General features: G+C 32.8%; 1 pseudogene; it reads left to right on the forward strand.

Annotated features, from left to right (window-relative positions):
* The first annotated feature begins 14242 nt into the window (after positions 1 to 14242).
* On the forward strand, positions 14243 to 42853 carry LOC141562159 (cleavage and polyadenylation specificity factor subunit 6-like; annotated as a pseudogene).
* The last annotated feature ends 29236 nt before the right edge of the window (positions 42854 to 72089 follow it).

The following is a 72089-nucleotide window of genomic DNA, read 5'->3' on the forward strand; positions in this document are numbered from 1 at the left end:
AAACCCTCTCAAACTATACATTGCTCATGTTCAAGAAATCTGTACATCTTTTTCTGAATTTCTAATCTACCACCTCTTTGTCAGTAGATGGAAACATGGCTCATCTGGAGACATCACTGGTCATCATGTTGATCAGACTTCTTAAGCTGTGAGAAGATGTTTTCTTCACAATAATCTAATAACTATATGATTTATTCTCCCAGTTTGCTCATTTCCCTTGGCAATAGTTCATAAAAGTTTTCCAATGTTTTCTGAATTTTTTTAGACAATTATTGCTTTGTCATGAAATTACATGACATTCATTTACCTTAATTTGTCCTTCTGCAAATGATGAATAGTCAATTTATTTCTAGTTCACAGATGAAGAAACTAAGGATCACAGAGGTTTAGGTTATGTGCTAATGTCACACAGCTATTAAATATTGGAGGAAGAAATCACACAGATCTTTCTGACTCTACTTACTAGTGTAATGGAAACTATTCATTTTACTTAATACTAGTAATTTAGAATATTTTTATTATGGCAATTTGCTTTTATTCTTTAAAGAACTGTATATTCATATACATCAATCATTTATTTATTAAGAAATGGTTTATTTTTCTACATTTAAGCCACAGATCTTGGGTGACAGATTTTTATTAGAGAAATGATTCAAAGTTTTTCTCCCACAGTTAATCATTTTCCTTCTAATTTTAACTGTACAGATTTTGTTTGTGCAAAGGCTTTTCAATTTTATGTCATTAAAAATTCTCATTTTATCTCCTGTGGTTCTTTGTACCTTGCTTTGGCTAAGAACTCTTCTTCTATCTATTACTTTAAAAGTTATCCCTTTCTGGTGTTCTAAATTCCTTTATTTATTTTTCCTTTGTTGTGAATTTTATTTTTTTTTTTTGTATTGGATATTTAATCTCTTAAAAATAAGAATAGCTAATATTTATTATTATTTTTTAAATCCTAGCTTTTATTTATAAATTCTATAGGAGTATTGCTTTTAATTCTTTAATATCTTTGGTTTTCAGAATTCCCATTTTTGTGTTTAGTTAAAATTTTTTGATTTATACTTTTTATTTTTATTGCATACCTAATTCACTGGATTTGATCTTTCTGTTGTTGATAAAAGCATTTAGTAATTAATGAAACTCTTCTTGAAAATATCTTCTATATTCCAGAAGTTTTGTTATCTTTATTATCTTTATTTTCATTTGCCATTTCATTTGATGCAACTATCTATTGTTTCTATGATTTTTTTTTCTTTAACCTATCAATTTCTTAGGATTAAGACAAGTAAAATCAAGGATTAACTTGTTTAGTTTTCATTTAAGAAGCAGCATAGTTCAAGAAAAGAGTATTGTTCCTGGTGTCAGGGAACTTGGGTTCAAATTCTGCCTCTGATACTACCTATGTCATCTCTGATAAGTTACTAAATGTCTCTAGCCTCAGTTTACTCATCTGTAAAATGAGCAGAATAAAAAAATAATTAGCATTTATATAACTTCTACTATGTGCCAAGCATGGTCCTAACCAATTTACAAATATCTCATTTGATCTTCAAAATGGCCTTGGGAGTTTGTTACTATTATTATTCTCATTTTATAGTTCTGGAAACAGAGGCAAATGGCAGCTAAGTGATTTGCCCAAAAACATATATCTAGTAAGTATTTGCAAAAGAAAGTCTTCAATAACTGCAAATTTTCTTAGGGATATTAATGCTGGTGCAGTAGTGAACTGATCCAATCAATCTGGAAAACAATTTGGAACTATGTCTGAAGGGCTATAATACTATGCATATCCTTTGACTCAATAATACCACTACTAAATCTGTTTATTGAATACGTTAAAGAAAGAGGAGAAGGACCTATATGTGCAAAAATATAGCTCTTTTTATGGTGGCAAAGAATTGGAAATTGAAGGGATGTTCATCAATTGGTTGTGACATCTGAATGTGCTAGAATATTACTGTGCTATAAGAAATGACAAAAGAGGGGGTAGTTTCAGGAAAACATGGCAAGAACTATGTGAACTTATGGAAAGAGAAACAAGATCTGGAAGATCATTGTGAACAGTAATAATGTTGTAATGATGAACAACTGTAGAAGACTTGGCTACTTTGCTCAATACAATAATCAAAGACAATTATCAAGGAATTTTGATGGAAAGATGTTACTCACCCCTAGAAAGAGAAATGATGAACTCTGAGTGCAAATTGAAATATATTTTTTCCACTGTACTTTTCCTGTATTTGAGGGAAATATAGTTAATATATTTCATTATTGCACATATATAATTAATATATTGATTGCTTCCTCAGTGAATGTGAGAGGGAATGGGAGGAAAAGCAAAAATTGAGAATGAAAAATTTAAAAAGAATGCTAAAAATAAAAAATAATACATTTTAAAATATGTTTAAAATAATAATTGCAATTTTTTATTCTATTCATTTCCCTCAATCATATTGCTTTGTAATGCATTCTGCTATTCTCTTCTATTTCATGGGGGAATTCATCTGTTCTTATTCATGATTATGATTGTTTAATTGTACATTTCTCTCCATCATATCCTCTAATATTTTCCCCCTTTTTATCCCCTATTGCCATCTTTGCAAAGAGAATATGAACAACAGTAGTGATTTGTAAAGAGGTCTACTTCCACTTAAATGCTGTTCCTCTGTTCTCCTTGCCTAACCCTCATTTACTATTTCTCCTCCTTTTTAAAATAATACTTAGATGCTCTGTTCTCCAAATTTTGTTTGCATTGCCTGTGACTATTCCTTCCTCATTCCTCTTAATTTCTTATTTCCTTATCTTTATCCCTGCTGGTTCCTGTAACTCTCTCTCTCTCCCTCTCCTTCTCCCTCTCCCTCTCCCTCTCCCTCTCCCTCTCCTTCTCCCTCTCCCTTTCCCTTTCCCTTTCCCTCTTCCTCTCCTTCTCCCTCTTCCTCTCCCTCTCCCTCTCCCTCTCCTCTTTCTCCCCTTTTTCCTCTCCTTCTCCCTTACCCCTCCCTCTCTTCAACTCTCCTTTTTTCAGATAAACCTGAGATTTATGTGATGCTGGTTCACTCTTTCACTCTGGCCCTTCCAAATTTATACTCTCTTCTTTCTCATTTCTTCTCTAGTGTATTCCATTTCCCTCTTTATTCTTTCCTCTATTAAGGTCATAAAATCAGAAAAGTGTTACCACAAAACCTCTCTTTATTTTACTCAACTCTCTGTTGTAACCCTTGAAGATACTGAGGTTCTGAAGAGATATTTGCCTTTTCTATGATATAAGTTCTACATCATTGTTTAGTCCATTCTAACTGATTAAATGAATTTGCCTCTCCAGGTTTTTTTTTTTTACTTTTGTGTTTTTATTTTAAAGTTTTTGTTCAGTTGTAGTTCTACCATTAGGCATGTGTAAAAATCATCCATTAAAAATCATTTTTTTTTCTTTTATAGGATTATATTTAGTTTGGAGAACAAATTTTTCTTGATTCTATCTTGATTCTAAGTCTCTTTTTCTTTCTTCCTTTTGGAATATTTTATTGCAGCATTTTTTCTCTTTTACAGTAGTTGCTGTCAAATGTTGTATCAAAATGTGTTACCCGAACTTTTTCTAGAACTTGTGCCATTTTCTTTTCTTTGACCTGGAACCTATGGGATTTGGTTATGATTGTCCTTGAAGCTTTCATTTAGGGTTTGATGTCAAGAAGAGACCAGTGGCTTCTTTTTAAAATATTTCCTTTGCTCTCTGCTTCAGACAAGTCTGGAGATTTCATTTGTGATTTCTTGAAATCTAATATTCAGGACTTTTTTGGGGGTGGGGTGGGGAGCATAATCATAATTCCCTGGAACTCAGATAATTCTTAAATTTTTTTGACCTATTTTGTAATTTTTTTAACAGTAGGCATCTTACATTTCCTTCTATATTGTTAATCTTATAATTTTGATCTAATATTTCTTGTTTTGTGGAGTCATGGAATTCTATTTGCAAAGGTCTAACTTTTAAAGATTTCTTTAGTTAAATAAGATTTTTCAATCTACTGTTCTATGCTATTTCTTCTTCCAATTTTTCCCCAGTGCCTATAGGCTTCTGGGGAGGCAGTTAGCAGATGCTTTGGAGAGAGTTCTGGGACTGGTGTCAATAAGACTCATCTTCTAGAATCCAAATCTGGCCTCAGATACTTATTCAGCTGTGTGATCCTGGGCAAGTCACTTTACCTGTTTGCCTCAGTTTCCTCACCTGTAAAATGAGCTAGAGAAGGAAAAAGCAAACTACTTCCACATTTTTGCCAAGAAAACATCCAATAAAGTCACCAAGAGTCAGACATTATTGAAAATGACTATTTTTTTTGCACAGTCCTGGTCTGGATGATAAAAGTTTATTGTTTTTTCTCTTTGGATCTTTTGATCATTATTCAATATTCGGTCATTTTTAGATCTTTGCTACAGAGCATGTGGGAGAACTATAACTTCTTTGACCTTTCATACCACCATCTTAAACAGAAAAGTTATCAGAGATTTTAAAAAGCTCTGCCAGTGGAAGAAAATCACCGATTCTGGGTCTGATAACAGATATTGCATTTTACCTGATGAGTGAGCCAACTAAGTCAGAGAAGCTAGTATACTAGGTGGTTATTCACCAGGGGATGAATTTTGAGAGATAGAGGATCTCTTGAGACTAATTTCTAAGCAAGGAGGTAATGACCACTTTGATAAAAACATGAATCTATGATGGTACAAATAAGTATATGTTACCTTTTAGCACTACATTTTCACAAGTACTTATAGTGTAATTATTTTTTTCTTTTGCAAGGGGATGTTTCTGAGAAGATATGACAAGAACAGAAATACAAAACATTCTCCCTCCTTTACTGCCTCCAAACATCAGGGGCACATGGTTTCTCACAAACACATTCCTGGGCTCAAAATTAAAATATTTGCTATAAATCATTCACCACACCAAATTTACTTTCTATTGTGGAATAGTTGTTGGACTTTTCATTCCCTTCCAATAGAACATAAAATCATGATGTGGCTAATTCACTTCTGATTTGGATCCTACTCCTTAGAGCTGTGATGGGGCCTCATTTGATTCAGTTTCTAGGAAAATTTAGGATGGACTCCAGTTTCTGAACCTCTGATAACTTGCTCTTCTGATGTTTCAAAGTTTATAGGGCTGTAATCATCTCTAAAACTGTTCAACTAAGAAGAGATTAAAAAAAAAGGGCAGAGAAAGAGGAGCCATGATCTGATGGGCATGTCACAGAAGTTGGGAGAATATGAGATATTTTCTCCCCATCTGGAGATTTCCAGCAGTTATTGCTCAATCACTACCAGAAGAAAAGAATTATATAGTATGTCTTTTTAAGCCAGCTATTTAGCTTCCTTTTTTTTTCTTATTTAATAACACCAGTTTTTATTATTGATTTTTTCCCCTTTTATTCAGAACTAGAACTAAAAAGTTGCTCCAGTCAGAATAGCTAGATTATTATGCAAAAGATATTTTCTCAATGGTTTAAATTTGCATCTGTTCCTATCTAGGAAAATGGGATCATATTTATACCTCTGGCCCCCAAATGGCTTGGAAAGAAATTGCTTCTGTTTGTTGTGTGTCCAATTTGATTCTCAGCTCGTGTAAACTACCCACTCCTATCCCTGTTTTAATTTGGGGAGCTGGCTCTGAATTAATCTTCTGAGTGTTGATCAACTTCCTTCACAACAGGATCATGACTGGTTCCTGTTTCAGAGCAAGACTGGTGGATCCAGGCAGCCTGTTGACTTTCTGTGGAGAGGAAGCTGAGAGTCCTCTGGGAACTAGAGATAATAGAATCTTCAACCTTCAAACTTCTCCATCCTCTGAGAGGCATTCCACAGAGAGGTATAATAGCATTGAAATCAGTTGGCAAATTTTAGCATGTAAAGACTATCTTAAGCCAATGGCCCTCAAATAGTTTGTTTTGAAGTGAGGTAATTGGGGTTGTGATTTGTCTAGGGTCACACAGCTAATGTTAAGTGTATGAAATAAGATGGGTCCTCCTGATTTCAAGGTGGGTGCTCTACCTACTGCACCATCTAGCCACCCTTAAATATTTTGTTTTCAGATTATCTTCACATTCCTAAAAATTATTGTAGACTCCTCATAGAACTTTTGTGTGAGCTATATCTATTGATATTTACCATGTTGTAAATTAAAACTGATCTTTTAAAAATATGTATCTATTAATTCATTAAAATAATAAATGTATTATATAATAAAATAATATTCTTATGAAAATAAATATATACATATTTATAGCATTATAAATTATATATGTATATATATAAATTATAAAAATAAATAAATATAATTATATACCTAAATAAAAGTGAGAACGCACTACTTAACATATTTTAGCAAATCTATTTAATGTCTAGTTTATAATTGAAAAGAACCAAGTCCTTCATAGTTGATCATCATATAATCTTGTTATTACTATGTACAATATTCTCTGGCTCTGCTCACTTCACTTAGCATCAATTATGAAAGATTTTACAATTACTATGAAAATAATTTTGACCTTCAGGACTTCTTGAAAGAGTTTCAGGGATCCCCAGGAATCCATATACCACTCTTTGAGAATCATTGCCTTAAGCTATAGCAATTAGAGCATATTTTATTTAGATATTACTACAAGATAGAATTTATATTAGTTGGAAATAAACTTATGAAACTTCCACTAAATAGACTCTTTTAAACTCTAATTCTGACCATAGATTCTTAACATACTAAGTAGAATGCCTAGAAGCCCCTACCAAGACTTTGACTCCAGTGATAGGATGTAAACTTGTTGTCTGAGAACTGAGTTAACTAAGTTTGTAGAGATTTTTTAGCACTGGCTGCAAAGTGAGAATTTTGTGGCCATAAAAACTTTGCAGACCTACCAAGTTACCAAAAGTGCACAGTAGAGGAAGTTCTCAAAGTAGTTTCCATAGTATAGTAGCCATTTCCTCTCCCTCCAATTACAACCAAGTATAATTACTAATAGTTAGATGGCTTGGTAGATAGAATGCTAGCTCTGGTGCCAGAAAGACTTGATTTCAAATTTAGCCTCAGATATTTACTAGCTTTGTGACCCTGAGGAAGGCTCCTAAACTCTGCTTGCCTCAGTTTTCTCATCAATAAAATAAGGTAACAATATCACCTATATTTCTGGGTTGTTGTGAGTATCAAATGACTATATATATATATATATATATAATATGTATATATATACAAACTTTTTAGTCTTTACATTTTATTTTTAATTACAAGTAAAAATATTTTTAACATTCATTAAAAATTTTTTTTTGAGTTCCAAATTCTCTTCTTTCTTTCCTCCCCCTTCCTTGAGAAAGAAATCAGTTTGATATAAATCATACATGTGTGGTCATGCAAAACATTTCCATATTATCCATGTTGTGAAAGAAAACATAGGCCGAAAAGAAAAATAAAGCAGAAAAAAGGTATGTTTTCAATATGCATTCAGACTTCAATTCTTTCTCTGAAAGTGGATAGCATATTTCATTATAAGACTTTGGGAATTTTCTTGGATCGTTGTGTTGCTAAGAATAGATAAGTCATTTATAGTTGATCATCATATAATATTGCTCTTGCTATGGTTTCCTGGTCCTGCTTACTTCACTTTGTATCAGTTCCTATAAGTAAATGGCAATATAATTATAAAGCATTTAGTACAGTGCCTGGCCTATAGTAAGCATCTATTAAGTGCTTTTTATCTTCCCTTTCCCCTCTCAACCAATTTTTTTTTTTTAAATATTAAAGCATTGAAAAATTTAAAGTACAGAATATTGGAAAAGTTCTAAACCTGTAGTTGTAGAGTTGAGGTCTGACACATCTTTGCTATTTCTTTTTTACTTGTATCATCTTGTGTAAGCTATCTTTTTCAGCTCTCTAGGCTTTAGTTAACCTGATATGTGAAATGTGAGTTCATAGGCCTCTAGATTTAAGTGATTTGGAGCTGGTGAGGATCTTAGAGATCATTTAATTTAGCATTACTATTCTACAAATGAAGAAAGGAAGGTACAAAGATATAAAACAATTTGTCTGCAGTTGTACAAGGAATTCCATCTTTAAATCATGTTTTTATTATCTATCATTCCCCTTTATGTACTTTTCTTCCCAGCAAAACCAAGTTACTTTTCTTTCCTTCCTATAGGAATTACAAATATCCTTCTTCTGGATTTCCCCCTGTGTCTGATTTTGAATTCCTTCTTACCTTTCCCTCTTTTAATTCTAAACTTCCCTTTAAGGTTACCTCCTACATGAAGTTTTCCTGATTTTTCTTTTACTGTACCTTTTTGTTATTGTCCTTCCCCTGAAATTGCTTATTATTTCTATAACATATATTTTGCATTGAGTTATCCATGTGTCAGTTATGTCCTTTCAATTAAATGTAAAATCTTTGATGTCTGGGATTAGTTAATTTTTTTTTCACCTTTATAATAACAGGGTTACCACAATACCTTGTAAATAGCAAACACTTAAATGCTAATTGGGTAAATTAATGACCCCCTATGTTAGAGAATCTAGGTGGTACAGTGGATAGAGTCCACTATCCAAAGTAAGAAAGACTTGAATTTAATTATGGCCTCATATACTTGCTAGCTGTGTGACCTTGGGCAAGTCACTTAACCTTCTTTGCCTTATTTTCCTCATCTGTCAAATTAGCTGGGGAAGAAAATGGCAAACCACTTCATTATCTTTGCCAACAAACTCCCAAAACAGAGTCACAAAGAGCTGGTCACAATTGTAATGCTTAACCACAACAAATATGTACCTAATGTATCTGTGCACTGCACAGAAAACCCTGATGAACAAGGGATTTCATGGCCCTGGGTCATGCCATCATCCTCCAGATTGTTTTTTCTTTCTGCAAATTTATTTGCTGAATCTGGCTTCCTGGTTGGAATATGTAGTTTGTGAAATATGCATCCACTCCTCAAATAGAAATACATAATTTCATTTGCTATAGCTTTATAGTTAACAGGTGGTATCTTTTTTGGGACCTTAATAAGTAAAACACCATATTTTATTATTACACTTTCATCTCATACTTCTGGGCATCAAGTTGAAGCAAAATTTTCACACAGATGATTCTTGATGTAGATATAAAGTACAAAAAGCAGCTATAGCTAACTTTTATAACTAAAATACAAATAGGACAGAAAATTAAAAATAGAATAGGAAATCTTCATCTATGGAAATTAACTGGAGCTTGTGTTAAGATAAAGAAAAAATAAAATTGTGTTTGTGTTTAAGTTTTATTGGTGAAGTCAATTATTCGTTAAAATAAGGCCTTCTGTCTTGATTATAAACTACTTGTGAGTGAAGGTATACATTCATATTTGAAAAATGTGTATTAACTTTACAAATTTTGTATTTCACAACAGAAAGCAGGTTCAGCAAATACATTTATGGAATTTGGAGTTCTGGATAGATTGAGAACCCTTCTTGGAAGATAGGACAGATGTGTTTTAAGGCAACACAGGATTTGGTTCAAGGTTAACAGGTTATCATAGGAATTATAGCTGGAAAATATCTTAGAGCAGTCAGCACATGATTATCTTGGTTAAAGGGGAGAGATGCCAACAATTCGGGAGTCCCACACAATGAAGGCTGAATGACAGAGACATTCTTGATTATGACAATTGAGTGCACATTCAGCTTTCTCAACCCCTCCTCTATAAATTGCTTTTTTATGTTATAAAAAGTAGGATTCTCACCTTAAGTTTGAACCTATATCATACAATGTAATATTTATCTGAAATTAAAATGGATATTAGTGACCTAATGGTTTTCTTCTGTTGGGAGCATTTAAAAACAAGGACCTCCTTTTAGACCTACCTATCTATCAGGCTAAAATTTCTTAGCTAGTAAGCTGATCTTTAAATTTTCAGTGACATGAATTTGAAGGTCATACATATAGAGTAGCCCTCCCCTACTCTCCTAAGGGGTGGTAAGTGGTCTGTTTCATCAGGTTTCATAGACTCCAAATGCCAAGATCTAGTGGTATGAATCCTCCTTTGATTATGGAAAACTTTCTACTGTAGTTAGCACTCAGGAACAATGTAATAAATAACTTCCAATTAAAGTTTTCCATAGGTGGCAAAAATTGTAATGAATAAAATCAGTAAAGGCTGCATAATAGAAGCTTATTAGCTGAGTGAATATACTCTCTTAAGTGAAATTTCTGTACCTCTTTAGTATTATTTGCCATCAGAAGAGAACGTGCAATTACCAATTTTATCTTATCTTAGGCTTATTATTAAAGTGTAGTAAAAGAAACTTCATTCCAGTACCCATAATGTGATTTTTGATTAATAGGGGGATTTTTATGTGACAAGAATATTTCTCCCAGGCTAAGTGTGCACATGGATTTCTGCCTGAAATGACTTGCTTCTCTTTTTCTGGTGAAAAAAAAAAAAAAAAAAAAAAAAAGCTCTTCTATAGCTATAGTGTATATGCTTACTTAGAAGGCAGATTTGAGACCTTCATTCTCTAAAAAATATTTGAAACCTAGAAAGGACTGATGGAATTCTGTAGATAAAAATTTCTTCTACTCTACCCCTCCTCCTCCACCCAGCCCTTATACATGCAATATCAAAGAAAAGATCAAGCAAGAAGCCTAGAGGCTAAACAGGTTCGGTGACTACTGGAAACATTAAGCAGGTCTTTCTGTCTCTGCTTGCATTTTTTACTATTATATTTTCTCCATATGCCCATAGCTTCTAGCACAATGTTTAGCATATTGTAGGGATTTGTGGAACACTTGTTGTTCAGCACTCATTTTTAATCCTCTTCTCCTCACCACACCTCTTTAACTCTAAGATCTCCTCATCCTAATTTAGACCCATAATTCAGGGATGAATTTAGATTCCCAGCCCACAAGCCAGTGCTGTCCCCTAAACACATCAGTCATCTTTCCTAATAGGGAGCAAATATATGACTAGGTGTATCAAAGGAATGGGTGATATAGTATAAATTGATTTAGTCAAAAAAGGTGAGAAAGAGGTTTTTTTCCCATCCTCTGCCAGCTGAGGCTAAAAAAGATCTGCGTATGCAACCTGTATCTTCTAGTCAAAATGATGGGCTTTACCTTTTGTTACTTCTACACACCCCTCAGGGTTCCCTGTTGTGATTTCCTTCTTGGCTTTGAAGCTGCCTTTGTTAGTTCATTTTTATCTGAAGCAGGAGTGTCCTGGTAAATGTTTAATAACCAGTCCTCCCTCCAAAATATATGCCCTGCATGCTTTTAAATTTAAACTGAATTATTAAATTGTTTCTTTATCATTTTCTTAAGTCTGGAGTTAATCAACAAAACAATAAATCAAATTCTGATTTATAGCATTTGCAGGTTTCTGAGGTGTAAATGTTCACACTAAAAATTTAATAATTAGTTCTTATGAGTTTGTTTGAGCTTACTCCAGCACACCCCAGACTAAAGTCACTTTGCAAGTAAATTACTCTAAAGGAAATATGGAATTACCATATTGCAAGTAAATTACTATAAGGGGACAAATATAATCCCATCTGCCACTTCCAGCCTCTCTAGTTATTTTTTTGGTTTCCTCCAGAAACTCCATAATGTTGTTTTTCTTATCTTATCTTATGATTCTTTATAAGTTATACATGTGATAATAGGCTGGGAGCATCAATTAACTAGGCCTGAATCAAAAAATTCTCCTTGAAAAGAGGATTTAGCCATAAACTGAAAAGCTAATGGTCAAGATTTCACTAGGTCGCCAAATCCAAATCCACCAAGAAGTGAAAAAAAAGAGTTTATAGCAATCTTTCTGAAACTCTTATAATTTCACTTATTTGGAAATTAATTAAAACTCTTTGGGCCTTAGTTTATTTATAATACAAAATCATTGAACTAGTCCTTGGACTATTTATAGAGGTCCCTTCTAATTATAAAATATGCCATCCTACAAGCATTGCCAATACATCTTAGACATATTTCATAAATCCACTAAAGTGGAGGTGAGGGCAAGTGAAATATTGTTGAGTAGTAGCTGGACCTATGGACCTTTAAAACTGATTTTCTTCCAATGACTTATCTTATCCTCTCTTTCCACCTCCGCAGAACCAGTGTCCCAGGATGGTAGGGCCATAATGGCATAAGTAAAATAGAAGACCATTTATTTCCAGGATATTAATGCTTCTTTCCCTTCCCTTCATTTGTTGGCTAGCTGATGATTAGACTTCGTCTTTTTACCTCTGGTACCTATCTTTTATCTTTTCTCACTCATTTATTCCTTAATATGAATACAGAATCTCAGAACACATTTCATTTGGGGTTTGAGAAGATAGCACTGAAATTGGAGTAGAATGAGAAAAGAGATATCACTAAGGAGGAAAAAGAAAGAACTGGGAGGGGACAGGCACTAAAGATAACTTTTCCTGACATTACAGTTTTGACAAGGTTTGCCTGCAAAGTTTACCTGTAATTCCATTTATACAAAAAATAATCGAGGTATAGAAAAGGAGGGTGTCATGACCAGGCAGTTTACTTACTTCTTGCTTTAGTTGAGCCGTTCTATTTGGTAATATCTAGATTTCCTGGCAAATGAGTATTTGAGAGGAAATACAAATACAGCTGTGTTCTCTGAAGGGGTTAAGGTATAATTGCTTTTTTCCTTAAGAATAATTTTTTTAAGTCAAGCAATCTATTACGAAAATATCAAAAGCCCTAGCACTAAATGTTCATTTCACCAAAGCAAAGGCATTTTCAGGTCCTGGGCTAAGAACAAGGGTGGGTCATAGCATGTTCAATTAATGTTTCCAAGCTTAGTTTCATTTGGGTTGAATTTTGTAAAATGTTGGCTTGCACATACTCTTATCATTCATAATCCTTCAAGGAGTCTCCATTGCCCTCAGAATAAATAACAATCTCCTTAGTTTAGCATTCAATGTTTTTTATAGATTCTGCAAACACCAACCTTAGCTCCTTGACATAGATGCTTAACTGTAACTAAACTCATTGTACCAGAAACATTTGTATTCTTGCCTTTGTTACTTTGTTGCTGCTCTTTTTTTTTTTTTTTTTTTTTTTTTTTTTTTTTGGTTTTTGGAGTAACTTCTCTTATCCTCTTCTTGCTCCTGCCTCATCTTTGTTGGCATAATGTTTAATCCTTCCTCAAGTCTCAGCCCAAGTTCCATCTTCTCCAAAATTTTCTTAACTGCTCCAATCTGTACTGACTTCTCCGTTCCTTTCTGAATTTTGGGGAGTTTAAAATGATCTCTATTGTTATCTATTTTAGGGATTCGGGATTCATACAATGTTGCCATGCATGTGAACCTTTTTTTTTGGAGGAGAAACAAAAGTAGAATTCTACTTAATCAAATGCTTTTTTAATAGTAAAACAATAAGCCTCATGAGATTTTGTATTCTTTATACCTTAGCAATTTTGTGACTATGTAAAATGGGATCTGATCTATATTGAAGTCACTGGTCATTGAGTACATATTGCTTTAATTTAGAAGGTCATATCCAGATTTTTTTTTTGCTACTTCATCCAAACACAACAGATATTGGTACATAAACTACAATTATTTTCATGGTGGTCTTTTTGCAAATGCTTATCTTGAATACTGATATATGAGATGAATTGTGATGAAAGAAATTATATTTATTGTTGTCTTGGGATATGTAATAAAATCAATATTACCACTCTTTTATTTTTCTTTCCAAAGAGAACACATGAGCCATTTTATTTTATAAATAAATTTTATAAATAAATTATATATAAATTATAAATTTTATAAATAAATTATATATATTTTATATTTTATTTCCTTAGATCCTCTGTTTTCACTTATAGTGAAAATATCAAGATTGTTGGGATTTTGTTTTTCTAAAAGCAGTTCTACTTGTTCATTGGATAAAGTTTTCACATTTACAATATTGATAGCTAAATTAATGTTTGTAGATAGTCTAAAATTGTGTCATTCTTAACACTTTCTCCGTCCTTTTTTGTTGCTATACTTTAGTCACTTCAGAAGCATAAGGAACTTTGGGATCATTATAATACACACATATATATACACATGCATACATATATACATACATATATAATATCTATACACACATGTGTATGTGGGTAATACACATACATGTGTATATATGAATGTGCATATATATATACACATATACACACACACACATATATACACATACACACACACACAAACATATAGTTTTTCTTTGTTTAATGGGTGATGATGACCAAAGAATTCATCACCAATGTGGTGGTGAGTTTTTTGTACTTAAACAAGCTTATCTTCATAAAGTTGCTTTGTCTGTTCCAAGGACATGCTTTAAGTTTTTTCTATATTATAGAGCCTTCCAAAGTTTGAATTACATTAACATCACTTTTAAGAACTTGAGGTCATTTTCATAACTTAATGAGACATCAGAGTAAAACTTTATAGGTTAGGGTTTCCATGTTTAACTCTTCCTCATTATGATTACCATTTTTGCCTCATTTTTTTCATCAACTATGTATTTTGTTTATATAAAATTCTTTTGATTTTGTTAAAAATCTCAAATTATAAAAATAACAAGATTATTTGTTTTGAATGACTCCAAAAATATAAACTCTAAAACATGCTTTCAATGATACCTTTAAAAAGTCAGAGTTTAGGGGCAGGTGGTATTGTAGATAGAGCACCAGCCCTGAAGTCAAGAGGACCTGAATTCAAATCTGGCCTTAGATACTTCCTAGCTGTGTGATCTTGAGCAAGTCACTTAACCCTGTTGCCTCAGCCAAAAAAAAAAAAAAAAAAAAGTCAGAGTTTACAAGATGAAAGGGATATAGAAATTAGTCAGTAAACTTTTATTAAATATCTACTATGTGCCAAACATTATGCAAGATATTAAGGATATGAATATATATGTATATGCATGTGTGTATACCCCCCCCCACATGACCATTCCTGTCCTCAAAGAATATACAATCTAATGGAGGAAAACAATATACAGAATAAAGCTGAAAGACAGAGGGAGGGAAGGGAAGGTGCTCAGCATGTGGGCTTGATGAAGTAGTCCAAATGACTTTGATTAGGTAGGTAACTAAGAGGTAGCTATCCTGGGCCCCTTCATCAAATGGAAATTTTGGGAGTTTTCCTCTCCATTCCCCATTCAGAGGAATGCCAGGGACAGAAAAACTGATAAGGTGTTTAATACCAAGACGGAAGTGATCTTACAGGATGATGAAGGTCCGTGGTATATAACAGATAGATACAAATGAGTGCATCTTGCTGACAAATGAATTAAGATTAGGAAATAACTGACCCTTCTTTTGCAAAGAGATAAGAGTTTTTAAGCAAAAGCCTACATTTTGTTCACATTTCCCTTTCCCCCTTTTCATTCTTCAAGTCTTCCATGAAAGTCTAAGTCAAGGCTTGTCAATTTAAAGTGGAATGCCAAGTCCTACAGTTTTCGCAGTTGTCCTGATGGAGAATGAAGTGGTATATTGTACTTTCAATGGTTAGTGTATGTTTATTTGTGAATGCAACAAATAAAAATGGGACATAAAAAGTGTTAACAAGCAAGCAGGTTTTAAGATGGGATATATTTAAAACTAGAAAAAGGAGAGTGGGCACCATAAACTGGTCCCAATGCCATCTTTGGGACTTGAGCTTGGATAATATCACCTGCATAGCCAGTCATTTCCAATAGGCAAGGATTGAACAATTTTTTTTATATAGAGAGAATCTACTTTATATACTAGTCATTGGAGTAAAAGGGAAGGAGAGAGGAAAGATATGAAAGAAATAGAGAACAGGATCCCTGTTATAAAGGAATTCACAGTATAGGTCAGGAGACATAGGAATATACTTGTAGAGCAAAAACATGAAAACAAGTTAAGTACAAAGCAACATAACAGATATAAAATGCTCCTATTTAAATGAGAAACATAATTGTAGGGGGAAAGTTTAAAGAATTGCTAAGAGTGGGCTATAATTAATCAGGGAGGGCTTCTTGAAGGTGAAAAACTATATCTTGAAGAAGACAAATGGGGTAACACATTAGTAATGAATTCATAGTATCATGGGATCAAAGTTGAAAGAGACCAGTGAAACAGTCATTCCTTCAGTTGATAAGTGCAAAAGCTGAGTCTGAGAGAGGTTACATGACTTGCCCAAGATTGCCACAGTTACTCAGTGTCTTAGAAAGGATTCAAACTCAGATCTTCTTGAACCCAAGTTCAGTACTTTATCCACTACACCAACTAGATGCTTTTTAGGGAAGAGCAGAAAAGAGAAAGTAAGAGAGGGAGAAAGAAAGAGACAGGCAGAGACAGAGAAAGAGATGAAAAGAGAGACAGAGAGAGACAGTTGGGAAAAAGGAAGAGAGAAGAGGAAAAAGAATGAGAGGAAGAGGGGGAAAGAGAGACTTTGGGAGGGAGAAAAAGATGGAGAAGTAAAGAGAAAGCAATTTGAGAAATAAGTGTAAGGGAGAAAATGGATTTAGTTGGGAGAGAGGGAAAGAAGAAGATAATGTGTAGAGGGAGATAGAAAATGAAAGTGAAGAGGAAAAGCAAACACTTACTGGTACCTTTCAAAGAAAATCCTTAAGTAGAGGAGACACCTTTCTTGGTCTTTTCACGTAAGCATCATGGTTGGGTTGATTCCTCTTCTCTGAGGATTCCACAGGAAAAGCATTGCCATGATTAAGATCTTTTAATTAAGAAAGCTGTTTGTGCAGGATGCAACAGGAGTACTGATGGAGAGTTTGCCCCAAATAGGATTTTTCTTAATTGGAAAATAAAAGAAAAGCTATTCCTGTGTGAGTGACAGGAACTGTGTATTCCCTTGATTTGAAAGGGCTCCAGCAGGGTCATCTGTGAATTCATTAAATCATTCATTCATTCAACTGATACTTATTGATTAATCTATTATATTATGTGAATAGATTGAACCCTTTGCCCTTTTAGAGGAAGGAGAAGAGAATGAATAATAATAATAGCTAGTATGAATTAAATACTTAAATATTTGCAAGCTACTTAATATATTTTGTGAATATGTCCAAATTTTGGTCCTCATAACAACCTGTAAAGTAAGCTTTGCTATTTTATAGCAAATATGGTGTTAGAAAATAGCAGATGAATACAAATAGAAGTCAGTAGAAGAAAGGATGCCCAGGCTTTTTTTTTTTTTTTCTAGAAATTGTAGAGTCCTTCCAAAAACATGTCTATTCCTCTGTGCCATATAGTAATTGCAGTAAAGTGTTATATGATTCTAAAGGATTATTAGTTAATTAAATTCATTAGTATTCTAATGCATACTGTCTGCTTGTCCTTTAAGGCTTCAATTATGTTGCCGAAATTAGACAATAAACCCTTGAGGGCAGGAATTCTGTCTTTGAACTTGCTGCAGTTATCAGATAGGCAGTCTTTGGCTATCAAATGCACTTTCCCCTTCCTATCACTCCTTTCCCCTCATCTCCTTAGGCTAATTTTTCTCTTAAGAGATAGTGAAACTATCCTTGAAATTGGATCAAGTCTGGAGAAGAAGGTTCAGGCAACTGACATAGGTTCCTGGTCACCTGGCTACAAATAGCCAGGATACACATCTCCAATTCATTTCCTATTTCTGAGGCTTCAGATCATAGATCAAGAGCATAAACAAACCTGGGAAGCTGTGCTTCTTTGAGTCAGTGCTTTATCCTGGATGAACATCCTTCACTGATCTGAACATCTTTTCCCTGCTATGGCTAAGTAAAGCTTCTTTTGTTAGGTGTGAGATGGATTACAAATGTCTAAAATCATTCCAAATTCAGGTCTTAACTACTAGAGGATTAGGCTGAATCAGGACCAGATAATTATACTTTCTAACATGATCCTAGAAATATGGTTCCCTTAACCTAGGAGCAAAATAAGCTCACTCAAATGAACTTCTTAGAGGATACTATCAAAACATGAATGTTCTAAATTTTATTTACTCCAAGGAAGATTAATCCTGTAAATCCTCTATCAATACCATATCAAACTATTTTTCTGTTGCATTGGGTCCCCAGTGCAAGTCATTCAATTTTATCACTTTAGCTCTAAGTTAAATATATATACTACTTTACTCCCAATACTTAAACCTATTCAAAGCTACTTTCCTCGTTGGTTCTGCTTCTGCTTCGGTCATTATATAGTAGCCTTTCTCTTCTCTTGGCAAACTTGATTATAACCTTGACATTTTCAACTTGATGTCAATTTATAATTTATTTGTATAAATATCTCAGCTATTTAAAAACTTCTTTTTTACTCTGTCCCCTACCATTAAGATTGAGGCTTCATTATTTTTGTTGATAATTTTTTTTTTTGAAATTTGATCCGTTGATTCTGTAATTTCCTCAATTCACCTCTTTCTCAAACCTACTTGAAAAATATTATGGTTATAACTTTTGACTTTACTATTTCTTATAATTGTACTATCTCTAAGACTTGAAAATTTTAAGACTCTACTCTCTCAGTACAAATCTATCTAAATTGACCCATTGTTCTAATCCTGACCTCTACCATTATTGTTGCTGTTGTTCAGTAGTTTTTCAGCGGTGTATCTCAACCACCCCTAGAGGTAGGTTGTACCCAAATGCATCTGTTATCTCATCTAATTATTCTTTTTGATCTTTTAGGGAATATAGGTCTCTTTCTGGTGGCCCCTCAATATCCCGGAGCCTGATACAATAATCATAATGTAATCCACAGTGAGTTCTTGTTCTTTGTTCTTGAAGAGGACCATGATATCAGAAAGATGATGCCATGACACACAAGTAAATTGGATTTAAATGAAAGAGAGCTGTACAAAGTCATCTGTCTCACTTTCTCCTCCAGAACCATCTAGGTCCAAAGGCCAGATATAGATCAAAATGACTGGAGATGGCCCTGAATGAAATGAGAGACCTTGGCCTTTTTAAGGTAAGGTCTTCAATAGATCTCAGTCTGACTGAGGTTGTACCCATTCAGTGCTTAAGGCTAAGTAGTAATTGAGGCAAAGAATCTCTTTTTTCACCTAGTTGAAAAAATCTAAACAAATAAATAAATGAATAAATGATTGTGGGAGAGGAAGACCCTCAGATTCTGGTCAAAGCAGAAATAACTTCTATTTGCATTCAGTCTGAGTCAATCATGACACAAACAATGACCAAATGAGGCTTGGCCCAAAACTTAGGCCATTTGTGTAATCCACAAATGAGTATATAGAGGACCTAAAGATCCACAGATAAACCCTCTGACCAGTCCTCTGTGCCTGGCCACAGTGGTAAGTATCTTTGTTGGAAATACATTTCCCTATTTTATGCTTTGCTTGGTATTTATTAAGAGAAGATTGCTGGACAGGGTTATTTCTGTTCAGCAGGAATTTTCAAAGAGTCTTGAGTGATTTAAGATAAAAACAGGAGGCAGTTTGTTGTCAGAGAGACTGTTTTAGCAACTCAATTTTTTTTTTTCCCATAAGCAAGAAACAAGCCCAACAGAGGCCAATTTATTATAATGGTTTTTTGTAAATCTTTTCTATATTTATTCTTTTGTAGTCCACCTATGTGGTTCTTTATGTATTGTTATCCTCATTTTTAAGATGAGGAAATGGTCACTTAGGGATATTAAATAACTTGCCAGTGGTTATACAGTTAGTAAATTCCAGATCCATATCTAAAATCAAGATGTTATGACCACAAATATCATATTTTTTTTCTTAAGCAATAGCACAGTATCCCTCAATAATTGATATTTATAGTAGCAAATTACCAATATTGTAGAGAAATACTACATTGCACTTTTTCCCTACCAACAGAACACTGGTTTTCTTGGTTATCTATGTCAATTATCTATTATAGAATTCACAAACGTTTAGAACTGGGAAGGACCTTGGAAGTTATCTAATCTAATCTTTTCGCCTATTTTACAAGTGTGTGTATATGTGTGTGTATGTATCTCTGTGCATGTGATGCCTGTATAGCTCAGAGATATTTAGCATCCTGCTCAAGGTCATATTAGGGATTAAGTGGCCACATAGTGCCACTAAGTGGCAGAGCAGAATTTGTGGATTTCCACAAATTTATTTCTCTATTTATTTCATTATATTTGGGATTATGGAAATTTACTCCCTTCTTCCTCTTTCTAACTTATTCTCTTCATCATAATCAAAATATAGGTTTTGACCCTCATATTTTATGATCTCATCATTATCAGTGATTGGGGAAAATAATTTTAATAGTATGGCAAAAAAAGATTTAGAGATGGAGATAAACTACCTTAATTTATTTATAACTTTAGTATTAATGAACACATGTATGTCAAATTTTCTTTATAATGAGGCATACACATATAAAGAATTATAAAAGTCAAATATAGATAATTTTGGGACTATTTCTATATTATCCATGACACTTATTCCCCTATCATCATCCATGATACTGGATAGAACTTTGAGAGATAAAAATATAAGGCATAATCTTTATCCTAAAGGATCATAATACCTAAGAAAAATATTATAAATGGCTGAGATACAAGATGACATGTGAAGAGTGAACAAAGAGTTACAATATATTTAGGTATATCCATGTTTACAAAGAATATTTATATTTTAGTAATATATTTTTATGTGGATATATAATACATTAGGACATAATTTTATACATTAATTTATAAAGTATAAATTAACAAATTAATTAAATAATAATAAATGATTAATATTAAATTTATTTAAATTATAACATATATGTATTTATATATGTATGCATATATTCATGTATATGTATACACATCCAAATACATACATACTTGGATAGACCTGTGGTTTCATCATTACAAATATTCACTAAGCAGATAAAAGTTGCTCCATGTTTTCTTATCCTTTATTATTTTTTCCTATGTTTTTCCATGAATATGGCCAGCATAAAAGAAGGCTTGTTTTATTTTGCTTTTAAAAAAACATCTAGGAGATTTTGATGTTTTGTGTTGTGTGTGTGTGTGTGTGTGTGTGTGTGTGTGTGTGTGTGTGCTATCCATTTATTGTAACTTATTCTAACCCTTTTCTGATTATATGATGGTTGTCTTTTATGCCTCTTCTTTCATCTGAGATTTAATTACCCCATAACATTTCTTTGAATTGCCCTTCAGATTTTTTGCCATTTTGATTCTTTTAAATCCTGATGCTTTATAATTTACAAGTGTATAGCATCACTACAGGAAAGAGAGATATTGTCATTAATAGAAGGGTCTTTTGTAGAAATGAATAGTTTTACTATAACTATAACTATTTCCAAATGCTCTCTATGTAATTTTTCTGTTCTTGCTTATTTTTTAAAATATCTTCTTAACATCCAACAGTAGTGCTTCTACAGAATTCATATGTTAGTGAACTAACTTGACAGGCTGGCTATCCAGATGAATACCTTTGGAACTGGAAGAAACCTTAAAGACCATCTAGTCCAATACTCATTTTATAATTCAAGAAAATGTTGCAAAAGCAGGTTAATCAACTTTTCCAAGGTTATACAGGTAGGTGTATCTCATATATTTATGATATGATTTTTTTTACCTCTTTTTATTATCAAGATATGCTATAATACTATTTTGTTTACCACTTAAATATCATTACAAGTGCTAAAATCCATACCATTAAAACTTTTACTAGCATTAAATACCTGAAGTGATAACTAATTGAATAAGGGTGTATTGGGGTTATTCATATGTGGACAAGAAGGTTTGTATCAATCTTGAAATATAATATATTGCCAACTCAGTATAAATTATTATTCCTTCTCACGCATCATTAGGAGCTCTGGATGGACACATGACATAGATATAAAGAGTGACATCACAAACAAATTAAAGGAGCAAGGAAGAATTTATCTCCTGTATATGGAGAGAGGGGCAATAATAAAGATCATAAAAATAAAATTAAAAAGTTTTAATATAAAACAAAATTAATGTATCTAAATTAAAAGGGAAATAGGTATTTGAGAATACATTTGCTGACAATTTCTATAATAAAGGCCTCATTTCCAAAGCAGGTTAGGAATTGATTCAAATTTAGAAGAATAAGCTTAATTGCCCAATTGATCAATGATCAGAAAATATGAATTTGCAGTTTTCAAGAGAAGAAATGTAAATCATCAACAGCTCCAAATTAGTATTTGACAAATGCAAATTAAATCAACTCTAGGTTCTACCTCACACTCATTTGATTAGTAAAGTTAAAACTAATCTTAGAAAACCTATGCCAAAACAAGAATATTAATGCTCTATTGGTGGAGATTGTGGATTGGCAATAGTTACCAAACTATGCCTACTCTTTTGACCCTTCAAATATCTGCATGTTTGCCTGTCTGTCTATCTATCTACCTATACCTATACATACAGACATTATATCTAATAGTAACTTTCTCTAAGGAGGGAGGAGGAAAAAAAAGAAAAAAGTTACATGACAACTTTGTTATATATTTAAAAGGAATAGCAAGTTATATATAATAGATTTGCAATTTCTTTTTTTTTTTTTACAGTATTTTATATTCTCAAATATATGCAAAGATAGTTTTCAATATTCACCTCTGTAAAACTTTGTGTTTTACACATAAGATAGAAAGAAATCCAATATAGATTAAACATGTTCATTGTTTCCAAACACATTTGCATATTCTTCATTCTGCATAAGAAAAATAAGATCAAAAAGGAAAAAATAAGCATGAGTAACAAGGAAACTTTGTTAAAGAGCTAAAGTAGAATTTCAGTGAAATGGGGAAAATTTTTAGAAAACAGCCTTCTGTTTCTGTTCAAGGAAAATGTTTAGAGAGCATTGTCAAAGTTATGAAAAGCCAAAGATTGATTATAATTTTGGAGGAGATCACTGAACTTTTAGAAACTTTTAAAAACTGTATAGGAGAGCAACTAGGAGAACATTACAATTCCAAACCAAACTTAATTTCCAAAGATATACTTCAGACTTACAATATAATTCAACTGGCTTTAGGAAATTATATAAGTTATAGAATAAGGAAAAAGAAGAAGGAGCAAAATGGGGAGGTGTCAACTAAACTAGGTGAAAAGTATGAATCAGATAACAATAAAGTTAAGTACAATTTTGAGCAACAGGAGCATTTCCCATCTCCTCCCTCAATTAACCCTTCAGGGGTGGAGCAAGAAGGAGGAGGGGAAGAGGCAGAAACACAAACAGAATTGCCTGTGAAGCAGCCTATGACAAGATTAGAAAAAGCATTGTTTAAGGCTAAGAGAAAAGGACAGGATATAAGTGATTTTACACATGCATATTCTGTGATTAAAGAGATTGACTCTGTAGGTCAAAAAAAGGAGAAGATATACACCGTAGATTTGAATAAAATTAAAGATTTGAAAAAAGGCTGTATGCTTTATGGGGCTACATTAGCTTATATTAAAATGTTACTAGATGGTTTGTCTTGTGAAGTCTGAATCCCGAATGATTGGAAATCCATAGCAAGGACATGTCTAGAGCCTGGACAAAACTTATTGTGGCTTGCGGAGTTTCATGAATTATGTAAGATCCAAGTCAGATGCAATTTGGAAACAGGAGTTAACACACAATTCACTTTTGAGCAATTAGCTGGTGAAGGTCAGTATGGAGAGAATTCAGAACAGATTAATTATACCATGACAGTGTATGAGCAAATTGCTAAGGCTGCAATAAAAGCTTGGGGTAAGATCAAGGGGAAGCTTTCACTAAAATAGAGCAAGGTCCCAATGAACCTTTTGCGGATTTTGTGGGACGTTTGCAAACTGCTGTCAAAAGAACTAGTGGAGAAAATGCAGCTACAGAAATAATGACCAGACATTTGGCTATGGAAAATGCCAATGAGATTTGCAAAAGAATTATATGGGGACTAGACAAAGATGCTCCTTTAGAGGAGATCATAAGATGCTGTGCTACAGTGGGAACAAATACTTTTTACACCCAGACTATGATGAACATGGAAAGACAGGGTCCCTCCTGGCAAGGGACTTCGAGAGAAACTTGTCTATGTTTTCAATGTGGAAAAATTGGACATCTAAGAGCTCAGTGTAGATATGGAGATAGAGTGAGAAGACAGGGTGAGAGAAGACCTACAACTCCATGTCCAAAATGCCACAAGGGTCTCCACTGGGCCTCCGAATGTAGATTGTTCCAGGGAAATGAGAGGAAAGCCCAGCTCCAAGATATCAATCAAAAGATAGATGGGGCATGATGGCAACTGAAGTTACACTCAAAGAGACTTTAGAAGGTCAGGACTCTGATTTGATCAACCAGCAGAAAAGCAATCACATGGCAGAAAGGGATTACCTGATAAGTCAGCCAAAAAGCAATCAGAGAGCAGAAATGGATTATACTTGGAGAGAATACAGGCCTTTTAAACTAACAGGGCAGTGTCCAGTGCAAACAGCTCCAATGTAATTGCCAGATGATGAGAAGAGATTTAGAAAATGGTAAATAGAAGGAAATTAGATAGGTTAACTGCTTGGGAGAGAGGGTTTGCTTGTATTTTAACAGACAGAAGGAAACAAGTGAAGAAGGAAACAGATGTGTGGCAACAAGCACCTGGAGAGAGTCAGAAAAAGAGAAAGACCTCAAAACAAAGGAAAAAAATTTAAGAAACATCTGACATTGAAAGAGCATGGCTAATAAGAAGACTGTTAAAGAACTTTAAAACCAGCAGGAATCATTGGATTTCCTAACACAAGATGAAACTATTGGAGGACTTCAAAACTTTCAGGAATTATTGGACTTTTGGCACATGAACTAATGGACAATGGACTTATGGACATGTATAAATTCTCAATTTATGATTATTTGATCATGCTATTTGTTACATCACTTTAGCATATGTTATGTTACTATGTGTTTATGTAATTTATGTAATTATGTGTAATACCTCCCATATTGATAGATTTATGTTTCAAAGCCATGACCATCCTATGTTCTAAATCAAAAGAAAGGGGGAGATGTTAGGATTACAAGGTGCTAACTCAGGTTGTCTAAACAATTCACACTTTTAGTTCAAACCTTTAAAAGGAGTTTATACCTTTAGACTTCTAAAAAGGAGTTTACACATTTAAAGGAGTTTACACCTTTAAAAGGAGAAAGTTCATTGGCTGTAGGAGTTTTCACAAGCCCATTATCTTCGAGGATAAAAGAAGGCAATATTGAGTCTGAAGACAGTTTATACTGGGACATTGAATTTGGACCGGAGTCTGGATTGACTTAAAGAGAAGACTTCCCATGGATTTGTGAGTCCAGCAATCCCACACTTTTGGAGGGGAAGGCTCCAGAAGCCTCCCAAGAAACCTGCTCACAGAGGAAAAGATAACACAGAAAAGAAACCTCCTCCCAGAGAAGGATTACAACTGAGAGACAATCAGAACATTACATTTGGCGCCCACAGCGTGGGGCAAAGACTTTTGCTTATCCTGACTAGGAGTTATTCTGAGCCTTTCAGAGGAGCTAGCACAGACCTTGACACTGTTACAAACATTTTTGTACATGTGGGTTCTTTTCCTTCTTCTATGATTTTTTGTAATATAGACCCAGTAGAGATACTACTAGATCAAAGGATATGCATAGTTTTAGAGCCCTTTGAGGATAGTTCCAAATTGCTTTCCAGAATGGCTGGATCATTTCACAATCCATTAGTGTCCCAGTTTTTTACATTCTCTCCAACATTTATCATTATCTTTTCCTGTTATCTTAGGCAATCTGAGCAGTGTGAAGTAGTACCTCAGAGTTGTTTTAATTTGCATTTCTCTAATCAATAATGATTTAGAGTATTTTTTCATATACCTAGAAATGCCTTTAATTTCTTTGTCTGAAAATTGTCTGTTCATATTCTTTGATCATTTATCAATATGGAATGGCTTGTATTTTTATAAATTTGAGTAAATTCTCTATGTGTTTTAGAAATGAGAAACACAGGCCATAAAATTTCCCCCCATGTTTTCTGCTTCCCTTGTAATCTTGGCTGCATTGATTTTGTTTGTACAATTAAAAAATTTAATGTAATCAAAGTTATTAATTTTGCATTTTATAGTGTTCTCTAGTTCTTCTTTAGCCATAAATTCCTCCCTTCTCCACATACTTGAGAGCTAGACTTTTCCTTATTCTACTAATTTGCTTATAGTATTACCCAGTATATCTAAATCATGGAGTCATTTCAACCTTAGCTTGAAATAGGGTGTTAGATATTAGTTAAAGCCTAGTTTCTTTAATACTAAATAATTTTGGTTTCAAAGGACCTCTCATGTAATCCCAGCCTTAAGATCATCTGGAGAAGAGGCTTTTGTGCATGCATGATATCAATTTTGATGTGACCCCACAGGCAATAGTCTAATAGAAATAGATCAGGTGACCAATGTAGCCAAGCAAAATGCTCTCCTGTATTCAACTCAGATTCACCAATATGAGTAAATGTAACCCCAAAACTGTTACACATGAAAGTATCATTAGGTGCCTCAGCTTGTAAAAAATTATTATTCAAAATTAACAAAACTAAATAAGTATAAGAGTAATTTAATAATTAAGCTTTCAATTTTTTTTGTATGGATAAGTTTGTAGCACATTTCTGAAATTAGTAAAGTTTAAAATCGCATTAAGACTTTTGGGACATACTATCTGGCACTATAAGGTATAAAAAATGATTTATAGTTGTTATCTCATTTGGCCCTCACAACTACCCTATAAAGTAGCTGCTATTATTACTCCCCATTTTATAGATATAAATTGAGGCACAGAGTAGTTCAGTGATTTACCCAGGATCAACTAGTAAGTATCTGAGGCAGACTTTGAGTTGGACCTTCTTGGCTCTTAAGTCCTGCTAGGGACGCCTAACTTATTATGTGTTAGAAATTGAGTAGGTTATTGTGAGGAGAGAGTAGGGATTAATTGATACAATATTTAAAGATATAATAGATAATATTCATACCCAGTGGTCTTTGGAGTCTGGGAGAATTAGGATAGGATCAAGGAAGAACTTCCATTTTTTTTTTAGGTTTTAATGAATAAGTAGACATTTCAGTAAATGTGAAGAGGACATATCAAAGTGCCTCACACATAGTAAGCACTTAATAAATGGTTATTTGTTGATTTGCAGATTGTATAAGGTCTATGAAACAATATTAGAAATTATTCAATTCAGTTTAGTTCAGTTCAATTCAATAAGTAATAACTTATATAGTATTTTAAAGTACTTCTTGTACATTCTCATTTAATCTTCTTAACTACTTTGGGAGGTTGATGCAATTATTATACCTACTTTATAGATGAGTTTTAGAGGGATGAAGTAATGTTTTCTGTATTGTATAACTAATAAGTGTGTGGGAGGCACAGTTTTTTGAACTCAGCTTTATTTGGCTCTATACCCTGTGCTCTGTCTGCTGTGCCTTTTCACAGCCATGAGAATTTCCTCAAGAATCTTTTTGGTTTTTCCAAATAACATGATAAGGCATTGGAGTGGGGAGGTTATAAACTAAGAAAGACAATAATAGGATTGAGGTTATAGATAAGAAAAAGAGATATAATTGGTATATGAACAGAGATCTTGGTAAAGATTGAAAGAGAGAATGTAAGGTTCTAAGGTAATATCTTATTTATGGAGAATGTGACAGCAGTCAAGAGAGGGAAAATGTTTGTATGTGTTGGTAGAAATTGACTGATTGGGAATTATTTATTTCTCACTCTTTTTATTAGATCAAGGTTAGAGATGAGGGAGGGGAGATGAGCAGGGAGGAGTTTTTCAAGCTTTGATCAGGATAGACTGTAGAGTGAGCTGGTAACCCAGATGCTCCCCCCTCTGAGCTGGAATGTTGAAGTTGCCACATGGAGAGGATAGAATCCAAATGAAAGGAGAGACTTTTCAGAAGTCAAGAGGAAACCTCAGCACTTTTGAGAAGGAGAGAAAGAGAAGAAGAAAAAAGAGAAGGGAAAAGAGTAAAGCAGAAGAGAAAAGAGATGGAGAAGAGAGTAGAAGAGTGAAGAAGAGAGGAGAAAAGAAGAAAATGAAGAGAAAGATAAGAGAAAGATGATGAAAGGGAGGAGAGAAGCAAAGGAGAAGAGAGACCTACCAGTTGGAGCCAGCTTAAAATTCTCCTCTTGTTTAGAGTGCAAGAATCTTAAAAATATACAATCATGGTTGGGGGAACCCTAGTGAATTGTGCGGGGGGGGGGGTTGTCTAACATCTTGATCTATTTTCCTAAATGTTTTGGTTCAAGAAAACCCTAAGGTCCCTGTGCCAAGCCATTTTCCCTGTTAATTTTTAAACCCATCTGTAGTTCAAGGGAAATCGAATCCATATGTTTTCAATTCATTTACACTTAACTTATTAAAATATTGCTTTGTAAGAGCTATTTGATGTCCAGGAAGCCATTTGTGTCTCTTAAATAAATCTTTTAAGGCCTTTTTTCTTAGAAACAGGAAATTGCATTTTGCCAAATGCAAATTAACTTGCACCTCATAAAGTTCAAATCCAGCTCAAAACATACAATGCGTGATCCTAGGCTGGGTTTGAAACTTGGCAAACTATCTCAAGGTTTAATCTAAACCAAAAGACAGCAATGGGGAGGCTCCACTGTAATTCCTAAGTATGGCATTGTTGAAATCTGCCAGGGGAAAGTAGGACCTCAGGACTACTTCAGTCTCGATTATACAGCTGCTGATTATTCAGAGGATCATCTTCCTCCCTAGTTAGCAGTGTAATAGGAGGGATGTTAGGGGGAGTGGGTTGGTAACACCTAAGGGGCATTTACTTCACATAGATCTTGACAGTTGCAGGAGGCATCTGACAGCAATTATTAGTCCTTCAGTGGGGGGACTACTTGCTAGGTATAGAGAAAGGGAAGCCCAGCACTGAGAGCTGATGGTATTGTGGTCTTCCCTGCTCTGCTTGGTGACATATGTAACAGCAGAATGGAGATCTAAATATCTTGAAGACAAAAGAGCAAAGGCCTTCCACATGACACATGGAAACTGTCCAATATTTGGTGTTTTGTGTGTCTTCTTTATGTCTCTCTAGAGGTTTCAATGGGGATGCATGTATACCTTTTCTTCTTTTCTGTTCACTACTTCCTCTAAAGGGTAGACAAGACTAGGGAAAAGGTGATGAAACTTGACTTTCATGATCATGGCTAGCATAAGGAGAGCTGGGATATGTTTGGGTTGGGATGGATGGAGGCTTGAGTCATTTGGGTCCAAGCTCATTCATATTTCTGTCCACCTCATGACAATTAAGAGTTGATATCAATGATATCAATGATATCAATGCCTTTTCAGAGGCATCTTTTTTTTCTCAATAGTATTTTTTTCCCTAAATTCATGTAAAAATAGTTTTCAACATTCATTTTTGTAAGACTTTGTGTTACAAATTTTTCCTCCTTATCCTTTTCTCCTCTCCAAAACAGCAAGCAATTTGATATAGGTTAAATGTGTGAAATCCTTTTAAACATATTTCAATATTTGTCATGTTGTGCAAGAAAAATCAAACTGAAAGGAGAAAAAACCCACTAGAAAGAAAAAGCAAACAAACAGGTGAAAATACTATACTTTGATCCACATTCAGTCTCCATAGTTCTCTCTCTGGATGCAAATAGCATTTCATCCCAAGTCTATTAGAGCCAAGTCCATTAGCTGATCATCATATATAATTTTGCTGAAACTGTATGCAGTGTTCTCCTGGTTCTTTTCCTTTCACTCAACATCAGTTTATGTAAGCCTTTCCAGGCTTTTTTGAAATCAGTCTGCTTGTCCTTTCTTATAGAACAATAAAATTCCATTTTATTTATATACCATAACTTATTCAGTCATTCCCCAACTGACAATCCACTCAAATTCCAGTTCTTTGCCACTACAAAAAAAGCTGCTACAAACATTTTTTGCACATGTGGGTCCTTTTCCCTCTTTTATAAGCTCTTTGAGATACAGACTCAGAGTGACACTGCTTAATCAAAGGGTATGCACCGTTTTATAGACCTTTGGGTGAGTCTAAATATTTCATAGAACCAGAGGAACAAGGGAAAACTGAGTTTGGTCCCTTGCTCCCTTTAATTATCTCACATGAATGGGCATCTCATGGCAGCATGGCAAAGTGCCCATGGCACTGGACTGGAGTAAGGAAGAAAATTCAAATTTTGCTTCAGACACTTATTAGCTTTGTGACCCTAGGAACTCTGTTTAACCTCTCTGTGAACTATTTTCCTTCTCTCTAAAATGAAGAGGGTCGAACTTTTTGGTCTCTAAGATCTTTTGTAGTTCTAAACCTATTATCCTATTATCCTCTGTGTTTTAAATGTTCCTGTGAAGGGAGACAAGAAATAATTTGGACAAAATACAAAAAAGTAGCTCTCTCAAGGGTGATTATACATAGCCAGGGAAACAAAGGTCAAAAGATAAGCTAAGGGAACCTCAAACATACCCTAGCCTGAAAGAAGATCCAGTTGATCATCCTGAAACATATACTATATCTCAGAAAACAAGTTAAGAAAGACTTACATGAACTGATGCAAAGTGAAGAACATTCCATACTATAATAACAACATGGTATGATGATCAGCTTTGAATAACTTAATTTTTTTTTTAGCAATGCAATGATCCAAAATAATTCTAAAGGACTCATGATGGAAAAATGCTTTTCCAAAGAAAAAACTGATGGAGTCTGAATACAAATTGAAGTATACTATTTTAGGTTTCTTTATTTTTATGTGTGTGTGTGTGTGTGTGTGTGTGTGTGTGTTCCTTCTTTTGGTCTGTTTCTTTTGGCAGAACATCATTATTATGTGAATGTATTATATATATATTATATATATGTAAATATATACATACACACACACATACACATATATAGATATAATTTCTTATCTTTTTAAGGAGGGGGAGAAGGGAGAAAATTTGGAACTCAAAATCTTTTAAAATGTGTTAAATTTGCTTTTACAAGTAATTAGAAAAACAAAATACTATTAAAAACAAATAAAAGAGATTGAAGTTAAAAAAATTCAGGAGATAATTTATGCTTGTATAAGAGCACACAAATGCAGCATCTTCTCTGCATTATTGCCTTTCTTCTAGAGTTCTCAATGCAGCAACAAGAGTCCACAGAAAGATAAAAAAAATTTACTTATTACTTCACAGCAAGTTTCAGGATAGGAAGGAAATCAAGACATCTTCAGTATAGCAGGCGACTTTTCTTTTCACTAGAATGGAAGAAGTAGAGCCTTTGGCTCTTAAAAAAATTGGTGTGGGACAATGAAAAGCTCAGAAAATGAATGACAGTGGCACCAATTAATTAATTCTGGGAGCAAAAGGAAATTATGGTGGTGAACTTAGCCTTTGTTAAAATAAGTGGTTCTGATTCAAATAGAGATTTCAGCTTAGAATCAGCTCTGAATCTGAGAATGAGACAGATAGTATAACTGATATAGTCATAATAGAGAAAATTAGTGGATGTAGTATTGGACCTAATATCAACACATTTTGCTTCAAGTCCTGGTTCCCTCTGTATGTAGCTATCTTAAGCAAAATACTTTTCTTGGTTTTGTTGTTCTCTCCTAAGTAAAATGAGATAGTCATTATTTGGGATTTGAAGGCTCTGAATTAATATACTTAGCAATGTTTTTTTGTTCTGGTCAGAAACTCTGAGGGTGTTCCCCTCCCAGACTGATTCTTTTCTGATGGCATTTTAGGCCATTTTTTGTGTCATTTCTTACCTGGCCCTTAGTCACTACATGGGCCTTGCCTCAGATAAATGGAGAGCTACAAAAGACTTTAGAAAGTCACCCACTGCATCCTGGGCCATTACTGGCTTTCTTGATTTTTGTCTTTTCATTGGATTTGGATGATTTTGGAAGGGAGAGTTGAAGCTGATGAATTTTCACATCTCTACCTCACTTAAATCCAAGTTACAGGCAAGTAAAGACATTGCTTTCTTCATATTATTGATATTTTTTGAGAATGAAGGATGAACAAACAACAATAGCAAAATGAAAGCATATAAGAACATCTTTAGGATCCCTTTCATCTCTGGCATTCTGGGAGTATAAGATTGTATAACATTAAGCTTCCCAGATCAAAGAGAGAACATTTGGATGGCATAATAACATATCGATGAAGTAATGAAGTAAAAATACCATTATCAGACTTCTGTTATATGTACCTTGTATTCACACAATATCTAAGCACAACACATTCAATAAACCATCTGTGGTGCTTCTCTATATAATCTATATATGTTTATTTATTTTGATACTTATCAATATATGCACAATACACACATATAAAGATGAAGAAGCAATAATCGACTTTTTTAGGAGTTTAAAAACAAATTTCATGTTTTTCAATGTTTAAATAAACTATTGAAAATTATTTTGGGTTTTTCCATAGTATTGAGAGGATGAAAAATGTCTTTTAGAATAATATTGAAATTTGTACTAAAGATTATTGTATATAAAATTATTATTATGGTATCTTTTGCATAGCATATCCTATCTGAAAGCATTCCATTATTTTCAAGAGTTCTACATTCCTAAGTCTATCATTAAAGCCTCTCTACCTCTCCCAAGGCTCTCTCATGGCCTCAACTATTCTTTCAGGATTTTTTCTCTTATATCAAACCTCACTCCAGTGAACTGGCCCATTTATCATGCCTAAATATATCAGGTTCACTCTCACCTCTGGATCTTTTATTTTATCATTCACTACACTTGGCTTGTTCTCCTGGCTTCATTTTTGCTTTAAAATCCTACCCCATTCTTAAATGTCACCTCCACTAAGAAGCCTTTCCCATTTTCTAAAGTAGATGTGCTCTTTTTCTCCTCTTAACTACTAAAATATTTTGTTTATACTTCTATTATGATCCTAGAATTCCAATCTTCTTTCAGATCTCAGCTCCAATTCTACCCTCCTCCATACGTTATTTTGTTTACTCCGTGCATTTATATTTTTTCATGTTCTTTACCCATTCAGATTTTAGTTCCCTTAGGATTATGATTATTTCATTTTGGTGTTTATATTTCCAGAATCTGGCACATAGTAAATGGTTAATTAATGCTTATTGATTGGCACTTATCACCTCTTATCTTAAACTAGAGTCATTTGTATATCTCTTATTTTTTCCTTTAGGAAGACTATTATAGAAAATGTGCTTGTCTTATTCTCCCCATATAGGTCATAATATTCTCTCTCTATGGGTCATAATATCTTTGAAGACAATTGTGATCTGTTTCTGACTCTTTTTCATAATCTAATAAGTGCCTATCACAGTTCTTTGTATGGAAATTTATTTGTGATAGGATGGATCATGGACCAGGAGCTGGAAGGGATGCTGGAGTTTATCAAACCCATCTCTCTAACTTTACATATGAGGTTATTTAAGACTTGTCCAAAATCACATAAGTAATAAATTGTCAAAGGTGGAATTTGAACTTTTGTCCTATTGAACTCACTCCACTTTAACATGATTCTATGACTGAATGCATAATACCCAAATAATTTCTCAGACTTTTTCTTCCCTGGTGGGTGGGAGTCCACTGAATAAAATTCCCTGGACTGGACCTTGCCCTTTCTTTGGTTTAAAGGAGAACTTTTCTTTTCTTTTCTTTTTAAAATAATAGCTTTTTATTTTCAAAATACATGCAAAATATATCAACATTCATCCTTCCAAAACTTTGTTTTCCAATTTTTCATCCTCTCTCCCCATCTGCTCCCTCCCCTAGATAATAAGTAATCCAATATAGGCTAAGCAGGTGCAATTCTTCCAAACATATTTCCACATTTATCATGCTACACAAGAAAAATCAGTTCAAAAAAGAAAATAAAAAGAAAATAAAAACAAGCAAATGCCAACAAATAAGGTGAAAATACTATATTGTGATCCTTATTCAGTTCCCATAATCCTCTTTCTGGATGTGGATGGCGCTCTCCATCATGTCTATTGATATTGGCTTAAATAACTTAATTGTTGAAAAAAGCCAAGAACATCAAAGTAAATTATCACATAATCTTCTTGTTTCTGTATACAATGTTCTCTTGGTTCTACTTACTTCACTTAGCATCAGTTCATGTAAGCATCTCCAGGTCTTTCTGAAATGATTCTGTTGATTGTTTTTTATAGAATAATAATATTACATTACATCCATATGCCATAACTTATTCAACCATTCTCAAACTGATGGGTATCCACTCAGTTTCCATTAAGGAGAACTTTTCTAATTGCAGCTGTTCAAGCTATGGGGAGATTTGCCATCATTTAAATTTTTTTTGGGTAAATGTGATCTTGGGCAAACCACTTGAATTTTGATTCTCAGTTTCCTTATCTGTCAATTTGGCATATTTAATTCTGCTATTACCTACCTCACCAATATGTTTTAAGGATGAAGCAAGATAATAGATATTTATATCAGTTGAACTGGGTGCTGTGATCCTAAGTAAGACATTTTACTCTTCATGAGAAACATTGTCTACACATATTTTAAAAAGGAAAGATGGGTATAAAAATAGCCTCTCTTGGGTTATTTGGAATTGGTGCAAATATCCACATTGATCTATCCAAAGAATGTATTTTTGAGTATCTACAATGGACAGGGTGTGAGCATGAAGAGTGGGAATGACAGAAAGAGGATATATACCATTTTCTCTTCAATAGGGATAATATCCTTGGACTGATGCTTCAGAAGGTTGCTAACACAGCCAGTCATGATGACAGATACCTGTTAGCCCTGATACTAAGGGAGGCTAAGATTAGTGAATCCCATTGGGTTCAGGTTCTAAGTTGCAGCAGGGCTGAAACTGTTTGAGTATTCATGCTGTTGTCAATGTATGAGTTGCTAGAAGGAAAAGACCACAAGGTTGCCTCAGGAGGAGCTACCAATAACAGATAGAAAAAAACTGGCTTAAAACTCCTGTGATAATCAGTACTGAGGTTTAGCCCAGGAATGGCCACTTCACTTCCAGCCTTGTTGAGAGAGAATCTCAGTCTCCAAAAGAAAAAAAAAGTTACTAACCCCTGAATGTCCTTTATATTAAGAGACATATTTGCTCAAATATTTGTGAAGAGGCAACTGTGAATGAAAGCACATGGCCAAGTGGCTGATATGATAGCTTGAGTCAGGATTGCTCTGGGGAGTCAGAGTGATGGACAAGATAGAAGGGAGGGATCTCATCTCATTTTTCTTAACTTAATCTGGCAAAATATCCCAGAGAAAGTAAAGTTTCATAAATGAGATCCTCTGAAAAACAAATAATTCATACCATACTTGGCTTTGTCAGACTCATATAGCAGTATAGCCTAAGAAATTCAAAGAGATGAAACAAAAAACAAATGAATCAGTCATTTGGTTATGAAACAAAGGGAGAGATTCTTTGTAGGACAGTGTTTCTATTTTGATGAAACTTATTTCAGAGTAAAGGTAGAAGATTTCTCACAGGAATATTATAAGGATTTAAACAATATAATAAATCTAAAGTACATTATTTGTAAAGGTGCAAAGATATCAGTGTTTGTATGGATTAATCAGGTAGCTAATCATAGGAGAGTTTTTATTCCATTTCAGTATTTTTTTGTAGTATTTAGAGGAAAAAAAACCAAATAAAACATAAAACAGCATACTTTACCATTCCTCTTTATACCTGTTCCAGATGCTAGAATGACCTGTGCACTGTTGTGGATGCAGCTGTGGCAGGTTATTATAGCTGTGGTGGTGGCAGCAGCCAAGGGAAAGTAGTGGAAAGTGTGGATCACATAGACATTTATGTGGGTGTGAATGAGGAGTTTGGTTAGCTTCAATCAAGAAGCTAACTATTGTGGCAATGATCAGATAAATTTGTATGATGATGTCATCTCTCTATGCAAATAATGGAGATTCCCCAGAAGATCAGGATTTTTTTTTATTTATAAATTTTTTGACAGTATATATGCATGATTAATTTTTTATAACATTATCCCTTGTATTCATTTTTCCACATTATCTCCTCCCTCCCTCTACTCCCTCCCCTTGATGATAGGCAATCCCATACATTTTACATGTGTTACAATATAACCTAGATACAATATATGTGTGTAAATACCATTTTCTTGTTACACATAAGTATTAGATTCCGAGGGTATAAGTAACCTGGGTAGATAGACAGTAGTGCTAACAATTTACATTCACTTCCCAGTGTTCCTTCTCTGGGTGTAGTTGTTTCTGTCCGTCATTGATCAACTGGAAGTGAATTGGATCTTCTTTATGTTAAAGATATCCACTTCCATCAGATTACATCTTCATACAACATTGAAGTGTACAGCGATCTTCTGGTTCTATTCATTTCACTCAGCATCAATTCATGCAAGTCTCTCCAAGCCTCTCTATTCCTCCTGCTGGTCATTTCTTACAGAGCAATAATATTCCATAACTTTCATATACCATAATTTACCCAACCATTCTCCAATTGATGGACATCCATTCATCTTCCAGTTTCTAGCCACTATGAAAAGAGCTGCCACAAACATTTCTTTTGGATATAAGCCCAATAGCAGCAATGCTGGTTCAAAGGGTATGCACAGTTTGATAACTTTTTGGGCATAGTTCCAAATTGCTCTCCATAATGGTTGGATTCTTTCACAACTCCACCAACAATGTATTAGTGTCCCAGTTTTCCCACATCCCCTCCAATATTCATCATTATTTGTTCCTGTCATCTTAGCCAATCTGACAGGTGTGTAGTGGTATCTCAGAGTTGTTTTAATTTGCATTTCTCTGATCAGTAGTGATTTGGAACACGTCTTTCATATGAGTGGATATAATTTCAATTTCATCATCTGAGAATTGTCTGTTCATATCCTTTGACTATTTATCAATTGGACAATGGTTGATTTCTTATAAATTAGGGTCAGTTCTCTATATATTTTGGAAATGAGACCTTTATCAGAACCTTTAACTTTAAAAATATTTTCCCAATTTGTTACTTCCCTTCTAATCTTGTTTGCATTAGTATTGTTTGTACAGAAACTTTTTAGTTTGATGTAATCAAAATCTTCTATTTTGTGATCAATAATGATCTCTAGTTCTCCTCTGGTCATAAATTCCTTCCTCCTCCACAGGTCTGACAGGTAGACTATTCTCTGATCCTCTAATCTATTTATGATCTCATTCTTTATGCCTAAATCATGGACCCATTTTGATCTTATTTTGGTATATGGTGTTAAGTGTGGATCCATATCTAATTTCTGCCATACTAATTTCCAGTTTTCCCAACAGTTTTTTCCAAATAATGAATTTTTATCCCTAATGTTTGTATCTTTGGGTTTGTCAAAGACTAGATTGCTATAGATATACCCTTTTTTGGAGGATCAGGATTATATGGATGTTCTGTAACTATCTGTTGGCGATAATATAGATAAAGGATCAGCACCAAATGTTGTGCATGTATACATACATACATACACACATACTCTTTTCAATATATATGTACACATACGCAATACACACACACACACATATATATATATACATACATATCTATCTATATATGTGTGTGTCTGTATGTATGTGAATATACTAGAAAGAGAATTGCATTATACATTAGAAAACTTGCATGATAGACTGATGAAGATTTAACTAAAGCAGTCTAATCTTTGGGAGTAAATGATATTTTAGAGATTAATTTTTTTTACTTGACTTCTTTTTTTAAATAATAGATTTTTTTTCAAAATATATGCAAAGATAGTTTTCAACATTCACCTTATAAAATCTTGCATTCCAAATTTTTCTCCTTCTCTTCCCCCAACCCCTCCCATAAAAGCAAGTAATCCAATATACATTAGACATGTATAGTTCTTCTATATGTACTTCCACATTTAACATGCTGTACAAAAAAAAGATCAAAAAGAAAAAAAATGAAAAAGAAAATAAAAAGCAAACAAAATACTGAAAAATACAAAATACTATGAACAAAAGCTGAAAATACTATATTGTGATCCACATTCAACTCTGACAGTCCTCTTTTTGGATGCAGATGGCTCTCTCCATCACAAGTCTATTGAAACTGGCCTGAATTAGATTAAGTTTTTTGAAAACTGTGCTAATGGGTCAAATGGGTTTTCCCTTGTTGATGTTAGAAACATCAACATGTTGTAACATTCTAAAAAAAAGTTAATGGATCTGTTGCCTAAAAGAGAACTACATGGTCAAAATCTTGTTGTGACACTTTGTAATAAAGAGTTCTTAAGACCATTTGAAATGCAATTCAGGAAACCTACACAGTCAAGACTTATGTCTGGGGAAGTTAAAGCTGGGTCTCCAGGAGGCAGTTTGTATGTAACATTTCTCTCTCTCTCTCTCTCTCTCTCTCTCTCTCTCTCTCTCTCTCTTAATATTTTATTTGAAAAAAACAGTAAGGAAAAAGGAAAAAAATAGAAAAGTAATACAAAAATAAAACAAAAGAAAACATTATTATGTACCCAGCAGAATATAAGGGAAGATTCAAAATATATAACAATAAGAAAGAAAGAAATATCAAAAAAGTATGTATATTAGTAGGAGAAAATATATTCATCAATGTTCATTTTTCTTCCTTATAAATTGTCTTTTCATTCTCTGATGCACACCTTATTTACTTTATTCTTTTTCCTCCCTTTCATCCTCCTATCCTCCAAGCTAGCTACAATAAAGAAATGACATATTTATGTATCTATATCTATATAATATACATATATAGATAGATATATACATACATAAACATACATATACATACCCTACATACACAGACATGTCTTTCCTATCCCTGCTAAGTCTTTAATTAAATTCTTCTTTATAACTTGCCTTGTTATTACTTAATCTTCCCCCATCCAAGGATCCCTTCCTTATATTCTTTGCTTGCCCTTTGCTTTTCCATCCTCGCATCCTCCCTTATTTCTTTATGAATTTTGGAGAGTTCTATGCCCTTAATGATTATATATATATATATATGTGTGTATATATATATATATATATATATATATATATATATATATATGTGTGTGTGTGTGTGTGTGTGTGTGTGTGTGTGTATCTAGTGTTGCTTACTGAACCCATTCCTGATGTGAGTAGGTTTTCAGAACTATGAACTTTCCCCCTCCCTCTAAATCCTCTATGTCTATTCTTCCTGTGCACCTCATCTATATAACATGATTACTATTTTTAACTTAACTCTAATGATCTTTCTTTTGAACTACCTTATTTTTGATGTTATCTTAAGCATATAGCATACATTTCCCATGTAAAAATATAAACAATTTGTTCATGTTTAAACAATATTTTATATAATTTTATATAACATATTTTATATGTTAAATTTTCTGTTAAGTTCAGATTTGGTTATTTGAAAATATGTTATATAAAATTATATAAAATATTGTTTAAACATGAACAAATTGTTTATATTTTTACATGGGAAATGTATGCTATATGCTTAAGATAACATCAAAAATAAGGTAGTTCAAAAGAAAGATCATTAAGTGTCCATTTTTTTCTCACTCAAAATTGTAGATAATTTTGCTGGATCAATATTTTTGATCGTAGGTCTAATTATTTTGATTGTTGGTAGATAGGATTCCAGGACCTCCAATTATTTATTGTAGCTATTGATAAGTCTTGTATAATTATAACTGTAGCTCCAGAATATTTGAATTGTTTTTTTCTTGTTTCTTGCAAAATGTTCTCTTTAATCTGGGGGCTTTAAAATTTGGCAATAATATTCCTGTGTGTTTTCTACAAAGGATTTCTTTGAGTTGGTGATTAGTGGATGTTTTCTATTTCTACTTTCCTCTCATGTTCTATCATTCCAGGACAATTTTTTTGCATTATTTCCTGCATTATTGTGTCAAGGTTCTCTTTCTGGTCACACCTTTCTGGCAGTCCAATTATTCTTATATTTTCTCTTCTTGATCTATTTTCCAGATCTGTCATTTTTATTTTTTTATTATACCTTTTTATTTACAAAACATATGCATGGATAATTTTTCAACATTGACCCTTGCAAAACCTTCTGTTCCAACTTTTCCCCTCCTTCTCCCCACTCCTTCCCCTAGATGGCAGATGGTCCAATACATGTTAAATATGTTAAAGTATATGTTAAATACAATATATGTATATAAATTTATACAGTTATCTTGCTGCACAAGAAAAATCAGATTTAGAAAGAAGGTAAAAATAACCTGAGAAGGAAAACAAAAAATGAAAGCAGACAATAACAGAAGAAGTAGAAATGTTATTTTGTGATCCACACTCATTTCCCATAGTTCTTTTGCTGGGTGTAGCTAGTTCTCTTCTTTACTGAACAATTAGAACCAATTTGGATCATCTCATTGTTGAAGAGAACCATATCCATCAGAAGTGATCTTCATATAGTATTGTTGTTGAAGTGTATAATTATCTCCTGGTTCTGCTCATTTAACTTAGAATCAGTTCATGTAAGTCTCTCTAGGCCTTTCTGAAAACATCCTGCCGGTTATTTCTTAAAGAACAATAATATTCCATAACAATCATATACCACAATTTATTCAAACATTCTCTAATTGATGGGTGTCCATTCAATTTCCAGTTTCTACCCACTACAAAAAGGGCTGCCACAAACATTTTTGCATATATGAGCCCCTTTCCCTTCTTTAAGATCTCTTTGGGATATAAGCCCAGTAGTAACACTGCTGGATCAAAGGATATGCACAGTTTGATAACTTTTTGAGCACAGTTCCAAATTGCTCTCCAGAATGGTTGGTGTCATTTTTCTTATAAGATGTTTCACATTTTGTTCTATTTTCTCATTCTTTATAATCTGCTTTGTTATTTCTTGGTCTCTCATAGCTTCACTGGCTTACCCTTGCCCAATTATAATTTTAAATTTATTTAAATTTAAATTTATTTATTTAAATAATTTATTTTCATCTTTGATCTTCATCTTTGAGACTCTGTAACTCCTTTGTTAGGTGGTTAACTTTCCCCCCAATAATCTTCTTGTTTTTCTTGGATGGTTTTTATTTTTATTTTTTATTTGTTTTTCTTCAACGTCTCAAATTTGATTTTAAAATTCTTTTCTGAGTTCACATTACTGTTTGTGGTAGAAGCTTTTTTTAAAAATTTTTTATAACTAATGTGTCCTTTTCTGAAGATGAACCCCAGTCTTCCCTATTCCCACCATAATATGTTTCAATGGTGGGGTTCTTTCTTATTTGCTGTTTCATTTTTTAAAATAAGAGGTATGTGTATAAGCACTTCTAATTGTGGGATGAAGGCATGGTGCTTCAAGCTTCCTTTCATTTTTCCTCTCTGATCAGAAACCCTAAATCAAGAGCTCCATCTTCCTGCAAGTGCCCATAGCTAGCAGTGTCCTTATCCCACTGCCTCTGCACTCACCAGGTTCTGGTTTCTTTTCCCCCAGGGCTGTGTCTTAGTAGCACAGATGGATCTGGTAGTGCTAATAAGCTGAGGTTCACTCAGTCCTGCTGGATTCAGACCCTGACTTGAAAAACAGTCCAGGAAGTGAAACTCTCTGTGGTTCCTTCAGAGGGTCCAACCACACCCAGCTAGCTCCAAGGGGGACCTACTTCAAGTTTCTGCAGAGCTGGTCTGGAGGTGTTTGCACTTCAGACAGGTTAATCCCCAACCTGAGATCTTTCTTTAGATCTTCTTGGGTTGTATAAGGAGGATCCCTATTCTGCCCCAAGTCTTCTTGATTTTTCACTAGTCTATGTTTGCCCTGAGGTGCAAAATTATTTTATTTGTGGGGGAAATGGGGAGAGCTTGAAATTTACTAATGCACTCCAACATCTTCCCAGAATCCCCCTCCCCCCATCTTGCATGTAGCACTTCTACAAGATAGAAGAAAATGAGCCTATTTTCTAGAGGCTGTTCCAAATGGGGACAGATTTTCTTGACCAGTTGGAGTAAAGGGCCACTTCTACCTTTCCCAGAAAATTTGGTCAAGCATCTTTGTTCCTGAAAACTAGGATTCCATGGTATATAAGGCACAGCATAAAGAATATACCCATTTTTGGTCTAAAAGCTAGACAAAACTCTACGTTGACTAATGTCTCCAGATCCTCCATCTCCTAGTCCTTTTCTATAAGAAGGGCCTGTTTATTGAAGTGATTTTCCTCCTCTAACAGTTCTTTTTCCAAAACAGCCTTTTGGGCAGCCTCCAGTCTGTCTTTTCCTGGTCCTCTACCTCTAGTTCCAGGCCAGGAATCACCTTTATCTCCAGGCCTTTTTCCAGTTCACCCACCTGATCCTCTGGGACCACCCCTTACACTGGTTCTCTTCTTTATCTTTCTGGACCACTTCCAGGTACAATCTTTCCCCTCCCCATACACCAATTCCACATGTGAATTCAGCTTTCTTTTCCCACCAATTAACAGTAGCATGTCAATGTCAGACAGCTATGTCTACCACCCACCAATCTATATAGTGGATGCCTTCCATATGATAGAGGAGAAATAGATGTTGTAAGAATGCCGTTACATGAAACAAAGTTTGAAGAAATCATGAATAGAAATGGCTATTTCAAGCAGTGCCATTTTAAGAACTGTGTCTGATACCAGTCAGTGTTGGTGATTATGAGAGTACTATTAAGATATTGGTAGCTGCTATTTCCTTAATTAAATAGTCCAAAATATCTACTGATGATGATTGCAAAATGTTTATTAGCTTCTTGAAGTATTACTTCCACAGAATTAGTCCAAATCTTATGGTGCTAGATCAAGACATGAATGATCAAGAGAGAGGGACCACAATAGATCCAGAGAATAGAGTAGACATTACAAATCTTCTAGCAGAAATTGTCATGATGATTGTTATATAGAGAGAAGCAGAGAATGAGAAAAACATTGGGATAATTACTGAGAGGATGAGAGAGAGTAAGAATATTGCCATAGTTAAGAGAAGCTGAAGGAAGACAAGAAATATTCTTCAAGAAGGAAAATGATGCTTGTCCAGCAGCTTGCTTCTTGTGATTGCACTGAACTTGTAAGGATTCATGGATGATGAACAGGAACAGATCTGAATAAAGTAAATCTGCATAAATGGTAACCAATAGTTCTGTTTTACTTTTTATGTTGCTGTAACTGTTTTTTTGAAACATGCATGTATAATTTAAAAGTTTTTCTTCTGTAGTTTTATAACTAGTTACATATATTTGACCATTTTAATGTGCAAGCATTTTTTGGGGGGATAAAGTAAATGCTTATTATTTTTTCTTATTAAAATGTTCATATTATGTCTATAAACAATATCACTTTTGATTACAATAGATATCTTGTTGTAATAAACTGTTTAATAGGAAAAAGTAAAATCATGTGTATTGTCATCTTCATAATCAAGATATGGACTCTTTAGTAGTGGCTGCAGCAGGAGGGAAGCTGGAGACATTCAAACAGTTGGTTCATATTTTGTTGCTGTTGTTGTTGTTGTTTTTCATTATGGTGAGGGTGCCAGAAGGATTTCTAGAGTTTTACATACCAGAAGAATAGATCAACCCCCTAGAACACATCAGATTTTCCAAAATATTGTTTGGTGCCGAATCCATTCTAGACAATTCCAATATTACATTCCTTTGTAATAAAGAAATTATAAATGCTCAGATAATAGCCCCCTTGTTACAAGTCAAGTTTGCTACTCTATTTTCTAGTGAAAGAATGGAGACTGTCTCTTGGGGTTCACCATAATGAGTTCTTATTTTTGGAACTATGGTTTATAACGGGAAAGAGATGAATGAATGAGATGAAAGAGAAGGGAAAGAGTTATAAATGAAGTGTGGAGACTAGAAATGAGAAAGCTAGGAGAATGAGGCTGACTTAAGAGATTCCAGATAGAGTTGACCTTTCAAACAATGAATGTTGGTATAATTTATTTGTCTTTGGAATCCACTATTCCTTTTATACTTCTTTCTTTGTTTTCTGGCATCTCCTAATTATAGTACATTTATGCATCCTCAACCCTTCTATTTCTCAGAAAATATTTTTTCATTTCCTCAACATATTAAAATATCCATCAAATCCAAGGTTATGGATGTTCTTGATCCTGAAAGATTCTTGTGCCCCCTAATAGATTATTTCATGAGGGGTCACAGTCAACAATTTTTATCACCTTGTGTAAAATCTTCCCAAAATTACAGACTTATAGAATTTGTGGGTTGGAAAGCTCTTCCATTGTCATCTTGTTCAATGCATACATAGAAAGAGTCCTCACTATAGTGTACCCAAAGATTAATGATCAACCTCTGTTTGAAAACCTCCATTTAGGAGGAATTCATCACCTCTTAAAACATATTATACTTTTGGACAGCAAAAATTACTACAAAGAATTTTTTGTCCATATCAAGTCTAAATTGGTCTCTATAACTTTGACCAATTCATTGCTCCTTTTGGGACAAGTAAAATAAATCTAATCCTTATTCCACATGATGACTATTCAAATCCTTGAAGGCTGCTATTCCTTCCTGGGGCTCTGTAGTTTAGCTATGAGAATCTGCAATCTTAACACTACAAGCAAAAAGACTCATGACTTTATGTGATTGTTTCAATTTTAGGATGCTCTGGTAGGAAATTTCCTAAATAGTTTACCTAGAATCCGGTGAAAATCTGCCTCACTAGAATTTTTGATTATGCTCTTAAATTTGTAGAATGTTTGAACTGAAATAATTTCTTAGCAATGGATATTACTGTGAACACTGTGTTTTAAGTGAGTTCAGAGTTACTGTTAGATGATCAGTTACAAGAAAGAAGCAGTTGATGGGAGAGAGAAGCTGGATATTAGATAGTGCTTAAAAAAGATGAAGAAGGTACATATATAACACACATATTCAACTCCTATATATACCACCACCACCACCATCATCAAGACAGCATTGACAGAATGGTCAATATTGCCTCACTCCCCAGGTTGTATTTTTGTGATTTATTTTTCTTTCCATGACTATCTCTGATGTTCAGTCTGATTCAATTTCTCTTGGGTAAAAATGAATGTGTGTTGGTGGATTGTGGTTCCCCTGAAAATTATGTCCTGTTCCTCAAAGACAACACTGATCATACATTGTTTTCATCTTTTTTGTCTGTTCTCAAGATAACATGAAAATTCCATTCAATGAAAAAGTATGGAGCCTTGTGCTAGGTGTTTGGATTAAGGATCATGCCCTCATGAAGCTTACTCATAGCATCATAGATAGTTTTTAGGTATTACTCTATGAAAGTCTAAAAGAAACCAGGACTTTAGGAGAGGGGAAAGATTGAACTTTCTTGTTCTAAATCTAAAAGACAAATCTATCAAGGTTTAGAAAAATCAAATATCATTTCAAATCTTCAAAGTAAAGAAGCTTGTTTAGGTCAGACATTAATCAGAAATTTAAATTCAGTGTGGTAACCAATCAGAGATCCAGTTATTCCAACAAGGTAATAGATTGCATTGTTGTCAGAGTACTCCTTAATAGGCTGATCCTGCACCTGGAAGAAGAAGATCATCTACCTGAGAGCCAATGTGGCTTCAAAAGAGGCCATGGAACAGTTGATATGACATTTGGATGCCCAACAATCCTAAGAGAAATGTCAAGAGTAGAACAGAGGTATTTATATAGGTGTCTATATGTATGTTTGTATGAATGTATGTATGTATGTGTGTATATACACATATAGACACCTACTTCATAAGTGTACTCTGTCTTTTTTTTTTTATAGGCAAATGAGTTTATTCTGACTATGGTCAATCATGTTTTTAGTCTCAGCATCAGAGTATATAGAAAATTGGTGAATATATTCTGTCTTAATTTGAGATTTGAGGCTTCAAGGTTCAAGCAACTTCCATCTCTCCATAAGTAAGCCCTGGACTACCTGAACTCATACTGTTGCTTTCTCTATTACATTTAGGGTTAGTATCTTAGTCTCCCTCATTCCTGTAGTTATTATACTTTATATATACGTAATGCTTATTCACAATATTTTTTCTTGAAAATAAAGATCCTATCATATTCTTCCATTATCCCTGGATCCATCACATGGTATGGTGCCCACAATATACACTAACAATTTTAATGAGCAAATGAATAGTAGGAAGTATTAAATCCTCACTTAGTTAATTTTCAATTCACTACCAAGTATTACTCATCATGATGAGGGCTGAGAGAGGTTCTGGAAACTATTACTCAAATGCAGAAGCCAACAGAGTGCCTTATTTCTCCTCCTATCCATTATGAAACTCAAGAGGGTACAGATCCCCCTTGATGTTTTATAGCTGTGCCTTTCTTTGTGTAATAGTTGCTATCCTGGAAAGTGATAGGATCATAGAATCATATATTTAGAACTCCAAGAGAAATGTGAACAGAGTTGTAATATATCAAAAGGGGTTCTCAAATGCACTAGTGGAGGTAAATTTAAGGAAATCTCCAAATAAATCATTTTGAAAAGGAAGACATCTTTCATGTTCTTTGTTCCAATATATGCTTCACACAGCTGCCAAAATCATATTCCTAAAGCAGAAGTCTGATCACATCATTTCTATGCTTTGATAATATCATTTCAGGGTTGGGGCAAGGAAAGGAGCCATGATGGTGGAGTATGTTCAGCATCATTCCCAAGTTCTACAAATTTACCATTTCAGCTACTTTTAAAAGTACATGAAATCAAATTTTAAGTTATACAATCAATAAAAGTAAAAGTAAGTAATTTTCCCCAGACCAGTACAATTTAGGAAGACACAGAAAAAGATCCATGAACCTTAGAATATAGATTGGCCAACCTTGGAGGAAACAGCAGATAGGGAGTTCTCAGAGCCCACATACCATAAGGAATTAAACATCTGATCAAAAAGAGATTACAAGGGACCTCTGTACTAGCAATGGGTAAAGGACTGGGAATTATTTAGTAACTCCATTTCCCATTGCCAATTCCATTGCACAGTTTCAAAACAGAGAGGAATTGTGATAATGAAAAGCAGGTACCCTATCTAGGTAAGTATCAGAGTACATACCAAAAGGGATCTGAACACATTTCTCTCTTGCGCACACTTCCTTGGAAGCAATGAAAACTTACATGTGAACAGACCTAACAGCAGGAAATAAAAACCTGGATCTTGGAACAGTCACCTCACTCCCAGAGTTGGATAAAGTGCAATTCTAAAATAAAGTACAAACTCAAGAAATAGGCTAAAAAAATGATCAAATGACAAAGAATATAATTATAAAAATATATGGTTACAGGGAAGCTAAAAATACAATGTTTTGAAAACATTGTCTTGAAAACATCTACCCAAAAGCTTTAAATATATATATATGTATACATATATATATATGACACAAGTATAACAGTAATTCTTGGCAGAACTAAAGAAAGAAAGAAAAAATGTAAAAACAATAACTTTTAAAAATCAAATTAGTATGGTAGAGGGAAAAATTGGAAATAAGAAAATTGTGAAAAGAGAATTAAAAACTTGGTAAAAGAGGCACAAAAATTCTGGAGAAAATGACTCCTTACAAATCAGAATCAATTATTTTGAAATCTCACTGAAGAACATGATTCTTTAAAAATTGGTCATGTGGGAATAATGCTCTATTAAATATCAAGAAATAATAAAGCAAAATCAAAGACAGAAAAAATACAAAGATATGTGAAATATCTCCTAGGAAAAAATAGCTTCTTTGGAAAAAAAAATCAAGGAGAGATTAAGAATTAATTATTAGACTACCTAAAAACCATGACTAAAAAAAGAACCTATACATAATATTTCAAGAATTTTTAAAGAAAACCTTCCCGAATATCTTAGAACTGGAGCTCAAAATAGAAGTAGAAAGAATCCATTGATCACTTCCTGAAAGAGATGAAAACTCTCAGAAGTAGAGCCCTTCCAAAGAATTCTCAAATCAACAAGAAAATACTAAAAACAAAACAAAACAAAACAAAAAAAACTACAAAGAAATAATTAAAATACTGTGGAGTCATAGTCAGTATCCATAAAATTTAGCAGTTTCCACATTAAAGGAGTGGAAGGCTTGGAATACGATATTCTGAAAGGCAAAGGAATTAGGATTCCAATCAAGAAAAACTTATTTAATAAAATTGAGTGTAATCCTATGAGGGGGGGAGTAGATATTTGATGAAATAAAGAACTTTTAAGTAGTCCTGATGAAAAGATCAAAACTGAATAAAGAATTTGATATTAAAACACAAGGCTTGAAAAACATAAAAATGAGAAAATGAGAAAATATAAGCAACTTAATAAGGTCAAACTATTAACATCCCTGAATAGGAAAATTATATATCTATATCTATATCTATGTATATATATGTATATATACATATATATATATATATAAGTTCAAAAAACTTCATCATCATTATAGCATTCAAAAGAAGTCTACTTAAAGATCATAAGTATGAGTCTATTAAATTGGAATAATTTCAAAAGGAAGAATGAAGGTTGAGAAACAAGGATGCAGTAAAAGAAGAAGGAAAAGAAAGAATGGGGCAAATTAATTAATTTAAAAGAGGCATGCAAACAAAAGTTTTATAATGGAGGGGAAAATGTGGATGAATGGGAAATTATTAAACTTCACTCTCATTGAAACTGGGTCAAGGGGATGTATGCACACACATATGTATGGGATACACATCTATCTATACACACATAATACATATAGATGTATAGCTATGTTTCTTAGTGCATCTCTGTGTGTGTGTATGTGTGTGGAAATTTACCTTATGCAACAGGAAAGTAGAAAGGGAAAGAGCTAAGAAAAAGAGGATACAGATTAAAGGAGGAAGTGATCAGAAGCAAAAATAACTTTTGACGAGGGGACAGGGTATCCAAAAAAAAGATAAATAGAAGAGAATAAAATGAAGGAAAATAAAAAGCATATCAATGGGATTTAAATATCAATGAGTGAACTCCCTCATAAAAGAGAAGCAATTAGCAGAATGGATTAGAAATAAGAATCCAGCAACATGTTTACAAGAAATACACTTGATACAGAAAGACAAACACAGGCACTGGAGCAGAATTTATTATGATTCAGGTGAAGTTAAAAAAAGACAAGGGTAGCAATCATGATCTGGGACAAACAAAAATAAAAATAAACCCAATTAAATGAGACAATCAGGAAAACTACATTTTGCTAAAAGACACTATAGAGAATAATTTAATATCAATATTGATCAATTGTAAAAGTTACATTACAGAAGTGAAATTATGCTAGTGGGTGACCTCATTTTACCTCTCTCAGACATAAATAAATCTAACCATAAAATAAATAGGAAAGAATTTAAGGAGATGAAGAGAATTTTTTAAAATTTATATATGATAATTCTTCCTCAAGAATATGGAATGTGAATAGAAAGGAGTATACTCTTTCCCCAGCACTTTCACAAAAATTGACAATGTATGAAAGAATAAAAACCTCACAAATACAGAAAAATAGAAATATTAAATGCATCCTTTTCAAACTATAGTGCAATAAAAATTACATTCAATAAAGGACCTTGGAAGCATAAATTAAAAATTAATTGAAAGCCAATTAATCTAATCCTAAAAATAAATTGGCCAAGAAATAAATTATAGAAACAATTACAAATCATTAAAAATAATGACAACAATAAATAGACAAACCAAAATTTGTGGGATGCAGACAAAGCAGAGCTTAAAGAAACCTGCACACTAAAAAATAGAAAAAAATAAATCAATAAATTGGGTAGTAACTAAAGGAAATAGAAGAACAAATTAAATACCTAATTAAACATCAAAATAAAAAGCCCTAAAATTAAAGAAGAAATTAATAAAAGTAAAAACTTAAAAAAACTAATAAATAAAACTATCATCTGGTTTTATGAAAAATTCAATATAATACATAAACAATTGGCTATTTTTTAAAAGGAAGGAAAATAAAATCAAAACAGAAAAAAGCTGAATATGAAACTAATGAAGATAACATTAAAACAATTATTAAAAGCTATTTACACAATTATGTGCCAGTAAAACCAACAATTTAAATGAAATAAATATTTACAAAAGTATAATTTGCCTAAAATACTAAATAATCCTCTTGAAGAAGAAATGGAAAAAAAAAATAAAAGAACTATTAATAGACTCTTTAAAAAAATTCTCAGGACCAGTTGTATTTACAATTGCAAATTCTACCAACATTTAAAAAACAATTAATTCATATGATACCATGTAAATTATTTGGGAAAAGTAGGTAAAGGAGTCCTACCAAATTCCTTTAATGACTAAGATATAGTTGTGCTATAGTAACACACCACAAAGACCGTACAATATGACCAGATGAGATTTATGCCAGGAATGCATGGGTGCTTCATACTAGAAAGATTATAAGAATAACTGATCATATCAATAACATAAAAACAGAAATCTTATGATTTTACCAACAGATGCTAAAAAGTTTTTGAGAAAATGTAATATACATTTCTATTAAAAATGTTTGAAAACATGAGAATAATTGGAACTTAATTGTTTTTTACTTTCAAAAAGACTTTTTTAATTACATGGAAAAACAATTTTAACATTCATTAAAAAAAAATTCAAGTTCCAAGACAATTATCTTTCTTCTCTCTCAATAATAACGCAAGAAATTTGGTATTTATTATATATGTGCAGTTAGGCCAAACATATTTCCATATTAGTCACAATGCAAAAAAAAAAGTGACAAAAAACCCTCAAGAAAAATGAAGTAAAAAAAATGTGCTTCTATCCACATTCATATTCCACCAGTTCTTTCTCTGAAAGTGGATGGCATTTTTCATCAGATGTCCTTCAGGATTGTTTTGGATCTTTACATTGATCAGAGTAGCTAAGATCTTTATATTTAATCATTGTTATAATATTGCTGTTACTTTTTATAATGTTTTCGTTGTTTAGTTCAGCTCACTCTACATTAGCTCATGTAAGTCTTTCAAGGTTTTTTTTTTAAGTACTTTTTTAAGGACATCCATTTCATATAAGCCAATAGTATTGCATCACAATTGTATGCCACTGCTTATTCAGTCATTCCCAATTGATGTGCATCATCTCAATTTTCAATTCTGTGCTAATAAATATAGTATTCCAGAAGTCAAAAGAATTGAGAGTACAACCAAGGATAACCTACCCAGTAAAATGGAATAAAATAAACTGTCAAGAGGAAAATAGACATTTAGTGCAACAGAGAAATTTTAACTATTCCTGATGAAAGGCTAGAGTTAAATAGAAAAATTACCTTGCAAATATTAGACTAAATAAAATCATAAAAGGGGAAATATTAAAGAGAAATCATAAGGGATTCAATATGGTTAAACTACCTTTTTATATGAGAAAATGATACATGTATTTTCTAAGAACTTTATCATCATTAATGCCTTTAAAAGAAGTCTACATAGAGGGTACATAGAGATCTATATAGTCTACATAGATCAATTCATCAAATAAATGAGTTGATTATGTTGAGATAATGCTAAAAAATAGGCAACATAGAGAAATCCTTTAAAAAAGGATCAAGAAGGAGGGAAAATGAGGAAAATTATCTCACATAAAAAAGTGTTCAAGGAAGAACTTTGGGTCTGGTATGGGCAGCACTTGAACTTCACCTCTAAATTGGTTTAAAGAGAGAAAAATATATAGATAGCCAATTAGTAAAATAAATCCATCATGTATAACAGGGAAGTATGAGGGGAAGGGGATAAAAGAAAGGGACAGATGATACAAGGGAAAACAGATAAAAGAAGGTAGTGGTTAGAAACAAAACAGACTTTAGCAGAGGGACAGAGTAAAAAGAGAGAGAGAAGTATACACAAAAGAAAATACAATTAGTGATCATAACTGTGAATGTGAATGGGATGAATTCACCCATAAAATTAGAAGCAGTAGAATATATTAGAAATCAGAATACAATATGTTATTTGCAAGAGACATGTTTGAAACAGAGAAAAACATAAACAGTTAAAAATAAGGCTGGAACAGAATCTATTATGCTTCAGTTGAAATTAAAAGGGCAAGGGAAGTAATCATGATTTCAAAAAAAAAGAAAAAGAAAAAGTAGACCCAATTAAAAGGAAAAAGGCAAAGAAACTACATCTTGCTAAAAGGAAATATAGACAATGAAGTAATGTGAATGCTAAATATAGGCACCAAATGGCAAAACTTCCATATTCTTAAAGAAAAATTAAATGAATAACAGGAGGAAATAATAAAACTATACCAGTAAGAAAGTATATTTTGCTTTCTCAAAGCTAGATATATTTAACCATAAAATAAATAAGAAAAACTCAATGAGATGAATAGAATCTTAAAAATGTTAGATCTCTAGACCACTGGAGAAAACTGAATGAAATAGAAAGGATCATATTTTTTTTCTCAGTGCTATATGGTACTTTGCAAAAATTGATCATGGATTAGGACATAAAATTAATGACCAAATATGGAAAAGTAGAAAAAATGCATCATTTTCAGATGTAACAATGCAATAAAATTATATTTATTAATATAGAAACATAAATTAAAAATTAATTGGAAAATAAATAAATAATGAGTAGATCAAAGAACAAATCTTAAAAACCATCAAATATTAAGTATTCCATTAAAGAGAGTAATAACAATGGGATAACATATCAAAATTTGTGGGATGTAGCAAAAGCAGTACTTAAGGGGAAACATATCTTTCAAATCATATACAAATAAAAGAAAGAAAAGTCTATGGATGAATTGGGCATGCAGCTAAAAAACAAACAAACAAACAAACAAACAAAACTAGAAAAAAGAACTAGAATTAAATACCAAAATGCAAATCCTGAAAATCAAATGCGAGCTTAACAATACTGAAGGTAAGAAAACCATTGAACTAATAAACAAAAGTAGAATTTGATTTATAAAAACTTAATAAAACAGAAAAATATTAGTTAATTTAATTGAAAAAATAAAAAAGAAAACTCAGTACTTGTATAAAAATGAAAAGAATGAAAGAATTACCAATGGAGATAAAATTAAGGCAATCATTAGGAGTTATTTTATGCAATCATGTGCCTATAAATATAGCAATCTAAATAAAATTGATGAATATTTACAAAAATACAAACTGCCCAGATTAATAGAAGAGGAACTAGAATACTAAAACCCTGTCTAATAAAAATAAATTGAACAAGCTATCAATGAGCTACCTAAGAAAAAAATTCCCAGGAACAGATGGATTTACAAATGAATTCTACTAAATATTTCAGGAACAATTAATTTTATTACTATATAACCTATTTGAAAAAATAAAGAAAGGAAAATCCTTTCAAAATTCTTTTATGACACAAATATGGTACTGATATCTAAACCAGGAAGAGCAAAAATGGAAAAAAACACTGTAGATAAATTTCTTTAATGAATATTGATGCAAAAGTTTAAAATAGAATACTAGCAAGGAGATTATAGTAATGTATTACAAAATATATACACCAAACAGAATTTGTATCAGTAATTCATGACTGGTTCAATACTAGGAAAATTATTAACATCATTGACCAAATTTATAACAAAACAAACAAAAATCATGATTACATCAATAAATACAAAAAATAATCTTTGACAAAACAATTCTATAACCCCAAATACACATAATCAATGGAACCTCTTTTAAAATAGTATGTAAATGTTTATCTAAAATGAAGAGCAAACATTATCTGTAATAGGGATAAATTTGAAGTTTTTTGAATGAGATCAGGAATAAAACAAAAATGTCCTTTATCATCATTGAATCATCAATATTGAACTAGAATTGATAGTTATAAAAATAATAGAAGAAAAAGAAATTGAAGAAATAAATATAGGCAATTAGAAAACAGATGATATAATGATATCTATATATAGAAAACCCTGAAGAATCAATTTTAAAAAACTAGTTCAAACAAGTAACAATTTATTAAAGTTGCAGGATATTAAAAAAAAAACTCACATAAATCAACAACAAAACTCAGCAGCAAGAGATAGAAAGAGAAATTTCATTTAAAATAACTGCACACAATATGAAATATTTTGGAGTTTATCTACCAAGATAAGTCAAGGGATTAAATTAATACAATTACAAAATACTTTACACAAATAAAACATTATAACATTTGTAGAAATATTAATTACTCACAGATAACATGAGCAAGTATAATAAAATGACAATTCTTCCTAAGTTATTCTGTTTATTCAATGACATACCAATCAGTCCAAACATCAATAGTAACAAAAGTCACCTGGAAGACCAAATAGTCAAGAATATCAAGGAATTAAATGGGGGTGTGGAGGAAAGGATAAAGAAGATGGCTAGCAGTTCCAGATTTCAAGCTATATTACAAAGTGGTAATCATTAAAAAACAAAATCTAGTAATGGCCAAAAAATAGAGTGGCAGATCTGCACAATAGCTTAGATAAACAGTACACAGTAGTAAATGATTATAATAATCTAGTGTTGATAAATCCAAAGATCCATATTTTTGAAGTTAAAAACATCACTTGACAAAATTTCTTAAAAATGGAAAAACAGATTGGCAGAAACTAGACATAGACCAACATCTCACACCTTATATCAAGAAAAGGTCAAAATGGATAAGTAATTTAGACATAAAGATGATATCTTAAGTAAATTAGGGGAGCATGGAAAAGCATACCTACCAGATGTATGGTGAAAGGATGAGTTTATAACAAAACAAGATACCGAAAAGATTATAGGAAGAAAAGTAGAAAATTTTGGTTACATAAAATTAAAAAACTTTTATAGAAACAAAACTAATGTAGACAAAATTAGGAGGAAAAAAGGAAACTGGGGAAATTTTATAGTAAGTTTCTCTGATAAAGGCCTCATTTCTCAAATATATAGAGAAATAGTCACATTTATAAGAATATAGCCATTCCCTAGTTAATAAATGAACACAAACAGGCAATTTTCAGGAAACCAAAGCCATCAATAATCACATGAAAAAATATTCTAAATCATTATTAATAAAAATGCAAATTAGAACAACTCTAAGATACTACTTCAGGTTAATTAACATGTGAGAAAGGAAAAATGACAAATACTGGAGGTTATGTGGAAAAATGCTGACACTACTGTACTGTAGGTGAAGTTGTGAATTGATCTAACCATTCTGGAGAACAATTTGGAACTACACCAAAAAGGTTATAAAATTGTGCATATTCTCTGACCCAGAAATGCCACTACTGTGTCTATATCCCAAAGACATAAAAAAGGGTAAAGGATTTATTTCTACAAAAATACATATAGCAGCTCTTTTTGTTGTTGCAAGGAATTGGAAATTGAGGAGCTGTCGATAAATTGGGAAATGGTTGAACAATTTGTTCAACCATTATGGTATATAATTTTGATAGAATATTATTGTGCTATAAGAAATGGTGAGGAGGGTGGCTATGATAAAATCTGGGAAGACTTACATGAACTGATACAAAATAAAATGAACAGAACCAGAACATTCTACAAAGTAATAGTAACACTGTAAGTATGATCAACTGTGAAAAACTTAGCAACTCTGATTAAAATAATGATCCAAAACATTTCCACAACATCCATGATAAAAGAAGCTATCCACACCCAGAGAGAAAACTGATGGAATCTGAATGTTGATAATAGCATAGTTTTTCACTTTATTTTTGTTCTTTTATTTAGTTTGTGTTTTCTTTCACAACATGACTAATATTGAAATATTTTTTCATGATTTTACATATATAATTGATATCAAGTTATTTGCCTTCTGAAAAGGGGAGTGGTTAAGAGGGCCAGAGAAAATTTGGAACTCAGAAAAAATGAGTGTTTATGATTTTTCTACATCTAATTGGGAAATATATTAACAAAATAAATAAAAATAACTAAAAATACTTTTCCAACTCTATTTCAATATAATTGGTTTCCTTTTTAATCCTATCTATTTTAATTTATACATTTAAAACCATCTGAGGTGTCCATAGCTTCCTCAAACTGCCAAAGAGGTACATGAAAAACACTTGCTTTAGAACAGTATATTTAGAACAGTGCTCTCAAGTACAAAGCTGAAAAAAAAGACCTTTAATTTGAAAATTCTATTATTTTAATGTCATCAAACATTTAAAAGTTTGATTTGATGAGGAGCTTTTCTTAGAAGAATGACTGATAATATCCAGATGAAATTTAACATAAAAAATGTAGTCTTACAACTTGGCTTCAAAAAATTGACCTCATAAGTGCAGAATAGATGAGATGCAACTAGATTGTAGTTTGTCTGATTAAAATCTTGGTGTTTTAGTGCTCTGCAATCTCATTTTGAGTAAACAGTGTGATATGGTAGCCAAGCAAGTGATTTGGAGTGGGGGCTGCATTAAAAAAGGAATAGATTCCAGGACCTAGGAGGTAATAATCTCACTATAACTCTGCTTTTGATCAGACTATGATGAGAGTATTATGTATGGTTATGGATGCCACATTTTAGGATGGACATTGGGAGGCAGAGAACTATTCAGATGAGGATTATTCAGATAATGCACCTCAAGATGTTACCATTGGAAGCTTGGTAAAGGAACTGAGGAGTGAGCTATTATAATCTAGAGAAAAAAAAAGATGTGGAATGGGAAAGATGAGAAGTAGAAGATTGTAGAATCATAATATAAAAGGAGCTTAACGAGCATTTAGTTCACCTCTATTTTACACAGGAGGAAATTGAGAACTGATGATGTTTAGTGAGTTACCCAAAATAAAACAGGTAGTAAGTAGAGTTAGAATTTGAACTCACATTGTATGGGTTCCAAATCCAGTGCTCTTTTCTTTATTCCACATAGCCTAGTAAGATTAAAAAGGGATACCTGACTCAGACTCCCTTATTCACTGAACAACTAATGTATGCTTCTAATTAGTATTTCAAGTTATCATCACTCTTCTTCAATGCCCTTTCTCCCACAATATAAAACATTTGTCTAACTTATAAGGCCACAGGGATGGATAAAATTCAACTGCAATGAATCCTTTCTATGAATTCTGGCTGAAAAAAAATTCCACAAATAAATTAATCTCTTTGAAACTCAGTTTCCAAATTTGTATTGTGAAGAATTTTAACTAAATGATCTCATTTCATTTATAGCTTGAACATTCTGTGACTTTATGAATCCTTTCTCATTCACTGAGTACAACTCTAACTCAGTCTCTCATTTATCCTGATCTGTGATTTCAGAGTAAGGAAGGAGAAGGAAGTTAGAGACCCATAAAACAAGAACTGGAAGGGAATCTAGAAATCATTGAACTCCCTAATCTTGCAGTTAGAAAAAAGAAGGTACACAGAGATTAAATGATTTAACCAAGGTCATTTTTAGAGAGAGAGAGAGAGAGAGAGAGAGAGAGAGAGAGAGAGAGAGAATGTGTGTGTGATCTTGATTCTGATGGATTTGTCAATTTTTAAAGAACAACTAGAACTCATATTTCATAAATTATGAGGATAAAGAAATCACTTTGCATGAATTATTTTATGAGACAAATATAGTTCTAATATCTAAATCAGGAAAAGATAAAACAGTGGAAGAAAATTTGGACCAATATCATTAATAAATATTGACTCAAAAATTTTAACAGAATCCTGCCAAACAGATTACAGTGATTTATCCAAGAAATTAAGTGGTCAGGATGCTTATTAAAGTTATTAAATGAAGAACTAGTGTTATGGCCCACCTAATTTCCTCTTTTCCAATTTCAAACCCTAAACCAAGAATGAATGATGAAATTGCCTTAGTGACTCATGGGAAAGAGACTTTGTTGCTGAAAATCGGCCTTATTGAAATGATGCTGAAGGAGAGAAAGGAAAATACATCAATGATTCCAGAATCTGACCTCTCTCTTCCCTCCTTGTCTCAGAATGAAGCTATGGAAGACATCAGAAACAGCTCTCCTTCCATGATGGGAAATGAGACACTCAACAGCAGCTTTAATTTTTATCTTGTCTTTTATCAAGCAGCTTATTCTCTCTCTCTCTCTCTCTCTCTCTCTCTCTCTCTCTCTCTCTCTCTCTCTCTCTCTCTCTCTCTCTCTCTCTCTCTCTCACACACACACACACACACACACTTCAAATCCCCTATATTGAATTACTGGTGAAATGTTTCTAACTCTCAGCACCAGGATCAAATGACAGAATGCATGGGGGGATTGCTTTTTAATCTTGGCTGGGAGAAGGAAATGAAAATGACTTGCAGGATTCTGACACACTGATCAGAGATTTCTTTTTTTTTTGATCCTCCTCCCCTCAAAAAAATGGGAACTTGTCAGATACCATTATAAAATCATATAGATCAGAATTAGTCTCAGTTTTTCTGTGGGCCAGAGAGCAATAAAGACTTATAACCACATTCCAAGTTATGTTTTGATTACTGACGACTCTGTTCCCCCAAAGAATTTGTTCAGCCTGAAGACTGATAAAGTTTTAGCCAATTTATCATCCTGAAAACAAGATGCTGAGCACTCATTTAGCCATAAAACACCATGGTGATCTCTGTGACCCCTTCCACATTGGGCTCGAATTTTCAAATGGAATAAGCTCAGAAGGTAAATCCTTCAACTGCAGAGAAACAGGGAAAATCCAGGATCATTTTCCATTCCTGGCTCTTATTTCCTTGAGAGGGGAAAATCCATTTTAATAAAGACCTCTGCCTATGATGAGCAATATTCAAGAATTCTTTATTGCCATTGCTTGCCCATTAAACAAATGAATTGCCGCTCCTCCTGATTTTTCATCAGGAGACCTTTGACAGATATAATATTGGGGACTCTAGGTTTAAACTCTCACTTTGGTCAGAGAATGGGATGGGGTGAGGTGAGGTTTGTTCTCCTCCTTTAGGGGCGGGGGGACCAGAATTCTTCAAACCACTTTGTTGGTGCCTTTTTTTAATGAAGACAGATGTTATACTTTGTCTGGTTTATCCAGGTAGTCTAAGGTGTAACTCAACTTCCCAATTTATTAACAGTAGTGATTCATTACTGTGACAATTGGGGAAAAACTGATTACCTAGAATTTCTGATGAGGTAATTCTGCCTCACTCTAGCATTGGTAATGAATCACCATTTTCCCTCCCTCCTCTGACCTAATTTTCCAAATCATGTACCTGCATAAGAGATTGTGCAGAGGAGTATATCTATTTATCTTGTAGGAGTTTTCTCCTTCTAAATTTGAGGGAGAAGACATACCTTGAACTGGGAGGGAAGATTCATGAATGTGAAAAGCAATAGGTTAACCAAAGTCCAAAAATCACATTAGATAATTAATCTAAAACTGCCATGATTCCTGTGGCAGTCACTCCCATCTCACTGGCTGCATGCACATAGAGAATCTGGATGAAAAATAAAAATTGGCTTCTGTTCATTGTAACATGAAACCCAAGTCACAATCTTCAAAGTCTAAGACATATTTCTCCTAATAATATTTAAAGTTTAACAACCTCCATCTCCATGAGACTTTATACACTCATAATTGTTATCTTATATAAATGATGCTATTTGACCTCTTAACAGTCTTAAAATAAATGGTCAGTTACCAGATTTCAATTCAAGTTAAGTGCCTTTTTCTTTAGGTTCCCTGACATGAGAAATACGTACCAGAATTTGTACCAGTTTGTTCTAATTTGATTTACCATGCTGGGTCTCCCTTGGGATATATCTTGAGTATACCATCTCCTCACACATACAAAGGGCCAAATAATCAGCAGGTGTTTCCTTTGCTCTGTCCCCCTTTGCTACTGTCCAGTGAAAGCTGGGGCCATTTGTCTTAGCAATTCAGACACTTTGGCATCCTTTTTTGGACATAACCATCAGGCAATTCAATTCAATTCAGTACAAGTGAAGTCAATACTTATTTATTAAGTGCCTACTTGCTGAGAAGGACAATGAAATAGAGAGAATTCAATGCCAGGAAAAGATCATGGTGAATTAGTTAGGGAAGTTTTAATGAAGGAGGTTTTTCTTGATGTGGACTTGGAAGGAAATGTAAGGTTTGGATAAATAAATACAAGAAGGGAGGCAATTCTAGGCAGTGAGATGACATCAATAATAAGCAGTGCTGTTAAATAGTTGTCACTAGTCATGACCTATTTTTATAATGATATAATATAGTTAAGGGATAATAAGCTATCTCACTCTAGAAAATCCCTTTCCATCTGCAGCTTCATCTTTTGTTTGCTTAGTTATCCCCAGAACCTCCATTAAACAAACAAACAAACAAACAACTATCCAAGCCAGTCACATTCACTTCTTCATTCATCTCCAAGCTCGGTTCCTGACTCTTTGGTCTTTTTTTCTCCATTATGATTCATCATGAGTATATTGGTATATTCTCTCTTCTCCTTCCCTCTACTTTGTAGAATATTTTTTATATGTTGTCCTCCTGCATTAAAATGTAAGCTCCCTGAGGACAAGTACTATCTTTTTTTTTCTTTTTATTTGAATTTCCAATGCTTGCCACATTTCCTAGAATACAGTGAGTGTTTAATAAGTGACTTAACAACACTCTGGATAGTTAAAAAGGCTGGTCAAATATAAAATATGGATATTGTTTTCTAGACATAGTGTCAATATAAGGAGGCCTTTAGAAAATGGAAGTTTATGTAATCTTCAGGGTCTTCATTCTTAGCTACCAATAGCATTGTATGAAAAGTAGAAACTGTTATACAAATCAAGCTTTTTGTTCTTTTTAAATAGTGTGTATGGGATATGAGTGTATCAGTGTGGTCTTCTATGAACAGTATGAACCATGAACAATGGTGGCTGTCAATCAAACCAATTCTCTGCCCCATAGATACATTACCTCCAAGTCTGTTTTATCTAAAAATATGACTCATTCAGTTAATGGCTCATGTTCCCATCCTACTAACCACTCCCTTCTATTCCTCTGTGTGTCATGTCAATCAAAACTTCAGAACAATCAATTTAATTGGATTGGGTAAAAATGTAATAAAATGAAAATAACATACATGTATATCTCAGAAGATAGAATCTTATTAATTTCCCCACTCCTCCTCAGGATGGTAAAATATGTCTCTCACTGGATTCTGCTGTTGGTTGAAAAAACAAAACAAAATAAAACAAGAAGTACATGTATTTAATGGAAATCTCCCAGTACTGGCTGGGCACAAAGAGTAATCACTTACAATGGTTAGCACTGGCTAAGAGCTAGAATTTTACTCCCAGTTCAAATGACTGCAGAAATCTTGGCCACTACATTGCCTGGTTTTCCATAGTACTTGTTTTATCAGCTTGAACTTGCTTGTTTGAACTCTGACCATGGCTGATCATTTCAGTCTGGATTTAGTCCACTAACCCTGTGGCTATGGGAGAAACTTCCCTTCTTTGGTTTCAGGGGAAAGACTGTGTCTAAGGCAGTGAAGTCCTGCTCTTTTCTTTCCCTCTGAACTTAATTTTTCAAATCTATGTATGTAGGCATGAATCTGTGCCCTCCAAACTTATGTATGCCTTGTCTCAAAACTTTCTGGGATGTGTAGTCCATTGGAAAAATCAAGCAAGTACCCAAACACTTGTCTGCTATATCAGGAAGACATATTCCATGTCCTCAAGAAGCTAATCTTTGGCGGTCAAATGAGACAGTAACATACATGCTTGGGGCACACCACTCATCTGAAAGGTTGACATGGAGGACAACCATGACAAGCTACATTTCCTTTGGTTCCTCCCTCAGAGCCAGACTACTGGGATGGATAGAGTGTAGCTGGATTTTGTAATGGGAATAGTACTGTATTTGAATCTCAGCTCTAATAATTACTAGCTGTGTGAGTATAAGCAAATTATTTGTCTTCTCTCAATCTGTTTCTTCATCTATAAATTGACAATAATAATTCTTTCCTTAAAATTGTAGAGCTATTGGCTAAAGAGAGTTACAAAATATGATTTATAATAGTTCCAGTACTTCCGTGGTTCTATCATCTCATTAATGCTGGCTTCCACATTCAGTGTAGACTATCTCTCAGTATAGATCATAGTTTGTCCATACTTTTTCATCTTGTGTAATTTTTGTCCAGAATGCTTAAAATCCATATATCCTCCAGAAAACAATGCAACATGTTGGCCATCTTTCTGTTATTATTGCTGTTTTTAAATAATAAATAGATAAAATATATATTTTGTAGACTCTCAATATACTTTTATATCATTGCCATCTCATTTATGTTTGTAATCATTCATGTTTTCAAAGATGTCACTGATGCTACTTCTAATGTTATTGACAATATGTTTCAGGCTAATTGTATCTCTGTTTTTATTTTCTTTTACTTTTGTTATATTTAATTTTGATGAATTATTTCTAAATAAACCATATGCTTCCTCCATTGAATATTCTTGCAAAAAGAGGAAGAGAAAACTTTCTAACATAGCAAGTAGGATCGACAAGGTATGTCACTTTTTATTCTCAGTTTATTATTTTTTTAATAGACAGTAAGTATGTTTTAACTACAACTATCTGGAATGAAAATTGATCAGTTCATTTAATTTAAATTTTATTTTATTTTTTTAGTGTTGCCTTCTTTAACATTATTTTAGCTATTGATTGTCTGAATTGCTCTTTTGGCTTTGCTTTCTTAGCTATGTAATAGTTATTACAAATAAGTTCTTTCCCTCTGAATTTTTCTCATTCGTCATTTCTTATTAATAATAAAATTCAATTACTTTCATTCATAGACCACAGATTTTTGTTAGTTTGTTTTTAGACATTCCCTGATTATTGAGGAATTAAATTGTTTTTAGTCTTTTCCTATTTTAGATAGCATTGATATGAATATTTTTCCAAGTATTTGGTACTGACTTTTTTGAGTTATAAATCTAGTTATAGCATTTTAAGATTAAAGAGTATAAACAATTTAGTAACTTTTATTTTGCTTTATTCCAGAAGGGGTACAAGATTTTATCAAGAAGAATTTTTGTTCTCTTTTTTAAAACCAACTTTGCTAATCTGATGGGTATGAAGTGATAACTCAAGGTTATTTAAATGGAGTTTTCTCTTGCTACTCATGAATTGGATAACATTTTCATATGGCTATGATAGTTTGCATTTCTTCTTTTGAAAAATGGTTTGCTTAGATGTTGGTAGCAGCCCTTTATGTAGTAGTAAGGAACTGAAAACTAAGTGGATATCCATCACTTGGACAATGGCTGAATAAATTATAGTATATGAATGTTATGGAATATTATTGTTCTATAAGAAATGATCAGCAGGATGATTTCAGAAAGGCCTGGAGAGACTTCATGAACTGACGCTGAGTGAAATGAGCAGTACCAGAACTTCACTTCAACACTTCAACACTTCAACAACAATAGTATATGAGGATCAATTCTTATGGATGTGGCTCTCTTCAACATCGAGATGATTTGGACCAGTTCCAAGTTCCAAGTGACATGAGTAGAACCAAGAGAACATTGTATATAGCAACAGCAAAATTATACAATGATCAATTCTGAGATGTGGTTCTTTTCAATAGCAAGGTGACTCAGGACAGTTCCAATAGTCTTGTGATATAAAGAGCCATTTACATCCAGAAAGAGGACTGTGGAAATTGAGTGTGGATCACAACATAATATTTTCACTTTTTTTTTCTTGTTTTCTTGTCTTTCTCTTTTTTTTTTTTCCTTTTTGAACTGATTTTTTTTTTACTGCAGCATGATAATTGTGGAAATATGTATAGAATAATTGCACATGTTTAACATATATTGTATTATTTGACATTTAGGGAAGGGGATAGGGGAGAGAGAAAAAAATTTGGAATACAAGGTTTTGCAAGGGTAAATGTTGAAAACTCTATATGAATATGTTCTGAAAATAAAAAGATTTAGAAAATTAAAGAAAAACAAAAAATATACAAAATTACAAAGAAATCTGATTATATTGAATGATGATTATTAGAGTCTATTTAATAAAACCAAATTTATATGGTACAAATTCAGGAAAAAATGATTTGCTCACATCCTTTCATTATATATTGGGGAATGATTTGGCATTAAACATTTTTGAAAAATTCCAATGATTTTGAATGTCAGGCTTTTATTAGAGATGTTTGATAGAAATCAAATTCCTAGAAAGTAATTCTTCTTATGTTTGCTGAATTGATTTTGTTCACACAAAACATTATTTTATATTACAAAATATTTTATTTTGTCTTTTATTATCTTTTTCATTCCTTGCTTATTTAACTAAAAATATGAAGGATATTCTACTTTCTTTTCCTTAATAGATTTTTAAAAAATGATTTATGTTAGGATCAAAGAAAGGTCAGGCAAGTGCAATTAGGATGTAACACAGGCCTAAGTGGCCTGGAAATCCTTAGATGTGATTGGCTATGAGTACACAGGGACCATCTTTGTGGGCGGGAACTCTGGCCACAATGGGAACCTTAAACACTCTGAAGTCATGTCAAGAATATGAAGTGTCTCCATCTCTGATTGGCTGTACCTGTGACCTCATGGACCCGATATAAGCTCAGTGGGGGAGATGCCCGACCCTTTTTCACCTGGAGCTCTGCCAAAGAGAAGGAACTAAGATAGTGAAGGAGGTCTTAGAGTAGAATGTAACCCACGTGAATAAAGTTTCTGAGCTTGCTTGCAAATATTCTTGAGTGCTCTATTGTGTTTTAACTACATCCCTCTGAGACAGCAGCCAAAGGATTTCTGATGACCTCAGAAAGAGGTAAGCTTGATATTAATATTTGCCAGAAATTTCTCTGAAGCCCTGGGAAATAAGAGAGACTGGCAATAGCAAATGCAATGATAGTATGTTGCATGTCACGCCTATCGTGGGGCACCAAATGTAGAGTATAAGCTAGCTCTCTGGAGGGCTTCAGGGTCAGCCAGAGTCAGGATAAATTAAAGTCCTTGGTCTTTAGGGGGAGAAGTGAAGGAGGCAGGCACACTGCCAGGAGGCTTGCCAAAGATCTCTCCTGGATTCTGGAGTCCAGGGTCTCCAGCCACTCTCCTCCTTGTCCTGCCACCAAGTGCCTCTCACTTTTCTCCCTCCACCCCCCAATTCTTGCCTACAATTATCTTACTACCAAACATTCAGCAAGCACCAAAGATGAGGAGAGCCATGATCCAAATCTATGCTAATAAAGCCATTGTCTCACATTGAATAGGTAATTAGCCTTAAGTGCTCTGCATTCTCAGATTCAAGTACACCTATTCAGAGTTTCAGTACTCCACAGATTTAATCTTTCATATTTAGGTGATTTGTTCTGTGAAATTTACTGTGGCTCATGGTGTAAGTTGTTAATCTAAATGTATTCTTCGATAAGCTATTTTCATTTTCCCAGCAATTCTTACTAAATAAATAACAGTAGTTCATATTCTTGGGTTCCATATAAGCTAACTTCTAGGTCTTGCTTAACAAGTCTGTCTCAATAATTTCCTTTTTAATCTTTAGTTAATTTTTATTATTTTTACTTTGTAATATAATTTTATATCTGGTAATCTTAACTTCCTTTTTTTTTTTTTTTTTTTTTTACATCATTCCCTTGAAATTCTTAGACTTTCCACCCTGGCCTCTTCTCATGAAATTTGCTATTATTTCACCCAGTTCTATATAATATTTCCTCAATAATTTTGTTTGCTATAAAATTCTTAGATAAATGTTGTTGCTCTTATGTATATATTTATTGTTGTTATTGGTATTAATTATATTGGAAGGCCTAGTCATAGACATTAAAATTTTCTTTTATCCTTTTAAGTGTTCCTTTATTTCTGCAAGCTTTATTTTATAGTTCTATTGACATAAAACCTGTAAATGTTTTTAAGAGGTTAATTCTCAAAAACATTTATGCATTATATATTTATTTTCAATTAATTTTATCTTTATATATTTTATTCCTGACTTTTGTCTTTTATCCTGTGTATTTTGTTTTTTCCTCAATTATATGTAAAAATTTTTTAAAAATGAAGTTCCAAATTCTTTGTCTCTCTTTAGTTTCTCCCCCTGCTAAACAATTTGATATCAATTATACATGTGAATTAATGCAAAAATAGATTTCCATATTAGCTGTGTTGCAAACATAGACTAAAAAAGAGAGAAAATATTTGACTGTTTTCCCCCAAATGACAAACAAAAAAAAGTTTAAACAATTTTGTTTCAATCTACATTCATACTTCATCAGTTTTTTCTCTGGACGTGGATAGCATTTTTTCATCTTAAGTTGTACAGAATTGTTTTGGATCATTGTATTGTTGAAAATAGCTAAGTAATTCACAATTCATCATTATATAATATTGTTATTGAATATAATGTTCTCTTGTTTCTGTTCACATCACTTTTCATCAGTTTATGTAAATATTTCCAAGTTTTTTCTGAAATCTGCCTGTTCATTATTTCTTATTGCACAATAGGACTCTGTTACAACCACATACCACAACTTGTTCAGCCATTCCCCAACTGATAGGCATCCCCTCAAAATTTCAACTCTTTGTTACCACAAAAATAACTACTATAAATATTTTTGTACATATAGGTTATTTTTTTTTTTCTTTTTGGAATTTAGACATAGTAGTGGTATTACTGGGATGAATGTGGATTGTGTAGGGATGTACACCATTGGTACTCATTTTGACCTTTTTTGTGTTTTTCAATATGAAATGTTGTTCTATATCTAGTCTGCCAAATTCATTTTCCAGCAACTTTTGTCAAATAATGAAGTTTTGTCCCAAAATGTTGGATCTTTGAGGTTAGCAAATACTAAATTACTATAATCATTATAAGCACTATGATTATGATCACTATAGCCATTATGACTATGGTCACAATATTATGCATAGTTTCTCTAATTTATTCCATTGATCCATCACTCTGTTGTTTTTTCTAGATTGTTTTGATGATTATCACTTTGTAATATGATTTGAGATTTAGTACCGCTAAGCTAAGCCACTTTAACCTTTTTAAAAAAAATTATTTCATAATATATATTTTTCCTTTTCTTCTTCCAGATGAATTTTGTTATGATTTTTCTAGCTCTATAGAATAATTTTTGTTAGTTTGATTCCTATGCTACTGAATTCTGACTTTTGTTAAAAATAGATTAGAAATGCAATTTTTTTATATTTGTTTTTCATCCAGTTAACTTTGCTAACAGTATTAGTTTTCTTGATTAGTTATTTTATTTATTCTTAAAGATATTCTAAGTAAACTATCATATCACTTTCAAATAGGGAAAATATTGTTTTCCCTTTGTTGATGCTTACTTCTTTAATTTAGTTCTTTTTTATTATTGCTATAGTCTCTAGGATTATATTACATAAACAGAGGAAACCAGGAATATCCTTGTTTTACCTCTGAAGTAATTAGTAAAGTTTTCAAAGATTTTCCATTATATATGCAGCAAGTTGTTTGAGAGGAATAATTTAAACTTTTTTCTTATTATTTCTAGTGATTCTTTTTAAAAAATACAAATAAGTTTTACATTTTTTCAATGGATCTTCTCTATTAATATTCTCATCACTTTTGTAATTTATTTGTTTATTTGTATTGTTTTCTAATGTTAAATTATATTTGAATACCTAGTGTAAATCTATATAGATCATAATTAATGGTATTTGGATAAATTGCTATAGTTAAAATTTTATTTCAAAGTTTTGCATTATTATTCATTAGTAAAATATATCTTTAGATTTTTTTACTTGATTCTTCATTGGATCAGGTAAAAGGACTCTTATAAAAGGAATTTGTGGGTATATCTTTATTAATTTTTTAGAAGATTTTATTATCATAGAGAATTTTAAATTTTGTTATTTGTAAACTTATATGGTCAAATAATTATGTCTTGCATAATTTTCTGAGTCTTGATTATTGAGAATCTTTATTTGATATTTTTACATTTACTATCTTTATAAATATATACTTTAGTATAGCATTTTATGATATTTTTTCATTTCTTCTCTATTAATTGACAATTCACTATAATTTTTATTTTGGTAATTTGGCTTCTCTCTGTGTCTCTCTTTTTCTTTTTTTTCCCCTCTCTCTATCCCTAACTACCTAACAGTTTGTTGATGTATAAACTTTTAAAAACTGTTTTTCTGTTTTATGTTATTTCAATATACCTTTATTTTGATTTTGAAATTTTCTCTTTTATTCATTTTTATGTTTATTTTTTCAAATTTTAAAAATTCCATATTTAATTCATGAATCCTCTTTTGTTCTTTAATTTTTATTTTTCAGAGATAAATATTTTCCTTCAAAAATATATTTTGTTTGTTCTCTCACACTCTCTCTAGAGTTTATGTTTTTATGCTTTACATGATCAATTTAAAAATTAAAAATTAGAAGTATAATCTTTAATAGTCTTTTTGAAATAATAACCATAGCTTTATCTTATTTAATTTTTCTAACATTATGTCAGAGCAAAAATTTCCTTTTTTGCCTTAATGTAAAATTCATTAAAATCTCATTGACAATTAATTCTTGATTACCAATGTGGTTTTTCTGTTTACATTTTAGTTTGGTTTTCCCTTAAGCGCTTATATGTTATGTTACTTGGTGCATGTATTTAATTATAATATTATTTAAGTAACTATGATGATTTCTAAGTATAATATAATTTTCTTGTTTTATTCTTTTGACAGTAATTATTTTTATTATTATCTTATCTGAAATTATGATTGTCTTGCTTTTTTGGAATTTTATAAAACATAGCATATTACATTATTTTAATATAACATGTTTTTATGTTTTAAGTATGTTTCTTATATGACACAAATTGTTAAATTTTCATCTATTCAGTTACTCTTTTCTTTTATAGATGAGTTTAGTTCCATCACATTCATGATCGGAATAGTTAAATATATTTATTTCTCCCTATCAAATTTCATTATATTAATGCTTTTCTTTTAAACTAGTAGTGGTCTCCATGATTTATTTTGCTTAAGCCAGTCTGATCCCAATCTGCATAGCCCAAATAGAGATTCCTTGATTCTTCTTTGATTGTTTTTCTCTATTTTTTAACCTTTCAATTTGAACATCCCTAGTAAGAGTAAAGTATTTCCCTTAACAATTACCTCTTTTTTTGAGTCATTATATTGTGTTCCTTTACAAGAAATATTTATACAGTTCTTTTTCCTTCCATATTTCTTTACTTTATCCCCTTTCATGGTCTTTAAACATAAATATTATCTTTATGTTCTTTGAATGGCTTCTACACAAAATTTGCATCTACTCCCCAATCTTGGATCACTGCATTTTTTGTGGTAGAGGGGTTTGTGTAGTCTAATAAAATTATGAGCTATGCCATGCAGTATTATCCAAGATGAACAAATCATAGCAGAGACCATAGCAAAAAGTGATCTAGTGGAGAAGGAAATGGCAAATTGCTCCAGCAAAAACAAAGAAACAAACAAACAAAAAACTGTATAGTTAAAACTATTGTGTTTCCCACTAGTAGCAATGTATGGCTATGAAAGTTGGATTGTAAAGAAAGCAGAGAGCCTCAGATCTCTCACTTTTGAACTGTGGTACTAGAGAGGACATTTGATCAACTCAATAAATACTAAAGATGTTAATTCGGGATGTTGTTATTGTTGTTGTTGTTTGTTCTTCAATTTAAAAGAAAACAAGTGATATCAAGAGGCCGATATCTTAACTTGAAAGTGAATTGGATTTAAGTGAGACAGATCAATGCAAAGTCATCGGCCTCAGTCTGTCTTCCAGAGACATCAACGCTTAGTGGCAAGACAAAAGTCAAGGTGATTGGTGATGGAGTGGGATGTAGTGGATGACTGTTCACTGGAAGGGAAAATAATGAAACTGAAGTTTAAATACTTTGGCTACATAATGAAACATGGGACATGTTGGAAAAAGACCTTGGTGCTGAGAAAGATTAAAGGCAAAAGGAAAAGAGAATGGCAGAAGATGAATTGGATAGTGTCATGGAAACAGTGAACATGAATTTGAACAGATATGAAAGACAGTAGAGGACAGAAACATATGACATGCTATAGTATATAAGGCCATGAAGAGTTGGACATAGCTAAATAACTGAAGATGCAAAATGAAATTTCTAAAATACTTAACTTTTATGTGATTGATTCAGATAAGAATATATTTCTGGATCCCCCAACTCATCTCTTTTCCATCTCTTTGATTGAAGTGTATTCATTTATGGAGCTAAATTCGTAGAAAGATTAACTCAAGGAGTAAATATGATGTAGTTAAAAGAGTTTGGGCTTCAGAAGCAGAGGACCAAGGCTCTTGTTTCCACTATTATGTCCCAGATGTAGATGCTTCTTGATGGGATTAGGGAATGATCTAGTCATTCCACTTCTCTGGAACTTAGTGCCCAACTATAAATTCTGGGTATTCACCAAAAACTACCTTCTCTAGAGTTGTCACATTCTTCAAATCTTACCTGCTCTGCTCACTTTTATGACAAGACTACATGTTTTTCATATGCTTTCTTGAAAGAAAGTTTTGCTATAGCAGGAAAAAAAAGTTGGTTGGTCAGGGGAAAAAGAGTCATTCCAGTGGGACAGTACATAAAAGAAGGAAGCTGAAGGTCCTGGATCTTAGATCTTCATGAGACAGAGAGAATGAAATGGGAAAGAACTTAAGTATAGCTCAATAAAGACAGAAATAGAAGCAATATTGTCATGGGATTATACTAAATACCACCTGAAGGAAAGGAAGAAATAGATGAAGAGCTTAGAAAAAAGATCACAGGCTTAGCAGTGATAAAGGACTTCATTATCTAGATAGCTACTGGAGCAGTCTTTCTGCCAAAAACAAAGCAGCTAATAAATTCTTAGCTCTCAACAATTTCGTACTTCAAAGATGATACTTTTGGGAGAAAGACATTTCATCTTTTAATTTGTGATAGAAAGTGAAGATAAAACTAAGAATCCTCTAATATTCACTCTACATTTTGGGAGTGTAGGTTTCAGACTATTCAGAGAAAGGTTACTTAGGATTCTATGACTTTAAAATTATAAGTAATCAGCTCAAAAATAATCCTAAGCTTTTAGGAATGAAATTCTGAAAATAAAAACAAAAATAACCATGTTATGAAAGCAATGGAAATTATTAATCAAGTTTTATTTTTAAAAGACCGAAAAGAAAGGATCAATGACAGGTAAAAGAAACGAACGACTGAAACATTATGGTACGATCCCACAAAAAAGGTCAATTCAAAATTAGCTGAGTCTAGTAAAGAAAGTTAAGGACGATGGTTTTCCAGTCTACTCTTTGGACTGGAGAGAAAAAAACATGGAAAAAAGGGAACTGGGACTTGAGATAAGTGAGGAAATTACAGACAAAGTATGTGCAGGTTACTGAAAGAACTTGTGGATATAGCTGCTGAGCTACAATCATGATCCCTGAAAGACCATGAAGAAGAGAAGCATGGTAGACTAGGTAAGGAGTAATGACCCAGTTTTTGAAAAAGTGACAAGTGTGGAAAATTATTGAATAATGTAATTGAAAATTATTCTTTGACAAAGTTCTAGAATGTAAAATGAGCTTACCAAATTGGCTACAAAATCAAAGCCATGGGGTTTTGCTTCCAGCAGAAATATATTTGTTATGTAACAAAGTCAGCAGCATAAAATAAATAGATGAACAACAACTTCCTTGCTTCATTTAATTGTTATTTGTTTTGGCTCAAATGCATTTGTATGTTAATATAAGAAGTCTTCTTATATTAAGAAGGAATTTAGGAATTTCCAACTTCAAGTTAGTTGATTGTCTGAGACAGAGAACTACAATCTTTGCCTTAAACATGGAATTTACAAATAAAAAAATTTAAATCAGCATGGAAGAAAACTGGCTTTTTAATAGCTTGGTGTGGCAGCTATTACTAAAGAGTTGTTAGCTCATATTTATGTGGGAAAGATTTTTAGAAAAGAGGAGGTGAGATGCCTGGGAAATGGACTGAAAGAGATAAAACCCAGAAACTGATAGCAGAGAATGATACTCAGCAGAGACTACATGTTCAGCAGATATTATGAAACCATTGAAACTACTTTTGGTAGAGACTGTGTGTCCCATTTTTATCATCGAGTAATATCTCATTAAGACTGTGAACTTCAGAAGTCATCAACAATCAACATGACAGCAATATGCCCCAAAGAGTTGCCATATCCATAAAAAAGAGGCTAAAT

Source organism: Sminthopsis crassicaudata, chromosome 3, assembly GCF_048593235.1.
Source record: "Sminthopsis crassicaudata isolate SCR6 chromosome 3, ASM4859323v1, whole genome shotgun sequence".
Taxonomy (NCBI): Eukaryota; Metazoa; Chordata; class Mammalia; order Dasyuromorphia; family Dasyuridae; genus Sminthopsis; species Sminthopsis crassicaudata.